Source organism: Lissotriton vulgaris, chromosome 2_1, assembly GCF_964263255.1.
Source record: "Lissotriton vulgaris chromosome 2_1, aLisVul1.2, whole genome shotgun sequence".
Classification (NCBI taxonomy): Eukaryota; Metazoa; Chordata; class Amphibia; order Caudata; family Salamandridae; genus Lissotriton; species Lissotriton vulgaris.
The window spans coordinates 1,312,187,109-1,312,259,197 of record NC_141687.1 but is presented as its reverse complement, the minus strand read 5'-3'; positions in this window follow the sequence as shown (position 1 = coordinate 1,312,259,197).

The following is a 72,089-nucleotide window of genomic DNA, read 5'->3' as shown; positions in this document are numbered from 1 at the left end:
TCACTGAATTTGAGCTTCAACTAGTTCCAGCGGCCATGTGTGTGTTACTATGCACACCGATGTGCGCAGGGGTCCCTTGAGTGAGCTGTCCATCCATCATCCTGGGCTGTAACTATTTTAGGATGGCGCCGGCAAGCTGCCAGCGCCATCCTAAAATAGTTACTAAATTAGCTTCATCAGGAAGCACTAATAAATAAAATAAAGCAGGTGCTCGAGCACCTGCTTTATTTTATCTATTAGTGCTTCCTGTTGAAGCTAACTTAGTAACTATTTTAGGATGGCGCTGGCAGCTTGCCGGTGCCATCCTAAAATAGTTACAACAACAACTTCAAGCTTGAAGGCTTGAACTTTTGCCCACCAAATCCGCCGCTCGTGGATTCGCGGATTTTCGGTAAATTCGCGGGAGTTCGCGGATTTACAGAAAATCCGCAAAATTCGTGAACGGAATGGATTTTGCGCTCACGCTTAATCCCCACGTCCTCCCACAGGAGACCCTGCCCCCCTTTCACCCCCACCAGCTCCGACACCCGAAACGCTCCAAAGAACAGCCAGGACATGAGTGTAGAAAACAACTCAGTCTCCTCCCCGTCTCAACACACCGACGGCAACGCAGCAATCAAGGCCACCAGTAAAACCCCTGTGATTGGGCAACGGCATGCCACACCCACTCCCCCTTCCCTCGCCCAGCCCTCCAGTAGACGAGTCCCCAACTCACCCGCCGACGGGGGATACCCCCACCACAACTTCCCCATGAACGCCACCGCTGCCAGTTTACCCGCAATCGTAAACCGCGACAAACCTCTGTCCATCAAGCTCAACATGAATCTCACCACTTGCTCCTCCCGCCTCCAGGGATCCCCCCGCCTTACCGCACCAGAGCGCAAAAACTCCTCCCATGCATGTGCATACGTCTTCCACGTGGACGCGGACACCGACACCCTCACCAGCTGAACGACCCAGCGTCTCCCACCGACCAGAGCTCCCCCCGGACCGGCGTCTTGACCATCTCCGCCTTGGCTAGCCCATGGAACCTCTGCCACTGTGAACGAGACAAAGCATCCGCAATGTCATTGTCCGCTCTGGGGACATGGCGCGCGTGAAACATAATGTCATTCTCTAAATAGCGCAGCACAAAACCTCTCATCAGCTTCAACACCTGGGCATCCCGCGCCGACTGCCTGTTTACCACATGCACCACCGACATGTTGTCCACCCGGAACAACACCCGCTTGGGCGCCAACTCCGCCGCCCACACCGAGACCGCCACAGCAAAGGGAACAACTCCAGAAAGGCAATGCTCCGTCCCCCCGCCTGCCAATGAGGCGGCCATTGCTCCGCGCACCATCTCCCGTCCCAGTACAGGCCAAAACCGCCGACCCCCGCCGCATCGGAGTACATCGTCACGTCCCACTCCCAGTCCTCCGCCGGCGCCATTGGCACACCATTGAAACGTTCCAGGAAACCCCGCCACATCCACAAGTCCTCCTTCACCCCGCCGAGAGACGCACATGGTGATGGGGAAGAGTCGAGCCCGACAGCGCCAAACCCAACTGCCGGCAGAATGTACGATCCGCTCGCACCACGCGACATGCAAAATTAAGGTGTCCCAAAAGCACCTGAACCTCCTGAACGAACACCTTCTGCTTTCCCAGCATGTCGCCCACCAATGACAACATAGTCGACCTCTTGTCTGTCAGGATTCGAGTACTTGCGCCTACAGGACTACAAATCCCATAATGATAAAAAGTAACAGAGTCTATATATTGTGATGACCACTAGATGGCGCTGTAAATGATTACTCCTTGGAATCGTGTTTGAGAGAGTGTGGTCGCGTTCCCTGTGTTGGGAGCTTGTTCCAGGATTTGGATTTGTATTTGGATTGACTTCAGGTCTGTTTGGCGAGGTCCTCTCGCATCTGCCAAGTCGACGGGAGGGAAGGCTTTTCCTCCGTTTCTCTACCTGGTCGCGAGCGGCTGCCGCGCAGTGAGAGACGTGTGTCCTTGTTCCAAAATTAAACGCCGGGTTGGTGTTACGGCGGTGGAGAAAAGGATTGTGTGCTGAAAGCAGGGATTCCCGATCGCGAGCGGCTGCCACGAGGGAAGATCTCCAGCGCCTGTGGGCTCGCTGCAAGGGACGCTGATTTGTGTTGCCAATTAACCGGGAAGACTGGAGAGTGCTTACAAACCCCGACAGTGCTGTGATCTACATCGCGAGGGAATTCCGCGAGGCGAAAGTAACTGGCACTGTAGTATTTGGGTTGCTGGAAACGATAAGAATCGTACAACCTTTTTTGTGAAATATCCGATTAAAGAGTGGATTGGTAAGCCTCGGATGCATCTTTGAACCATCCATACAACAGGGAGCTGGTAAGCCTCGGACGAGGAAGTATTGCGTGGCTTTATTTTTTGTTAGTATTCCATTAGTAGTTGGGCCCAGCTAGGAATACTAAATTGAACTCTTTTTGTCCTGGATTGAACTGGATGTGCATTTGAAGTAGAAACTCACGACTTTTCGAACTTTCTTGCTTTGGTTCTACGGCCGCATCACTACCTATATCAACTGGGTTACTGGAGAAAACTAATTGCTAAACAAGGGAAGCATATATGGTATGTGTGGGGAATGCTAGGCCTTTTGTGCTGTGCTGCTAACTGTTGAATCTTTATTGACAAGTGGTTTCTTCGCAGGGAGTCCTCTGGTATAGAGAAGTATCTATGGTCTTAGAGGAAAGAGGTCCCCCTCCTGATATATTGGTATGTACCATTCTACTAGCGAGACTTGAATGAGAGTAGTTAGGATTGATGTGATAATCTTCTCTTTCTTGTCGTTTCAGCTATCCCATCCGTTCCAGACCCTTTCCTTACCTTCCCTGATTTATCCCTCGCTTGATTACCTTTACGCTCTGTGTTATATGTGCAGTCAGAGTGTGGGGAAATCAGGAGGTGGACCCCTTTTGGCATCACCCTGATCCTGAGGTTTCCAGAATCGTGACAGAATCATTTACCCAAGAAATTAGTAAACCTCCCGGTCAGGGTGTGCTGAAAGATGACCACACTAGAAGAAGTCATGCAGGCATTGGTTATAGTTCAGCAGGAGTTGGTGAATTCTCGGGCAGAAACTGCTGCTCTAAAGGAACGGTTTGATAGGCCGGCTAGAAACCCTTTTGATGCTTCTGCAGGAGCACCGCAAATACAGGTTACAGTGCCCCCGCCGATACCCTTGGCTAGTCCAGAGAGATATGCAGGGGACCCTCTTAGGATCCAAACATTCTTGACTCAGATTACTTTGCATTTTTCGTGTAGGCCAGCTTCCTTCCCTACCAACCATTCCAGGGTGGCTTTTGCGATATCTTACATGACTGGGGAGGCGGCAGATTGGGCAGTCCCTTTGGTGCGCAAAGACGATCCTTTGTTGACAGACTGGAATGCCTTTCGAAGAGAGTTTGAGAGGGTGTTTGATAGAAGGGCTACCACCCTTAGTGCGGATCGTGACTTGTTGGGGTTGCGTCAAGGGAGAAAGGATTTGATAACTTATATGACAACTTTCAATCGCCTGGTGGGGGAAACTGCATGGCCTGAAGAAAAAAGAATGGCATTGTATTATCAGGGGTTGAACGAAGACATGAAAGATGTCCTGGCCCAAATTGATCCCCAGCCCATGAGTTGTTTAGCATTGATTAATCTGACCCTGCGTTTGGATCACCGCCTGTCTGAGAGGGGAGGTGAGCGGAAAAGAGGCGGGCGAACATGGAGTGGGTATGAGGTGGAGAGCGTTAATCAGAAGAGGGATTCAGGTCCTGAGGCTATGGAAGTAGGAGCTGTACGGCCACCATTAACCAAGGCAGAAAGAGAGAACAGACGTGCCCTTGGTCTATGCATGTATTGCGGAAAGAAGGGGCACTACGTGAGGGAATGCCCGTCAAAACCCCAAAAAAGAGGTTTGTTTTTCCCTCCCAAAAAGATGGTTGCAGTAGTTGCAGAAAATACCTATGCGTTACAGGAAGCAGAAGAGGGGACTGAGAGTAGGCCTGCCTCTCCTAGGGAATGGAGGATTCCATCCTTGGGAGTAGTGGATAGAATGGAAGCAGTGTCACATGTGATATTGCCCATGTATCTGGGGTCAGGACAGAAAAAGGTATCGGTGAACACAATGGTGGATTCCGGGGCCACGGGAAATTTTATTGACTATGGGTTGGTGCAGAAGCTAGGATTGAAGAAAGTTCCCACTCAAGCCCCAGAGTTGGTGTTGGCAGTGGATGGCACCCCTCTTAAGTCAGGTCCCATTGTAGAACATACCGAGGCGTTAGAGTTGACTCTTTGTGGACAGCCGTGGGATCCTGTGGAATCCATTGTTCTAAACATGATTGAGGCCCCACAATACGAAATCATATTGGGGATGCCGTGGTTGTGGAAACACAATCCTTTGATGGATTGGAAGTTGAAAACTATCCAGTTCACTTCGGAGCTTTGTGTAGCCGAATGTTTGCATGATAATGAGGGATCACATACTCTATCTTTGGCCCAAAGCTACAGAGTAGCCACTGCAGCCGAGAAAGAGGTGACTCTGCCAAGAGAATACCATCAGTACCAAGCAGTGTTCAGCAAAGTGAAGGCAGTACAAGAATGGCCTGTTCCTAGGAGTGTGAAGGATGTACAGTGCTTCCTAGGCTTCTCCAATTATTATCGGAGATTCATAGCTCATTTTTCACAGCTAGCCTCTCCAGTAACCCGGTTGTTAAGAAAGGGTGTTACCTTCTGTTGGACTTTGGAGGCCGGAGAGGCTTTTGAGCAGATGAAAAAGGCTTTCTGTTCTGCCCCTATCTTGCGACATCCTCAATCTGATGTTCCCTTCGTTGTAGAAGCTGATGCCTCGGACATTGCCATTGGAGCGGTGCTCTCACAAAGAGATAAAATCACAGGTCAACTTCACCCTGTTGCCTTTTTGTCCAAAAAGCTGAATCCTGCAGAGGTGAACTACACAGTGGCAGAGAAAGAACTGTTGGCAGTAAAAAGGGCTTTTGAGGAGTGGAGGCCTTATTTGTGGGGAGGTCAACATCCTGTTACTGTGTTCTCTGATCACCGCAACCTGCAATTTATGAAGACTGCTAGGCACCTGTCGCAACGTCAAATGCGGTGGATGTTATTCTTCGCAGAATACGACTTTACAATCACCTTTCGTCCTGGGGCTGATAATCGAAAGGCAGACTCTTTGTCCCGCCAATTGGATCCCAGAGCATCACCAAAGGGTGAACAGTTGTCGATTCTACCACCGGAGAGAGTGGTGTGTGCCACTACTGTGGAGACGTTCCTGGAAGCAGTACGTAAACAACGTTCCGCACCACAGTGGCAGGTTTGGGCGGGTAAAGAAAAACACCGAACACTGAAACATGGACTACCAATGCGGAACAATGCTCTGTTTCTTCCCACACATGAATTACGTCTGATGGCCTTCAACTGGTGTCATAACGCCATGGTGGCGGGTCATCCGGGACATACGAAAACACTACAGGCGATACAAAGACAATTCTGGTGGGAAGGAATGGTGACAGATGTAAAGTTCTGGATTGAGCAATGTGAAATCTGTGCAAGAGCTAAAAGTGAACAGACCAGGAGTAAGGGGTTGTTGATGCCTCTTCCTACACCCTCTAGACCTTGGCAAACAATAAGCCTGGATTTCGTGCTGGGACTACCAATGGATAAGGGTTGCGACGCCATTCTGGTAGTGGTGGATAGCCTGACCAAGATGGGACATTTTATTTCCTGTCGCAATCTTCCTACAGCTGCCCAAACCGCGCAGTTGTTGTTGACTGAGGTGGTACGGTTGCATGGAATACCTAAAGTCATCATCTCGGATCGTGGACCGCAGTTTGTCGCCAGGTTCTGGCATACCTGGTGTAAGGCGCTACAGGTAACGGATGCATTGTCTACGAGCTTTCATCCCCAGTCGGATGGTCAAACCCAGAGGCTTAACCAAACGCTTAAGAAATACTTGCGGTGCTACGCCGAAGAGGCTAAGGATTCCTGGGTCTCTTTGTTATGGTTAGCCGAACTGTCCTACAACAACGCTTGGCATAGTTCTACGGGGGAATCTCCTTTTCGGGCCAATACAGGTTACCATGCGGATATCTTGCCAGTAACTATCCCTAGCGAGGTGCATAACCATCCCACTGTTGCTTCTAGGATGAAGGCTTTGCTGAAGATCCATAGACGGGTACAACTGCACCTGGAAAGGGCAAAAACCACGTATAAGAAATGGGAAGATCGTCGTCGTCAGAAGGGTCCTGAATACCAAGTGGGGGATAAGGTGTGGCTGTCGACCAAAAACATTCGTTTTCGCTACCGCAGTATCTTCCATCCTAGGTTCATTGGACCTTATGAAGTGCTGCGGGTAGTGAATCCTGTAGCTTATAAACTGAAGTTGCCAGCATCCTTACGGATCCATCCGGTTTTCCATTGCAGTCTGTTGAAGCCCGCGAGAACGGGGAGGCGGCAAGCGGTCCCTCCAGTGATGAGAGATGGCCAGTTGGAATATGAGGTGCGTCGTATAGTGGATTCTAAATACCAACGAGGGAAGCTGTGGTATCTCATATCCTGGAAAGGATACGACTCAGAGGATGACTCCTGGGAACCCTGTAATGAAGTACATGCCCCTCTTGCAGTTCGACGGTTCTATGCCCAGAATCCGGGGAAGCCTGGTGCTAGAAGGCGCCGTTGAGGAGGGCATACTGTCAGGATTCGAGTACTTGCGCCTACAGGACTACAAATCCCATAATGATAAAAAGTAACAGAGTCTATATATTGTGATGACCACTAGATGGCGCTGTAAATGATTACTCCTTGGAATCGTGTTTGAGAGAGTGTGGTCGCGTTCCCTGTGTTGGGAGCTTGTTCCAGGATTTGGATTTGTATTTGGATTGACTTCAGGTCTGTTTGGCGAGGTCCTCTCGCATCTGCCAAGTCGACGGGAGGGAAGGCTTTTCCTCCGTTTCTCTACCTGGTCGCGAGCGGCTGCCGTGCAGTGAGAGACGTGTGTCCTTGTTCCAAAATTAAACGCCGGGTTGGTGTTACGGCGGTGGAGAAAAGGATTGTGTGCTGAAAGCGGGGATTCCCGATCGCGAGCGGCTGCCGCGAGGGAAGATCTCCAGCGCCTGTGGGCTCGCTGCAAGGGACGCTGATTTGTGTTGCCAATTAACCGGGAAGACTGGAGAGTGCTTACAAACCCCGACAGTGCTGTGATCTACATCGCGAGGGAATTCCGCGAGGCGAAAGTAACTGGCACTGTAGTATTTGGGTTGCTGGAAACGATAAGAATCGTACAACCTTTTTTGTGAAATATCCGATTAAAGAGTGGATTGGTAAGCCTCGGATGCATCTTTGAACCATCCATACAACAGGGAGCTGGTAAGCCTCGGACGAGGAAGTATTGCTTGGTTTTATTTTTTGTTAGTATTCCATTAGTAGTTGGGCCCAGCTAGGAATACTAAATTGAACTCTTTTTGTCCTGGATTGAACTGGATGTGCATTTGAAGTAGAAACTCACGACTTTTCGAACTTTCTTGCTTTGGTTCTACGGCCGCATCACTACCTATATCAACTGGGTTACTGGAGAAAACGAATTGCTAAACAAGGGAAGCATATATGGTATGTGTGGGGAATGCTAGGCCTTTTGTGCTGTGCTGCTAACTGTTGAATCTTTATTGACAAGTGGTTTCTTCGCAGGGAGTCCTCTGGTATAGAGAAGTATCTATGGTCTTAGAGGAAAGAGGTCCCCCTCCTGATATATTGGTATGTACCATTCTACTAGCGAGACTTGAATGAGAGTAGTTAGGATTGATGTGATAATCTTCTCTTTCTTGTCGTTTCAGCTATCCCATCCGTTCCAGACCCTTTCCTTACCTTCCCTGATTTATCCCTCGCTTGATTACCTTTACGCTCTGTGTTATATGTGCAGTCAGAGTGTGGGGAAATCAGGAGGTGGACCCCTTTTGGCATCACCCTGATCCTGAGGTTTCCAGAATCGTGACATTGTCCTCCGGCAGGCGTGCTTCCATGGCCGAAGAGTCGAGCTCTATACCGAGAAAGGACAACACCGTACTGGGACCGTGCGTCTTCTCCAGCGCCAGGGGGACCCCAAATTCCTCCATCATCCCCGCCAAACTGTCCAGCAGCCGCTGGCAGTCCGTCGCACTGGGTTGCCCAACCAGAAAGAAGTCATCCAGATAGTGTGTCACCATCTCAGAGCCTGTGAGCCTGGAAAAAGCCCACTGCAAAAAGGAACTGAAGCGCTCAAAAAGCGCGCAGGAGATGGAACACCCCATCGGCAGCACCTTGTCCACAAAAATGCCACCGTCAAACTGGATCCCCAGTAACTGGTGGTCCTCATGGTGTACCGGGAGCAAACGGAACGCCGACTTAATGTCGCACTTCGCCATCATGGCGTCCCTGCCCCCCCTGACATGAGCCTTCGCGCCACATCCACCGACAAGTATGACACCGACCCAAATCCGACGCGATGAAGTCGTTCATTGACCCACCAGCCGGCCATGACAGATGTTGAATTAGCCGGAATTGCCCCGGCTCCTTCTTGGGCACCACCCCTATCGGGGATATAATCAACCCCAGCAGCGGCGGTTCCGCGAATGGGCCCACCATCCATCCCTCCTTGACCTCCTTAAACAGCTTCTCTCTCACAATACCTCTGTGGGCCTGTACTGATTTTAGATTGTTCGCCCAGAGCGCAATCCGTGGACCCTCATAGCCCAGCCAAAAACCCTCCCGAAACCCCCATCGCAACACGGCCGCATCGTCCGCCCGCGGATACGCCGCCAGCCATGGCTCCATCCGCGCCAATCTAACCGGCGTATCAGCCCTTTCCCAAAGCCCCTGCCCTCCCCGGCCACCTCCCCTCCCCCCGCTCTGTGGCCCACTGCCGTGCACTCCACCTTGTGCAGGCTGCTGTCCTGGCGGCCCCACAACCCCCCAGCAGCATACCACTGGGTGTCGGTGCCCGCATTTGGAGCACTCGTGCCGGAAACGGCACACCTGGCGGCCACACGCCCCCTATTGAAGTCCCAGCAGGCCCGGATTGTACCGTAGCCAGTGGGCTGCCCCTGCCCCACCCCCCCTCAGTTGGGGCGGGCAGCAAAGGGGGCCGGCGCAGGCGGCAAACCGCTGGCCGTGTACACGGTGAGACCGAACTTGGCACCCCCCATCGTCTGTTGGTAAAGATCAGAATCCAGCTCCCACCACTTTGCCTCAGGGTCGGCCGCCATTCGCACCCGGAATTCTTCGTCATAGTGGGACCAGGCGTACCCCCCGTATGTCACCTGCGCCCTCCGCACCACGTCCATGTACTTGAATAGCGCGATGGACCGATCTGGAATTTTTCACAGTATACCCTGAAGTATATCAGAAAAGCCGCTGACCAGTTGTCAATCGTTAGCGGGACCTTGGGGCGCCGAGCTAACTCTTGTTCCTCCTTCTTGGACCCCTCCTTCAAAGTCAATTCCCTATGCAAAAACTTTAAAATGTCGATGTACTCTCCCTTCCAAATCTTCTTCCTCGTCGCCAGCGACAAGTGCGCCCCCAGCGGCTTGATTACCCCCATGTATGGCAGCTTCCGCACTGGCACTACGCAACTCTCCTAACTCCACGCCACGGCCGCCTCTGCTGCCGCGCCCCCCGATGCCGTCCCCCCGGCAGCGCCCGACCCGACCGCGCTTGCCGGAGACCCGCCATCCTTCCTACCCCAATGTCCTTAACATACCGGCCTTTCACCAGCTGTCCATCACCCCCCCCCGAGAATCCGTCCCCACCGACACCATCACAGAGCGCCTCTTGCCCGCACCACTCCCCACTCCGTCTCCAACGTTACCTGGCATCAAGGTCGGCGTCCGAGCTTGATCCCGCCACCTAACCAGTGGAGCTGAGGGGGCTGTCACCCTGGGCACGTCTTGCTGTGGCCGGACCTGTAACACACTGCCAACAACGTTACTAGATCCCCCCCTACCGTATCTTCCCCTCCTCCTCAGAATCTCCATCACCAACATCCTGTGGCCCCCGGCCATCCCCCATGGACTCCAGCCGGCTCAACCCCGCCTTCTCCCTGCACACCCGCATCAAATCCACCAAGTCCATGCACTCACCCCCTCCCGCCGCCGCACTCGCACCAACAGTCAAAGAAATCGGAGCTGCATGTACTCCCCTACCCCCGGCGGCCGATGTGACCCTTCGGGGGGGGCTGGCAGTGACATGTCCTGTTGCCGCCCAAAGCCGTCCCATGCCATGTCCCACATTGGAGCGCGACCGCCTGTACCAGGCAGAGCCGGCCCACCCCCTCGGTGGAACAGAGCCTCATGCTGCTCACCCGAGCCCCTCGCCAACATGTCCTGCCAATGACAAAAAGTGGAGTCCAGCATGCCGGGTAAGAAAGGCCCTTCTTGTCCCCCCCACGCGCTGCTCTCGCCCCAACCCCGCTGTGCCCCTCGCCCCCACCACGCAGAGTGACCCCCCCGCTGCGCAGGACGCCCCATCCCCCGCCCCACCCCCTTGACCCCCATCCCCACCCCTCCTCCCAGTCCGGCCCTTCTGCCCCCGCCCCACCCCCCCAGCCCCCGGACCCTCATCCCGCTCTCCCACCCCCCAGTCGCCACCCCCACTCCCCTCCGCCTCTTCCCCAGCCCCACCCCCCAACCGTGTCCCCCCCACCGCCTCCGCACTCTCCTGCCCGTCCCCTCGGTGCCCTGTCGCTCTCCGCTCCTTCCCCCCCTCTTCCCCCCTCCCCGGTGACGGAGACCTGCTCGGGCCCACCAAGCTCACCCCCTCCCCGGACGAAGATCTCCAATCTAGCTCAATCTCCCCGCCTCCTTGCCCCCTCTCCCTTCTCCGCCCCCCTCCTCACCCCCTTCCTTCTCCATGTCCGACTCCTCTATTAATAAGGAGGACTCTGCGCCCGCACCCCTCTCATGGCCCTCCCCATCCCCTGCTGCCCCGCCCTCATCTACCACTCCAGGCACCCCCCCGTCCACCCCCGTGGCCCCCAACCCCCTGATAGGTACCATGCTGCAGTCTCCTCCCTCCGCCCCTGCCCCCGACCCCGTCCACAAAGTGCAATACTGGGCGTCCCTGCTACCCTCCAGACTCCTTCCCCACTCTAGACCTTCCCGCGCATCGCGACCTTGCCCCACAGACTTCCCCCTCCCGCCTCCTTCCCACCCCTCCCACCCCTCCCACCTCCCGGGGCCTTCCGCGGCCGGGACCGCGGAGACCCACACACTATAACTGCTGCCGCGGCCTGGGGTGGCTTGGTGAGCAAAATAACGATGGATTAAACCCAGATCTGTGACTGGGGTTGAATGTTTTGCCATTGTGCAACATTCCGTCCATCATCTTGTGTGTTTTGCTGTTCACCCTATGTGGGAAGGGTATGCCCAGACGTGGGTCCCGTGCTCACTACGCCACTGGAGTCAAGTTATCCTGGCTGAAGACGGCTGATAGCCAGAAACCGGTCCTAGGATGCTTGAATTCGGTCCAGGGAAGACATGGCTTGGCAGTTCGGTCTGGACTGTTCCCATGAGGCACAGAGTCAAGACTGATTTGCATATGGCCATGTCTGAACTGGGGTGGCTTGATGAGAAAAATAACGATGTATTAAACCCGGATCTGTGACTGGGGTTGAATGTTTTGCCATTGTGCAACATTCCGTCCATCATCTTGTGTGTTTTGCTGTTCACCCTATGTGGGAAGGGTATGCCCAGACGTGGGTCCCGTGCTCACTACGCCACTGGAGTCAAGCTATCCTGGCTAAAGACGGCTGATAGCCAGAAACCGGTCCTAGGATGCTTGATTCCGGTCCAGGGAAGACATGGCTTGGCAGTTCGGTCTGGACTGTTCCCGTGAGGCACAGGGTCAAGACTGATTTGCATATGGCAATGTCTGAACTGGGGTGGCTTGGTGAGCAAAATAACGATGGATTAAACCCAGATCTGTGACTGGGGTTGAATGCTTTGCCATTGTGCAACATTCCGTCCATCATCTTGTGTGTTTTGCTGTTCACCCTATGTGGGAAGGGTATGCCCAGACGTGGGTCCCGTGCTCACTACGCCACTGGAGTCAAGCTATCCTGGCTGAAGATGGCTGATAGCCAGAAACCGGTCCTAGGATGCTTGATTCCGGTCCAGGGAAGACATGGCTTGGCAGTTCAGTCTGGACTGTTCCCGTGAGGCACAGGGTCAAGACTGAATGGCATATGGCCATGTCTGAACTGGGGTGGCTTGGTGAGCAAAATAACAATGGATTAAACCCAGATCTGTGACTGGGGTTGAATGTTTTTCCATTGTGCAACATTCCGTCCATCATCTTGTGTGTTTTGCTGTTCACCCTATGTGGGAAGGGTATGCACAGACGTGGGTCCCGTGCTCACTACGCCACTGGAGTCAAGCTATCCTGGCTGAAGACGGCTGATAGCCAGAAACTGGTCCTAGGATGCTTGATTCCGGTCCAGGGAAGACATGGCTTGGCAGTTCGGTCTGGACTGTTCCCATGAGGCACAGGGTCAAGACTGATTTGCATATGGCCATGTCTGAACTGGGGTGGCTTGGTGAGCAAAATAACGATGGATTAAACCGAGATCTGTGACTGGGGATGAATGTTTTGCCATTGTGCAACATTCCGTCCATCATCTTGTGTGTTTTGCTGTTCACCCTATGTGGGAAGGGTATGCCCAGACGTGGGTCCCGTGCTCACTACGCCACTGGAGTCAAGCTATCCTGGCTGAAGACGGCTGATAGCCAGAAACCGGTCCTAGGATGCTTGATTCCGGTCCGGGGAAGATCATGGCTTGGCAGTTCGGTCTGGACTGCTCCCGTGAGGCACAGGGTCAAGACTGATTTGAATATGGCCATGCCTGAACTGGGGTGGCTTGGTGAGCAAAATAACGATGGATTAAACCCAGATCTGTGACTGGGGTTGAATGTTTTGCCATTTTGCAACATTCCGTCCATCATCTTGTGTGTTTTGCGGCGCCGTTGGCAGCGCGCTGCGGTGGCCTTACCTGGAGGTCGTGCCGCACTAGGTCCATGCGGCCCGCCTCCTCCAGCAGTCTCAGAGCCTCCTTGATGCGGGGGTCCCCAAGCGCCGCCATTACTCTGCAACGTCCGCACCGCACAGCCCCCTACAAGACTCCGGTAACCTGTGCAACACCGCTGTCGTCCGCGATGCCCCGGGTGACCCACCAGCACCGATCCCGCCACACAAAAAACCGTCCCCAACTGCCTGCTCCGGCTGCTGTGTCACTGTACCACAAAATGGTGGACAGTGACACACGTAACACCTCTATATTGCCCCCAGCCCAAAAGCAGCCCAAATGGAGTCCAACAGCCAACCCCCAGTCCAAACAGCCCAAAAATTCCTTCCCGTCTCTCCTGCATCCCCCTCCCCTCCTACCCGCCCCAAACATCCTGTGGGGGCAAGCCTCCCTCTGGTCGGCTGCCCCCTCAAATCCCCATTATGTACTCATGTTGCGACGAGAACGTTACTCCCTAATTTTCATTTGTGTTGAAAATGATTACGTGACTCCACATACAAAACCTAAAACAGTACTGATTCACTCACCCCATTGTTCACGTGCACTCAAAATCTCTGCTGGGGGCGTGGCTAGATGCCAGCTAAGATGGCCGCCTAACCCGAGGGCTCCATTTCACCGAATCCTCCACCGGCTGAAATCCAGTCAATATCCTACGGATTCTGCGTCCTGAGCGCAGCGTAGCACAGCCCTTCCGAAGCTGCACCTGGCGGTCTGGTTCTGGCCGCGATACGTGGCTCTGTTGCCGTTCCGCGGCTCTGAGACTCGGCAGCCGACAACAGGCCTGGAGCGAGGGTGCGCCGCGGCCGGCTACTGTGGCCGGCAAGTCCCCGGCCTTGCGGCCTGGTCGAGGGCAGGGAAAAAAGATTGGCGCGAACAGCGTTGTTCGCACAGACAACACTACCGCTGCCCCAGTATCGTGGAGCAAGGGCGCGGTGGCCCGCAGATGACAACTCAGGCTTGAGGACGCCGGGGAAAAAGGCATATCTTGTGACGGTGATAACTGGGCCGCCCCAGAGCCAGGGTCAGTGTTCCTCTAACTGACGTGGCCCCCCTGCCTACCCCCACCGTGGACACCGGTGTGAGCCCAAGATACCAAGATGAGGCTCTCTCAGCACCTCTGGAGCCTTGTGTGGTACATAACGGGAGAAATAGAAACGGCCTGTAGCGACGGCCTCCGGCTTACAAACGGACGGCGACGTCCTACAATGCCCTAGCGCTGTGTGACACTGCCTGGGAGGCCACTACGTACAAGGAGACTATAACAGGCAGCCTGGCTGGCCATGGGGAGGCCCCCCCCGTGAGTTGGACAATCGTGGGGTGCTGTAGACCTCCTTGGGGAGAGCCCATAGTATACGGGTGAGAACTGCTGGTGGGGAACGGGCGAAGGCACTGTACTGCACCAGATAACTGAAGAGGGCGCCACGTGCCACGTTGTCACCGGGTGGCGGCGGCTGCGGCTGCGGCTGCGGCTTGTGAAGGCTGAAAAGGCCCCAGGGGCGAGGAAGAGAGAGCGGCCCGACAACCCACGACATACTGATTAGGACCCCAGAGTTCCCCCCCCTATGAGAGACAGGAGTGGTGGACAGATACGGGACCTGCATACAAGCTCCGGTCACCGCTTGCTCTCCCTGCTGCGACAGGAAGCGCCGCTGACCAGGGCGCGAGATCTAGCCTCAGGAAAGATGAGGCCCAAGCATGGCACAGCCACTCAGACCAACAAGCTCGATAAATACACAGTGCAGAAGGGCACACCGCAGAAGGAGGGTCCGACCGAAGAATCTTCTACCTAGAAGGAGCCATCACTATCCAGCATCATGGCGGCCATACAAACGCAGGGCGCCAACCTCGAAACGAAAATAGACAAAGTCTCCATAGAAGTCAACCTCCTACGCGCGGACCTAAATAACACTTCGGAGAGGTCCAAGGCCAATGAGGCGGGAATAGAGGAGCTTCAAACCTCCACCAAGAAGCTGGAACAACGTGTAGAAGTGCTAATACACCATTATCGTCAGATCGCCCTCCGGCTGGAGGACCAGGAAGGAAGGGCCCGAAGGAGTAACATCCACCTGGTGATGGTGACGGAAGGACTGGAGGGGCCCAGCATGGAACTTTTTGTCGAGGATCGGATCCTTCAACATCTCAAGTCCAAACGTCTGTCCACCATCTTCACTGTAGAACCTGTACACCGAGCACCCATCCCAAAGCCGAAACCGGGGGCAACGCCGAGGACAACCATCGCAAAAATCCTTAACTACAGAGACAGAGATGCTATTTTACAGGCAGCCAGACAAACCGGAGATTTGCAAACACGTCGCCATCTGTTTTTTCCCAGACTTCACTCTTCAAGTTCAGCGTGAGCGGCAATCCTTTGCGTGTGTGAAGGCGGCGTTGAGAGAAAGAGGCCTCAAGTGCATGATGTTTTTCCCCGCCAGACTCAAGGTCATATCGGGGGGCAAGTCCATATTTTTCACTTCACCAACGGAGGTGCAGGACTGGCTTGATAGGGAATCATCAGCAATGGGTGAAGGACCGGGGGCCCAGAACTGGAGAGACACACAAGTTGGATCTCCGGAGTCAGCGGCTGGGAGATCGGAACTGGACGGACAGAGTCAATGCTCCTGGAGATCCCGGTCTGCGAGCCCCAGATGGGACACCCTGCGCTGGGCGGCTAAACACCGAGAATGAAGAACCTGCGGGAAGGAGCTGACATGAACTGTAAAGTACTGTATTGAAGGGGGCTGTTTCACGGGGGAGGGGCTGCGCTCCACCCGCTGCTCTTTGGGGGGGAGGTGGGGGGCATAATCTCGGAGGGGCACTGATGAGGAGCCAGCCTGTTGACTGTATCTGTTAGGATGGTTCTCATCCCCTACAACACCCCTTTTTCCTTTGCCCAGTTCTTCCTATTCCCCTTCCCCTCTCTCTCTCTTCTTCCCCTCCCCCCCTCTCTATCTCTCCTTGATGGCCTGGAAATCCATGCAGGGGCTGTCACACTGACCGGAGGAGTGGGATATAGATTGATAACGTTCGGATCCCGTAATTGGCTGTGCGTGAGAAGTGCGGGCGCATTGTTTCTGTGTGTGCTTTGGGTGGGGGAGAGACTCGGGTGGCGGGGTGGGCCGGGGCTAGGGCGCGCTCCAGACAACAGTTACGCAAGGAAGGGAAGACAGGTTACTTAGAGTTGTTGTTTCTTCCTCTTCCGGGGTGAGTACTGGGCGAAAGGCACTCTGCTAATTGGCAGCAGGGGGGGGAGGGATCTGAGGGAGTTGGGTGGGGGAGGAGTGGGACAGTTGGGGGTGAACGAAGAAGATTGGTTAGGTCACGCAAGGACTGTATTGCTGTTGTTGAAATATGTACTATCATGCATAGAGGGTCATTTCAGAACTGTATGGATACACATGTGCACGACACGGGGAGTCACGGTGAGGAGGTATCGATAGGAAACATGCATTGCTATAAAGTGGGATAAGAGTTTGAAGATAATGATTTGGAACGTCAATGGGCTGGGGGACAAGCTTAAGAGGACAATTGTACTGCAATTCATCAAGAGGCACCTCCCTGATGTGATACTCCTGCAAGAGATACACTTACTGGGCAACACTTGCCACGTGCTGAATAGATGGGGCTATATCCTAGCGGCTCACGCCGGATTTACCTCAGGATCCCGCTGGGTGGGTATCTTGCTTCATCGTAACCTTCCCCTAATCATCGACCACACAGACTCTGACCCCCTTGGGCGCTTTGTAACAATTTTGGGTAGGTGGGAGGGCCGTAGGATTAACCTGGTCTCGGTCTATGTTCCACCTGGTCTTCAAACCCAATCATACCAGGACCTGGGTAAGCTTCTCCTCTCCTTTCCAGAAGGGAGCCTCCTAGTGGGAGGTGACTTCAACGCCGTAGTGTCAGGGACCCTTGACCGTAACCCTCCCAGGGACATACCAAGGGGGCAACAGTGGCTATCGGATTTCCTCGAGGCCTTCGGCCTCACTGACCTTTGGCGTCTCCGTCACCCGAGGGATACTCAGTACACATTTTTCTCCGGCCCACACAGATCCTTCTCCCGCATCGACTACATACTGTCACCTCTGCAGCGCGACACAACGATTCGTGAAATTACACACCTCGTAATGGGAATCTCGGATCATTCCCCATTAGTAGCCCATCTTACGTTCGGGGACAGGCAGGAGGGCTGCATAGCGCCCATAAACACCTGGTACCTGCGTAGTGAAGAAATAAAGAAAAAGCTTACCCTCTCGATTGACCGCTACTTCGAGGACAATAACGGTACTGTGGACTCGTCGTCAGTGTTGTGGGAAGCCTTTAAAACAGTGCTAAGAGGGGAAGCCCTGTCCGCTATTCCTGGTCGCCGCAGTAAGCGGGAAAAGCAAATGACTACTATGGAGGGAGACCTCCTGGCATTGGAGATGGCGGCTCAGGAGGGGGGTGCACCGAGAATGCTGCACCTGATCGAGCTCAAAGCGGCGGAATATAAGGCATTAGCCACTGATGAAGCCAAAACCATGGCCAGAGACAGGGAGGGTAGACTTTATGACCATGGAGACAAAGCAGGCAAACTAATAGCCTGGCTAGACAAAAAGCAACAGGCTCAGAGAGTAGTGGCGGAGCTCACAACTGAATCTGGACAGGTCGTCACAGAGCCCTGTGAGATAGTTGAGGAGTTCGCACGGCACTACCGAAAGGTCTACAGCGGGGGCCTCGACAGGCCTGAAGAAGATTTGGATTCCCTGTTGACCGACATTCGGCTCCCGGTCCTCTCAGACTCGGAACGAGACGTCCTTGAGGCACTGCTTGTCGTAGAAGAACTAAACCGAGCGATCAGGGACCTCACACCAGGAAAGGCCCTCGGGCCTAATGGCTTGCCGATAGAGCTATACAAACTGATGCCTGGCGGCTTGAGTACGTACCTCAAGCAAATGTTTGAGGAGAGCAGGGAGAAGGGCACCTTGCTTCGAGACCAACGTATTGCCACCATAGTGGCTATCCCGAAAGAGGGGAAACCAAGGGATTCCTGTGCCTCTTACAGGCCCATTTCTTTACTAAATGCAGAACCAAAAATCCTGGCCAAAGTACTCGCGAATCGACTCAAGCCTGTTCTCCCCGCCCTAGTCCACCCGGACCAGTCTGGGTTCATGCCTCACCGTAACACTGCGCTCAACCTCCGTCCGCTACATGGGGTGCTGGGACGCTGTCACACTCTCCGGGAAGATGCGGTTGTGGTATCCCTAGACGCCGCAATGGCGTTCGACACGCTAGAATGGCCATATATTATGGCTGTCCTCCGAAAACTGGGCTTTGGTCCCAACTTCATAGGGTGGGTGCGTCTACTCTACTCTAAACCCATGGCTCAGGTCTCTGTCAATAATAAAATCTCTATAGTGTTGGTGCTTGAAAGAGGGACACGGCAGGGATGCCCCCTCTCACCTCTGTTATTTGCACTCTCTTTGGAGCCGCTTGCAACCTGGATTAGGCAGGATCTCTCCCTGAATGGAATATGCTGGACTAACGGGTGGGAAGACAGGATCTCGTTATACACGGACGACATCCTTCTCTATCTCACGAGGCCTCGTAAGTCCCTTATGGTGGCCATGGACATCTTTGCCAGTTTCGGGAAGAACTCAGGATACAGGATTAACTGGGATAAATCCATACTATACACCCTACAGGGTAACACCCCAACCGCACCACGAAATTGCCCAATCGCAATGACCACCTTGGGATCTTTATATCCAAGGATAAGACCACCAGATACGAGAGGAATCTCCTGCCGCCCCTGCAACGATTCAAAAGGGACTCTGCCTCCTGGCGATGGCTCCCATTGTCCCTCCTCGAGCGGGCATTGCTCTTTAAAATGATGACGTTGCCAAGCTTCTTATATGCACTACAGAACCACCCGGACTTAGTTCCGCACTCGTATTTTAAGGCTATTGAAGCCACACAGACAGAACTGCTGTGGTATGGTACACCTCGCATATCCCTCCAGAAACTGACCTTGGGGTGGTATGACGGAGGTATAGCGCTCCTGGACATCCGCAAGTACTACTGGGCTGCCCACCTGGCAGCATTCAACCAGGGTACGTATTGTGCTGGTGAAGACCCAGGATATGGCATGGACCGCTGGCTCCTGCCCGGAGGCAATTTCGAGGCGGCGCTTTACTCTAAGCCTGGTAGATACCAACTTACTGGGCCTACGCAGCACTCAGTGCAGCTGTGGCATATTGTACAAAGGAAGTTAGGATGGGCCGACACCCTTACAAAGGCCACTCCCCTGTGGGTCTCGGAGAGGTTGGGGACGCTGAACCGCACCAAAGGGTTTCAAAGCTGGGACCTCATAGGCATCTCCCGAATTCGGGACCTGTGGGGCCCGAAGGGGGTGGTGTCCTTTGCCTCACTCCAGAGCACCTACGAGCTGGCGCATGCAGAATACTTCAGGTACTAACAGATCAGGCGCTCCCTCCAGAAAAATATCCCTGCGGGTACACAACTCCCTGACTACTCCCCCCTGGAGGACAGCCTCCTAGATGGTCACCTCCCCTGAACATGCCATCTCGCTTACATACAAAAAAATCATTAACAACTCTCCTGATCTCCTGCTCCCCTTTAAAAGGAAATGGGAAGCTGACGGCCTGGATATAGATGAGGAAGAATGGGGGAATGCTCTGGCCTCCGCCAAGGAGGTGGCTATATCGGCAAGGCTCCAATTTATTCAGCTGAAAATCCTGCATCGAGCATACTTCTCAGTAACCAGACTGCAAAGCATGGGACGAAGTGAGGACGGGCTTTGTCGGAGGGGTTGCGGGGAGGTGGGGACATTCTTCCATATACTGTGGGAATACCCGCTGATTAGGAACTACTGGGTCAGAGTGACCCACTGTATGCAGGAGGTGTGGGCGGTGGAGCTCCGAGTGGAAGCTAAGAGGGGCCTTTTAAACATCTGGGAGCCAACAGATCTGCCGCCCCGAGGGAGGCTTTGGGCAACTCTGGGATTTGCCATCACCAAAAGTAATATAGCTAGGTAATTGGGGGCGACTACTACTCCTAGACTGGGTCCCTGGAAGACTGATATTGATTGGTGCATGCTTCAGGAAAAAACAGTGTATGTGGCCCATGGATGCCCACGGAAATGGATAGAAGTATGGTCCAGATGGAATGAGTACAGGGGCAAGATTTGCAAAACCCCCCTGACTACCCAAATTGACGAACCACTCGCACTTTAACAACACTGTGAAGCATTATTCTGAATGTTTTTTGTACTAAATTACACTGTATGTACTGTGATTGCCCTAGATGCACATGTGATTGATCTCTGTCTAAACCGTGATAACTGCCATTTATTCTTGTTTTTCCAACAAAATAAAAAGATTTAAAAAAAAAAAAATCTCTGCTGATGCGTGCCGTAGCGTTACTATTTGTCTCCAGTTTCACAACAGTCCTGATGCAAATATAAACGTGCAATAAAATGTTTTCTCTCGAGATGTCCAAATATCGTTTAGCCATTGTTACTCTGATGTGATTTAAAAGTGCCCCACAGTTCCACAGAGGATTTCATATTTTTCTTATACTCTTCTTTGTATGTCCTTACTGGGTGCAATCCATTGGTTAGGACAGAAATATCGTGAAAGACTAGATAGGTCGCCCCACCAACCAAGGGAACAGGGCACTGCAATCAGTCGTATAGTTGGGCTCCCTGTGGGTAAATCTAAAAGGAACTTAATTTAAAAATCTTGCATACCAGTCACACAACCGCACAGTAGCTATATCCGAACTGTCCCCACACAAGGGGAGCCTTACTATACGACTAGGACAGAAATATTACATCATTGAACGGTAGGATTCACATCATTTTCTGCTCATTTTATAGTCTCATTATTGACTAGCTTTAATATGGCCATTGAGCAGCTATTAAAAAATGAGATCATAAAAAAGAAGCAAAAATTGGTGTACATCCTACCATTCAGTGATGTAATGCTCATGCATTTAGGCCAGAATGACTTCGTCCCCAACAGAAGCACCTCTCAAACTATCTGCCTTTTTCATGTCCAGAGCTGGGCGAGGGGCCGATTTCCTTGTGCCGCCAGTCTTGTCCTCAACCTGAAGAAGACATTTATTCAACACCCTGTCTTGGACTTACCTCTTTCAGTGCTGCGTCGGGTCGGAGTGGGACCCAAACCTTTAGCATACACAACGCTATTATACACAAATCCTCCTCCTGGATCCATTTGGGCTGCTACATCTCAGCTCCTTTCCCAGTGGGCTGCGGAGTGCGCCAGGGATGCACACTCTCTCCCCCAATCTTTGCCCTGGCTATGGCTATGGAGCCCCTGGTTGCACACCTTCAGGGGGAGAGGAAGGACTGGAATATCCCTTTAGCAGGAGAGACCCACAGCGTGTCTCTCTTTGCACACTGCCTGCTCCTCTTCCTATGAGATGTTTCACCCGACCTGGTGTTGTATTTCTATCTAGGAACCTAATTCGATATTCCCGATTCATGCCCTTATGTGGTTATAATAAATAATATCCTTATAACGGCATAAGAATCATACCCATATTTAGTAATAGCCCATGCAGTCCAAAGCACGGCAAGGCTACTCCCATAGACTCCTAGAAAGCACAACGCGTTCTTTAAACAAACCAAGCCTCCAGCAGCCCGGGAAAATCCCCTGCTTTTGTTTTAATTTGCACAAGAACTCCTGGAGTCCAGAAAGAACTGTTAGTTCTTTATGACGTCTTATGTCCAATCTTACTTCAAACCCGGCACCTTTCAGGTATAAATATACCAACGTTGCCGTAAGCAAACACATGGTGGTGGGGAGCAGAATGACGTTCTACTTGTCCGAGAGCCCAGCTATTGCCAGAGCCGAAGGAAGCCGCCCCTCCCTTTTTGACGCGCTGGAGAACCTGCCTTTTCTCACGCCGAGAAATCCAGCTCCGGTGTTCCCAAGTCACCCTCGCGGGTTGCCTGGGAGATTGAGTCCTGAGAAGCGAGATACAAGACCTCCTTCATTCTATAACCAAGGTACGGAGCTGATTAAAACCTTAGAGAGAATTCTTGATTCCGATCCTAGGCAAAAACCTAACTTTAACTTAAAACTGCTACTTACTTACTCCTTCCCACTTATTAGGCTTAGGTCAGGTACACTGGGGTAGGCGTGTCAGGCTAGGCGTTGGTTCTCTTCGGGGCTGTGTTGAATGTCCTATAACCTCCCCCCACACGACTCCCCTAGAGCCTGGAATAAGAACTACAGACTGCCAGAAGGGGTCCCGTGAGGGCGGGAAAGGAAGGGGACAGCGGGGAGGGAGATCTGAAATGATAAGGACAAAGGTTTAGAAAACACCCTCCCAGCAACCCCACAATAAGCTACTATACAATCCTTCCTTACTATATACACCTTTAATCTAAGCCCCTACCTGAAAAGGAAAAAACTGGAGGCTTTGTATTTCGGGAAAATATGATGGGGTGCGATCAGGGTTGGAAACCAACTGTAACAACAAATACATATAACCACAATGAGCTACTGTGTCGTGAGAAGTTATGTTAATCACCTATAATACATTCCACATACCACTCATGTAAGGTGTTCTTCTGTAGGTTAGACCAATCCCTAGATCAAGTGCCCCTTGGATCCTCTCCCTGTAGTGTTAGATACAAAGCGCAGAAAACATGTTGGGGCAAAAGAAATCACAAAGACAGATATGGCAGGCTATGTTACGATATCCGTTCAGCAGTAGTCCTGCCACGTTGTACTGGTTGTCCCAGAAGGGAGGGGTCTGTTTCTGGACACGTCCGTGTCTGAGCCCAGGATAACGTACTAAGTATACAGTATTAATCCATACAAATCCAATCTCCTGAAGAGAGTCAAAACTATACAAGTGTCTTGTTAGACTATGAAGATAGTTCCGGTCTAATCTGACCGTCAACAAGCCTCTCCCCGCATCGAGAACGCGAAATGCCGTCTCGGCCAACAGGGAGAGAAAGAGAGAGAACCCTTGTTACCTCACAACGGTTCTCCGTTATCGGTGAAGGTGCACCCAGCCGCGTGCAGAGTCCGCGAATCAAATCCTTACTTCATCCAACCCAGAACGGGAAGAAGTAATACTGACGGACAGCAAAGTTCAGAACAGGAGCTTACCGCTAATCCGCCTTACCGATCCGACCAACGACTTGACTGGAATTATCGGCACCGCTCCTGAGGATCGGCAGAGTCTTCATTTCCGGGTTGGTGCGTGACTGACGTTACAACGTGACGGCGTCACCCGGTCTTCTGAGAAATGTGGTTTGGCTGCTGCGGTTGCCATTTGTCCCGCATTAGGCGGACAGCGACCCTGTACTGTCGAAACCTGACAAGGCGTATCTTAGAAGCATCAGTTGAGCCCGTTAGTCAATATTTTTATGTATGTATATATTTTATCCATTTTAAAGTATCATATGGCTAAGAAACCATATCAATGCTTTTACAGTATTATTTCATTATACTACTTTTACTGTACGCACTTTACTTTATTACAAGTATTGCAATGGTGGCAATTCATTTCTCTTGCATGAGAAAGAAGACTGCTCAATAAAATAACACCTTTTTATTGAAAACGCCTGTCTCTCTATTTCTCTGCATTCTGGTGGAACTAAGCATGCACGACTGATTGAGTGAAATAGCTGTCTATTGGTTTCACACGACTCTAGAGATACACTCTTTATGCTGGGGGAGCAAAGTTGTCATGTTTATGCGGTTGTCAGAAACTAATCCCTTCTTGTCTAAATCAGGACGGTTAACTCTTTCCTGAACATTCGAGAAAGCTTCTAGTGACCTCTGAGCTAGCTGGCAAAACTAATTAAGTCTAACATAGTCAGTAGAGACCTAGATGACCTCAGTCCTACGTCTACACTACTGTTTATATTATTCCAATGCGCAGAGCCTATTGGGAATATAGGAACTACACTACACTGGAACCACTTCAATCAATAAAATCAATCAATCAGTGAATTTGTAGAGCGCACTACTTACCTGTGAGGGTCTCAAGGCGCTGATGGGAGGGGGTGTTGCTACTGCTCGAAGAGCCAGGTCTTGAGGAGCTTCCTGAAGGTGAGCAGGTCCTGGGTTTGCTGCAGGTGGGTGGGGAGGGTGTTCCAGGTCTTGTGGCGAGGAAGGAGAAGGATCTGCAGCTAGAGGTAGTTTGTTGGATGCGCGGGACGGCGTCGAGGGCGAGGCTGGCGGAGCGTAGCTGGCTGGCGGGGGTGTAGAAGTTGAGTCTGTTGTTCAGGTAGGCTGGTCCGGTGTCGTGGAGTGCTTTGTGTGCGTGGGTGAGGAGCTTGAAGGTGATTCTCTTGTTGATGGGGAGCCAGTGCAGGTCTCTTAGGTGGGAGGTGATGTTGCTGCGTCAAGGGATGTTGAAGATCAGGGAGGCGTTCTGGATGCGTTGCAGTCGTCGTAGGTGTGTGGCCGGGATTCCACGTAGTGTGCGTTGCCGTAGTCCAGCCTGCGGCTGACGAGGGCTTTGGTCATCGTTCTTCTTGTTTCGGTCGGGATCCACTTGTAGATCCTGCGGAGCATTCGGAGGATGTTGTAGCAGGATCAGGAAACGGCGTTGACCTGCTTCAACATGGAGAAGGAGGAGTCGAGGATGAATCCTAGGTTGGGTGCGTGGTCTGTGGGTGTCGGTGCTGTTCCTAGTGTGGTCGGCCACCAGGAGTCGTCCCAGGCAGAAGGGGTGGGGCCGAGGATGAGGACTTCCGTCTTGTCCGAGTTCAGTTTCAGGCGGCTGCTCCTCATCCATTTGGCAACGGCCTTCATTCCCTCGTGGAGGTTGGTTTTGGCGGTGTGCAAATCCTTGTTGAGGGAGAGGATGAGCTGGTTGTCTTCAGCGTAGGAGATGATGTTCACGTCGTGCTGGCGGGCACTTGTGCGAGGGGGGCCATGTAGACGTTGAACAGGGTTGGGCTGAGGGATGAGCCCTGTGGTACGCCGCAGATGAGGTCAGTGGCTTCGGATCGGAAGGGTGGGAGGCGGACTCTCTGGGTTCTGCCGGAGAGGAAGGACGTGGTCCAGTCCAGGGCCTTCTCTTGGATTGAAGCGTGTTCTTAGTTTGCGGTGGCAGACTGTGTCGAAGGCGGCTGACAGGTCCAGGAGGATTAGTGCTGAGGTTTTGCCGTTGTCTCGTTGGTGCCGGATGTCGTCTGTGGCGGCGATGAGGGCTGTCTCAGTGCTGTGGTTTCTTCTGATTCCGGACTGGGATGGGTCTAGGATGTTGTTGTCCTCGAGGTGGCGGGTTAGCTGTATGTTGGCGATTTTCTCGATGACCTTCGCCGGGGAAGGGAGCAAGGAGATGGGCCGGAAGTTCTTGAGGTCCTTGGGGTCCGCCTTGGGCTTCCTGAGGAGGGCGTTGATTTTGGCGTGCTTGCAGCTTTCTGGGAATGTTGCTGTGTCGAAGAAGATGTGTATGACCTTCCGTATTTGGGGTGCGATGGTTGTGTCTGCTTTGTTGAGGACATGGTGCGGGCAGGGGTCTGACGGAGTTCCTGAGTGGATGGAGTTCATGACCTTGCAAGTCTCGTCATTGTTGACATGGGACCAGGAGGTCAGCTGGTTGGTGCAGGTAGCTTTCGGGGTGAGGTCTGTCGGGGTCGGGCGGATGGGGTGTTGAAACTTGTGGATGTCGGTGATCTTGCGTTGGAAGAAGGTGGCCAGTGAGTCGCACAGATCTTGCGAGGGCGAGATGTTGTTGGTGTTGATGCTGGGGTTGGAGAGTCCCTTCACTATGTTGAAAAGCTCTTTGCTGTTGTGTGCGTTTTTATCCAGACGGGTTTTGAAGGAAGATGTCTTGGCTGTTCTGATGAGGTGGAAATGTCTGCAGGTGGCGTCCTTGTGGGCTGAGTGGCTGTCTGGTGTGCGGTCTTACGCAGTCTAATTTTGTTACCACTGCTGGACTGCAGGTAAACTGGATGAAATCCGCCGTCTACCCTCTCAGCACAGACTTTCCCTGTGAGAAGAGTGCCTTGGTGACTCTTGACTCGTCTGGAATGTGCAGGTGCCTCGCTAACTGGGTGTCCGCCTGTATTACACGCCCCAAAAGGTATACAGGCTCTGGTCAGAATACGCTCCCAGGTTGGATTTTAGAAGACCCTTACCCTAGCCCCTATAAACAAGATTGCCTTGGCAGAGATGGTCATTCTCCCTCACCTACCATATTATTTTTCAAATCTTCCAGTCATTACTCCCTGCTTCTTCTTTAAGGAACTATACACCCTGCTCTGTTCCCTTGTACGTGGGAATGGGCGCTGCACAGTCGCTCTAGGGAAGCTGCAGCTGCAAGTGGATCAGGGTACCCTCGGGCCCCATCATTTGAGACATACTTGCTGGCAGAGGAGCCCCAGTGACTGTCTCGTTGGACAGCGGTGCGCTGTCTTAGGGAGACCTGCTCAGAATCTGAACCTTTGCCACTGCCGGCAATTTGCTGCTTACTCTTGTCAGGAGGCCAGCCCACCCTGACCTATCCCATACAAGTTACTATAGCATGCATGCTCCTGATCCATTGTCTCTCTCGAGGGACTCCTTTATATACCCCACTGCTGTGGCTAGCTGACCTGCCCTGAGGCAGGGGCTATTACACATCCCAGGAATTACAAGCCTGGACTGACCACTCGCTTCTCAAAGTGGAGGTCCTATTTTCCGAGGGCCAGTTTCTCCCCTTTGCCCAGCTGGACGAAGGGAGCGGACACCCCGGGACAAATCCTCCTCTATCAACAGCTCATACATGCCTGCTATCTTCTCTGGGATTTGTCTGGAAGTGAGCCCACTACTCACCCAGTGCTCCACGCTGTGTTAACTATGGGTCCCGGGCACCATCTTATTACCTGGTTGTATAAGGCATACGAGAACTGGCGCTTGTCCGTCTCAACCTACTCTACCGTATATGGGAGGACAAATTCGGGAGGCTGCTTCATGACAAAGAATTGGAGCGAGCTCTTGAGTTTTCAAGTTTTCTATTAGCCAAGTGAGCCATCACCATGCACGAGTGCACACCAGCAGGCATGGGCCGATGGGCCGGTGTCTCCGTGCACTCTGTGGGCTGTTTTTTTCCCCCTTTACCAGTCCACAGAGAGCACTGACAGGGAGAGGAAAGCAGCTTCACTGTGCAGCCGGCCGTTCAGCGATGATAAGCTGTGGCCTCTCCTTGACCCCCTGCCCTGGCAAGCAAACATGCTGATGGCGGGTTGGCGATTGTGTGCCAGGATCGCCCGACCAGGGGGTCAGGTGTTGCTCAGGCCTTTGAGCCATTTTCGCCTCGACCCCCCTGGTGACCACGCAGCCCAGAAACAGAGCTTGCATTAGTCCTCGCCCACAGCCCTTCTCATTCAGGGCATAGTGGGCGAGGAAGAATGGGTCTCACTATGGGGGCCAGGTGATGTGGGGAACTCGCACCATCTTCACCTTAGCCTCCACCCCACCCCCATGGATGGCTGGGGAATAATTTCTTATTAGAAAGGGGCCTCGCTGTTTTCAGATGCTCCTGTGCTGGAGGGCTGGGGAATAATTTTTTCAGAGAAAAGGGCCTCGCTATTATCAGGTCCTCCTGCGCTGGAGGGCTGGGGAATCATTTTTTAATAGAAAGGGGCCTTGCTGTTTTCAGGCGCTCTTGCGCTGGAGGGCTGGGGAATAATTTTTTAAGAGAAATGGGCCTCAGTGTTTTTCAGATGTTCCTGCATTGGAGGGAAGGGGAATAATTTTTTAAGAGAAAGGGGCCTCGCTGTTTTCAGATGCTCCTGCACTGGAAGGCTGGAAATAATTTGGTAATTGAAAGGGGCCTGGCTGTTTTTCAGGTTCTCAGCTTGTAGGAAATTGTCACCTTGGCCCTGTGTCCTTCCCAAGAACAATATCCTCCCACTTACATTCCTTGTGTGTTTCATGAAAGGGCATGCCCGGAAATGTGGGCCAAGCCCCGCAAATGTGGGCCACACCCCGCAAATGTGGGCCATGCCCTGCAAATGTGGGCCACGCCCCGCAAATGTGGGCCACGCCCCGCAAATGTGGGCCATGCCCCGCAAATGTGGGCCACGCCCCGCAAATGTGGGCCACTTTTTTCGTCCGTGCATGTGCCAAATTGTGATCCCAATCTGACCCTGCCAGTCGGCCCCCTCTAGAGGCCTGGATAGGAGTTGTAATCAAGTTGGGCATTGCAGAGGAAGACACGCTTCGAAATGAAGAGGTGCGATCGGTGTGCGCTCCTTCTCCCTATCTACCCCAAGTGTGCAAGGCTACTCATGTGCTTCTGCCAAACAGCTGCCAAAAACGCTACATCCCCACAGTCACAAAGTCAGCCATCTTAGCCCCACCACATCTTAGTGCACAGTCTAGTTGGATGATGAATGCCACTCACTAAAAAGTCAACTGAAAATAAAAGCACGGCCTATGTGTGAATGAGTTGCTGGCTTGCTGAAGGGACTCCGTTTGAATTTGTGCTTTACTTCACCCACAGTATCAATTTACTGTACACTTTGTCGGCATGTATGCACTTCAATTTTACCTTCATGTCGGACTTCACTACTAATGCCACTGCCGTGAGAAAGATGTATTAATTCTGTTTAGTATTAACTGCCATTCCCTCGCCAGGCACAAAAACTAATTCTTGTGACCCAGATTTACAACGATTTTGCACCTGGGTTGCATCAGTTTTTTGCACAGCTCTTAAACAAAATCCTTTTTGATATTTACTAAGCTGCAAGCAAATGTAATTTGCACTGCCTTGTGTTACTTTGCAAATAGGGGGGTTCACCCAATATTGTCAATGGGACCTGGGTATGTATAATGATGAGGAAGAGGGGTCCCAGTAAACACACAGAAAATTATTTACAAACCATCAAGAAAAGTCGTGAAGACAGAAGGTCAGTCTGCTAACATTGTTTTTATTTACAATGTAGCTAAGCCAATTATTGAGGCAAACATTCTAAATATAACATTCCCAATTTTAATAAAGTGCCCTGGAAACGGGGAAGAGTGAAATGAGTGTAGGAAAGGTTAAGTGACATAAAAACCAAAGCCCGAAGGCTACAATCAATCAAAGACACTTGGACTGATTCAAATTACCAATGACCTAAGTTCAATGATAATACTCCAAGATAACATGCTTCATAGATGTACTCAATAGCGTAATTGTAGGAATGAAGCTGAAAAACATAGAAAGCAGTCGACGTTTCGACCCCTGTTAAGAAGGCAGGCAGAAATTGATCCCTTGCATTGGGGTCTTCATCAGGACGGGAGACAGGGACACAACCTATTTGGTGCAGAAGAGGGTTTATTGCCATTAGGAACAAATCCACATTATTATGATTAAAAATATATCAACACATCAAAGTTAGAGATAACAAGACATACCAGGGATGTTTGTTATCGAGGGCGGAGAGGGAACTGCTACTCCCACAAAGCATGCTGGGGGACCGCACTATGGTATCAACCCGACGTGGAGAATGATTGATGAAGCGGCATTCTATGTAGGAAGGAATAAATGCAAAGGCTAAGCTAGTGCCAAGTGATTTATATATTAACCAAACGTGGTGAAATGTGTAAACTTACACTGTATTTCAGATGGATAAAGTCGAATCAGTAAAATAAGCGACTGTGTAGTCCAAAATAGGGCCGCGGGATTGTGTCAAAAGGAATCTCTGGAGGAGAAAGGGAGGGAGAGAATCTGTCACTGGTTAACCCACACAGCAGGAGGGCCTGTGGAAACAACTCTGGCTGGCTAGTCCTGACTTGCAAATTTACGCGATCCACTGTGCAAATTAAAGCATACCTGTAGGGACCCAAGGGCATCTGACATTAATAAAAAAGGTGGTCTCCAAAGTATTTAATTGGAAACAATGAAGGCCAAACGGAGATAATTGGATCCGCAATAGGAGGTCTCTAGGACAGGGGAGAGAGGAAGAGACCATCACTATTCAATCCATTTGTCAAGAAAGCCACTGGAAAAATTACAATTGTGATCGGACATACCGGTAAAAAGTTGCCTGATGGAGTCACCGAGCCTTATGGGAGTCTCCTAACTAGATATTCGAGACGGCATCTGTTGATGACAGAACAATGGTGATATCCGTTAGGAAAGTACCGGGAAACTAAACGGCAAAATATGGGTGAAAAGAGGTCAGTAAAAAGTTTACCTGCATAGACAGGAGTTGATCCGTGTATCGCCAGCAGCCGCGTAGCGGAGTACGCGACGGAGTGAGCCCAGGGAATACAAACTTGGGAGTCTCCTAACTGGATATTCGAGACAGCTTCTGTTGATGACAGAACAATAGAGGTCTCCGTTAGGAAGGTGCCGGGACACTAAACGGCAAAATATGGATCAAAAGAGGTCCGTGAAAAAAAAGGAAGGAAAAAAAAGGGGGTACCTGCATGGACAGGAGTTAATCCATGTATCGCCAGCAACCGCGTAGCGGAGTACGCAACGGAGTGAGCCCAAGGTTTACAAACTTGGGTTGCGATCACGTGATGTGGATAGTTTCAGACATAGAAGAGGGCAAAGTCTCTAGCGGAATAGGATGCTTAATGAAGCGGCCATCATAGAGTGACGGGTGTTGTTTCAATACAGGCTGGAAATCACAATGGAGCATATGAAATTCAATGTTGTATAGAAGATTGAAAATGAACATGTGCACGGACGATCACAAACAGATGTGGACAACATACCGCAAATTGAACAATTGACATAACAATATAATGGAGTAAATATACCATTAAAACATGTGATTATCACAACAATGATTGACTAAAATGTTGTAGGCACCACCACCAAGGTATTGTAGGCACCACCACCACAGTATGGCGTACCTGTCACATGACGGTAAAAGCCAACCGGGCGTGGTAATAAGGTCATGGATAGCAATAATGCAGTCATTAGACATGGAATGATGTAGTACATTTGTTTCAAAAAGGCGTACCTGTCACAGGAAGGTAAAGACCCATAAAGCAATTCAACAGTTGGTACCATGTGTCTTGAATAGTAAATGTGCAATCGTTAAACATAGAATGATGTAGTACATTCAATCTGGAAATTCATCTGTTAACAAATACGAATGTTTCAAAAAGGCGTACCTATCACAAGACGGTAAAGGCCCATAAAACCATTCAACAGTTGATACCTTGTGGTGTAACCCGCTGTTACTCAGTAATTTCAAATTCGCACAAATTCTAGATGGATCATATGATTAATGTATAGCAGAGTGGGGACAAGCCTCACTATCGGAGCAGCGCTAGCTGGGAAAAGGAACTATCAGATTTGTTGAGGCCATTGCTGATTGAATTAAAGCGGAACATCAATTTGAGCTCCCTTACATTTAGAATCTTAGCAATGTTACCACCTCTGGGGCCAAGTGTTACCTGCTCTAAGATAACCCACTTGAGACTTTCTGGAGAGTGAGTTGCAGACGTGAAATGTTGCACAAGAGGTGCACCCTGAACTTCACAACGAATTTTACTCATATGTGGAAGAATGCGGACTTTAGCCTTTTGTTGGGTCTGTCCGATGTATATCAAGTTACATGGACACAGAATGGCGTATATGATGTTAGTAGAGTTGCAGTTGGTGTGAGATTTCATAGATGTTTTGATATGTAGATACTCAAACTCCTTTGTCTGTATGGTTCTGTCACAGGCCTTACAGTGCCCACAGCGGTAGTGGCCCACAAATGGTGGTAAATTCCACATTGATGACAGAGTGGGATCTTGTGAACTTCGTAGGAAGGAACGAACAACCGAGTCACGTACACTCTTACCCTTCTTGAATGCATGAAGGGGGGATCTGTCTGATGTATATCATCGGCCACTAGTGCCCAATGTTGATTTATAGTGCATTTTATATCGTCACTCTTTGTGGAAAAAGTGGTAAAGCATACAATCCAATCATTGAGAATGTCGGATTTGGTCTTGGGGACAAGCAAGTCTTCCCTGGGATTGAACCAGGCACGTTTTCTGGCCTGACAAACAAGTCTTTTGGGATAACCGCGTTCTAGAAGACGAGTTGACAAATCTTCAGATTGAGCCATATAATGATCTTTAAAAGAGCAATTCCTTCGGATCCGAAGAAATTGCCCGAATGGTAGGTTATCCCGGAGGGCCCTGGGATGATGGCTAGTATATTGTAACAATGAGTTACGTTTGTGGGTTTGCGATATAAAGTAGTTTTCAATAAACCACCATCATCAAAGATGGTGATATCCAGAAAATCTATTTTCTGTTGGTCCGAGTGTGTGGTAAATTGGAGATGAGGAGACTGTTCGTTCAACCAGTTATGGAAAGATGTTAAAAGGTCAGGGGGGCCATTCCATACAAAGAGAATATCGTTGATATATCTCATCCAGAGACCCAAATGGTCTCTGAATGGATGCAGATGGTGTAGGACAACGTTTTCTTTGAAGGTCGCCATATAGATAATGGCCACATCGGGGGCAAAAGGGGCCCCCATAGCGACCCCCTTGGTCTGCAAAAAGAATTGTTCCTTGAAGACAAAAATTTTTTTTGTCATAGCAATCCTCAGTAGGGCTATAATAAACTCTGTGTGAACTGCCATAGGGGCAGGGCGCTGGTTCAGAGCTCTGGTCATCACCGCCAGTGCTTCATCCTGTGGGATGTAAGTATAAAGTGAGACCACATTGCATGTTGCCAATATTTGTTTATTTGCATCAAAAGGGAGGTTCTCAACAATGCCTATGGTGTTCATTGTATCCCTTAGATAAGTACTGGTGGTTTCGGCAATCGGTTTAAGGAAATGATCAACATATCTGCCCAACGGCTCCAACATGGACCCACACCCCGAGACAATAGGTCTACCGGGGGGTCAGACATGCTCTTGTGAATTTTGGGTAGCGTATATATAGTGGGAAGTCTTGGGTTCTTTTGGTTGAGATAATTGAATTCATGTTCTGAAAGAAAACCAAGTTCGAACCCTTCCTTCGTTATTTCCAATATTTCAAGTGCCAAAGACGCAGATGGATCTGAACAGAGTCGCTGGTAACTGACTCCGTCATTGAGCTGGCGGAGAATTTCACTTTCATATTTGACCACATCTTGGATGACAATGACCCCGCCTTTGTCGGCGGGCTTGATGACCACTTTGCTGTTTGACGCAAAGGATTGTAGAGCCAATTTCTCGGACCTGCTGGTGTTCAATTTGACATATGACCTTTTATCTAATGTATGACAGACATCCCTCCATACTACTTCTGCGTAAACCAGAATTTTGTGGGACATAGCATATGCCGGAGGAACAAAAGAGGATGCTACCCTAAGCCCAGTTTGGGACTGTTGTTGTGACAGAGTATTGTTCCTGAAGAAATATTTAAGGCGAATCTTCCGGAAGAATTTACACAGTTCAGTTTTAACAAAGAAATTATCAGGTAGGTTCGTGGGAACATAAGATAGTCCCTTGGTGAGTACTTATTGCTCATCATCAGTCAAGGTGTAAGAGGATATGTTAAGAAGGGTAAGAGTGTACGTGACTCGGTTGTTCGTTCCTTCCTACGAAGCTTACAAGATCCCACTCTGTCATCAATGTGGAATTTACCACCAATTGTGGGCCACTACCGCTGTGGGCACTGTAAGGCCTGTGACAGAACCATACAGACAAAGGAGTTTGAGTATCTACATATCAAAACATCTATGAAATCTCACACCAACTGCAACTCTACTAACATCATATACGCCATTCTGTGTCCATGTAACTTGATATACATCGGACAGACCCACCAAAAGGCTAAAGTTCGCATTCTTCAACATATGAGTAAAATTTGTTGTGAAGTTCAGGGTGCACCTCTTGTGCAACATTTCACGTCTGCAACTCACTCTCCAGAAAGTCTCAAGTGGGTTATCTTAGAGCAGGTAACACTTGGCCCCAGAGGTGGTAACATTGCTGAGTTTCTAAATGTAAGGGAGCGCAAATGGATGTTCCGCTTTAATTCAATCAGCAATGGCCTCATCGAATATGATAGTTCCTTTTCCCAGCTAGCGCTGCTCTGATAGTGAGGCTTGTCCCCACTCTGCTATACATTAATCATATGATCCATCTAGAATTTGTGCAAATTTGAAATTACTGAGTAACAGCGGGTTACACCACAAGGTATCAACTGTTGAATGGTTTTATGGGCCTTTACCGTCTTGTGACAGGTACGCCTTTTTGAAACATTCGTATTTGTTAACAGATGAATTTCCAGATTGAATGTACTAGATCATTCTATGTTTAATGATTGCACATTTGCTATTCAAAACACATGGTACCAACTGTTGAATTGCTTTATGGGACTTTACCTTCCTGTGACAGGTACGGCTTTTTGAAACAAATGTACTACATCATTCCATGTCTAATGACTGCATTATTGCTATCCAAGACCTTATTACCACACCCGGTTGGCTTTTACCGTCATGTGACAGGTACGCCATATTGTGGTGGTGGTGCCTACGATACCTTGGTGGTGGTGCCTACAACATTTTAGTCAATCATTGTTGTGATAATCATGTTATAATGGTATATTTACTCCATTATATTGTTATGTCAATTGTTCAATTTGCGGTATGTTGTCCATCTCTGTTTGCAATCGTCCGTGCACATGTTCATTTTCAATCTTCTATACAACATTGAATTTCATACGCTCCATTGTGATTTCCAGCCTGCATTGATACAGCACCAGTCACTCTACGATGGCCGCTTCATTAAGCATCCTATTCCGCTAGAGACTTTGCCCTCTTCTATGTCTGAAACCATCCACATCACGTGATTGCAACCCAAGTTTGTAAACCTTGGGCTCACCCCGTTGCGTACTCCGCTACGCGGTTGCTGGCGATACATGGATTAACTCCTGTCCATGCAGGTACCCCCTTGTTTTCCTTCCTTTTTTTCACGGACCTCTTTTGATCCATATTTTGCCGTTTAGTGTCCCGGGACCTTCCTAACGGAGACCTCTATTGTTCTGTCATCAACAGAAGCTGTCTCGAATATCCAGTTAGGAGACTCCCAAGTTTGTATTCCCTGGGCTCACTCCGTCGCGTACTCCGCTACGCGGCTGCTGGCGATACACGGATCAACTCCTGTCTATGCAGGTAAACTTTTTACTGACCTCTTTTCACCCATATTTTGCCGTTTAGTTTCCCGGTACTTTCTTAATGGGTATCTCCATTGTTCTGTCATCGACAGATGCCGTCTTGAATATCTAGTTAGGAGACTCCCATTAGGCTCGGTGACTCCATCAGGCAACTTTTTACCGGTATGTCCGATCACAATTGTAACTTTTCCAGTGGCTTTCTTGACAAATGGCTTGAATAGTGATGGTCTCTTCCTCTCTCCCCTTTCCTAGAGACCTCCTATTGCGGATCCAATTATCTCCGTTTGGCCTTCATTGTTTCCAATTAAATACTTTGGAGACCACCTTTTTTATTAATGTCAGATGCCCTTGGGTCCCTACAGGTATGCTTTAATTTGCACAGTGGATCGCGTAAATTTGTCAAGTCAGGACTAGCCAGCCAGAGTTGTTTCCACAGGCCCTCCTGCTGTGTGGGTTAACCAGTGACAGATTCTCTCCCTCCCTTTCTCCTCCAGAGATTCCTTTTGACACAATCCCGCAGCCCTATTTTGAACTACACAGTCGCTTATGTTACTGATTCGACTTTATCCATCTGAAATACAGTGTAAGTTTACACATTTCACCACGTTTGGTTAATATCTAAATCGCTTGGCACTAGCTTAGCCTTTGCATTTATTCCTTCCTACATAGAATGACGCTTCATCAATCATTCTCCACGTCGTGTTGATACCATAGTGCGGTCCCCCAGCGTGCTTTGTGGGAGTAGCAGTTTCCTCTCCGCCCTCGATAACAAACATCCCTGGTATGTCTTGTTATCTCTAACTTTGATGTGCTGATCTATTTTTAATCATAATAATATGGATTTGTTCCTAATGGCAATAAACCCTCTTCTGCACCAAATAGGTTGTGTCCCTGTCTCCCGTCCTGATGAAGACCCCAATGCAAGGGATCAATTTCTGCCTGCCTTCTTAACAGGGGTCGAAACGTCGACTGCTTTCTATGTTTTTCAGCTTCATTCCTACAATTACGCTATTGAGTACATCTATGAAGCTTGTTATCTTGGAGTATTATCATTGAACTTAGGTCATTGTTAATTTGAATCAGTCCAAGTGTCTTTCATTGATTGTAGCCTTCGGGCTTTGGTTTTTATGTCACTTACCCTTTCCTACACTCATTTCACTCTTCCCCCTTCCCCGTTTCCAGGGCACTTTATTAAAATTGTGAATGTTATATTTAGAATGTTTGCCTCAATAATTGGCTTAGCTACATTGTAAATAAAAACAATGTTAGCAGACTGACCTTCTGTCTTCACGACTTTTCTTGATGGTTTGTAAATAATTTTCTGTGTGTTTACTGGGACCCCTCTTTCTCAGCATTGTGTTACTTTGCATCAGACAGGAGGTCCATCCATGGTGTTTAACACATGCCCATATTCACAAAGAAATATAGATATGGGTTTGTGCCAAAATGGTGTGCCTGTCTGAGGCTGGCACAACAAGGAGAAACATGTTTATTTACCCTCGCTAAATTTGCCACATGCCTGAAAACATGCAGTGACGATACCTATGTTAAAGAAACATTTCTGAATTCCACCAAATTGGAGAGTTATCGCCCTATCTCTTTCTCCTCCCACTATTGGCAAAATATCTGGAAAAACACATTCATGGACGACTGCATGAGTACCTCAAATCATATAAAGTGTATGTATCACAGTTGGGCTTTCATTTCATTCATAGCACCAAGTCCGCTCTCTTAGGGGTCATGAAAGAAGTCAAATGAACCCTAGATTAAGGTGGCTCAGTCGCATTCATACAGTTGGAATTGAGTGGCACTTTTGATATGGTGTAACACAAGATACTCCTTGGGAGACTTAGGGAGTGTGGGATTTTCAAAAAGTCTCTAGAGTGGCTCAGATCTTTTCTAGAGCTTTGCCCCTTTTGGGTTGCTATTAAGCCTTTCTCATCGACACAATTGGCAAAGGTTTTCAGCATCCCTCTGGGATTGTTGTTGATTCCAATGCTCTCAAAACTTGTACATATGCCCTTTTGCAGGTGTTGGGAAGGTGTTTGAATTAGGTTAATTTCACACTCAACTTGCATTTCTCTTACCCCTAACTCAGGCAGTTGTCCCTCACAATTCAATAACTTTCTGTTGGCAGTGGCACAGTGAATGGCCTAGACAACCTGAAGCTTGATGCCAGTAAAACTGAAATTCTGGTGGTCAGGAAGCAGTCTAATCTTTGGGTCCTCAATCGCGGCTCAATGCCAGTTGGGCTCCCAGCCCAACTGTTCAAGTATGACCCAGCAATATGGCCTGTAATACTCTCTCCACTCTTCATTACATGCCTCAAGTTCCATCAAGTTCCCAAGAACCTGTAGAGGATCAATACTGTACTCAATTGTTTAACAAGCATTTACAATGCAACGGTCTCGCCTTTGCAAAAGTTATATATATTGGCATTGTAAATGACAACATTTGTATTTATGTGTTGGTTTTGAAAACAGATAAATAAATGGCATTGTCATTCACAATGCCAATAGCTTAATCTCTTGCAAATGCGAGACCTATTGCATTTGCACCCACACACACAGAGAGCCACACACAGAGCCACACACACAAAGCCACACACACACAGAGCCACACACACACACACACACACACAGAGCCACACACACATACAGAGCCACACACATACAGAGCCACACACACACACAGAGCCAGACACACACACAGAGCCACACACACACACAGAGCCACACACACACACACAGAGCCACACACACACACACACACAGCCACACACACACACAGCCACACACACACACACCGAGCCACACACACACAGAGCCACACACACACACAGGCACACACAGACACAGCCACACAAACACACACACACCCACCCAGCCACACACACACACACACAGCCTCACACACACACACACAGAGCCACACACACACAAACACACAGCTAGCCACACACACACACACACACACACAGAGGCACACACAAACAGCGCCGCACACAAAGCCACACAAAGCCACACACAGAGCCACACACACAGAGCCTCACACACACCCAGAGCCACACACACACACACAGAGCCACATGGACTGTATGTTGGGCCGGCTCATGCTTAGCTCTCTGAGCTAAGTCAAACTTTTAACTCAGCTCTGACACGCCTCTTTCTGTGAATTCTCTGGCTTCTCCGCCTCTATGTAAGATTTGCAGGTTACCTGGACAAAGAATGCCGTTAACTTGTCAGATTTGTAAGCCACGCATCTTACATATGGCACACAGATGCTTTTCCAAATTCACATTCCAATTGAAATCCGCTTGCACTGAAGAATATTTAAGCAAAGTGCAGATTAAAAAGTCCCTGTTACAAAAATGAAGACTGAAACTAGGATATTTTGAGACCTTCTGGGCCGATGTCAGTAGAGACAGTGGAAACATTCACATGCAGTTGTGGGCCCTCACCTGGTAGCGACAGAGCTCGGGCTGTTCCCCAGTGAGCCCCTTCAAGCTCACGCATTTCAGCACGGCGCACTCTCCATCCCACACGCACAGATCGCCGCCCAAAGTGAGCAGCAATTTTCTAATCAGGTGTCTGCTGGGCTGCCGGTTCCCGGCCTCGTCCCGCAGCCACGCGAACAACACATGAGCTGCCAGGGATTCCCACGACTGCTGCCCACCGCTTCCTGCCATCATACTCCAGGCACCGGCAAGGGGACTGTAAACACCACTGAAGCAGCTGAGGCCAGACTAGAACCAATGACACTAGGCAGGAGCGTCACAAACATGCGTCCCTCGTCACAAAGAGACGTCATGGAGTCCTGTAGCATACTGATTCAACTGTGGAATAAGGAAACCAGGAAGAGGGCAAGGCTACTGTATTCCGTGTATGGGAACATGACAGCCATATTTGAATGGTGTTTTTTTCTGTATAGCACAGGGAAAATACATTTAAGGAAAAACAAACTAATTTTAATTTGAAACATTATGAGGCACACACACACACAGAGCCACACACACACACACAGAGTGACACACACACACATAGCCACACACACAGAGCCACACACACACAGCCACACACACACACACACACACAGCCACACACATACACACAGAGCCATACACACACAGAGCCACACACACACACATAGCCACACACACACAGAGCCACACACACACTGACACAGAGCCACACACACACTCAGAGCCACACAAACACACAGAGCCAAACCCACAGAGCCACACACACACACACAGAGCCACACACACACACAGAGCCACACACACACAGAGCCACACACACACATAGAGCCACACAGACTGCATGTTGGGCCGGCTCATTCTTAGCTCTCTGAGCTAAGTCAAGCTTCTAACTCGGCTCTGACACACCTCTTTCTGCGAATTCTCCAGCTACTCCGCCTCTATGTATGATTTGCAGGTTACCTGGACAAAGAATGCCGTTAACTTGTCAGATTTGTAAGCAGTGCATCTTACATATGGCACACAGATGTTTTTCCAACTTCACCTTCCAGTTGAAATCCACTTGCACTGAAGAATATTTAAGCAAAGTGCAGATTAAAGTGTCCCTGTTACCAAAACGAAGACGTAAACTAGGATATTTCGAGACCTTCTGGGCCGATGTCAGTAGAGACAGTGGAAACATTCACATGCAGTTGCGGGCCCACACCTAGTAGCGACAGAGCTCGGGCTCTGCCCCAGTGAACCCCTTCAAGCTCACGCAATGCAGCACGCCGCACTCTCCGTTCCACACGCACAGATCACCGCCCAAAGTGAGCAGCAAGTTTCTAATCAGGTGTCTGCTAGGCTGCCGGTTCCCGGTCTCATCCTGCAGCTGCGCGAACAACACAGGATCTGCCAGGGATTCCCGCCAGTGCTGTCCACCGCCTCCCACCATCATACTCCAGGCACCGGCGAGGGGACTGTAAACACCACTGAAGCAGCTGAGGCCAGACTAGAACCAATGACACTTGGCAGGTGCGACACAAACATGCGTCCAATGTCACAAAGAGAAGTCATGGAGTCCTGTAGCATACTGACTGAACTGTGGAATAAGAAAATCAGGAAGAGGGTAAGGCTACTGTATTCCGTGTATGGGAACATGACGGCTATATTTGAATGGTGGTCTTTTCTGTATAGCACGGGGAAAATACATTTAAGGAAAAACAAACTAATTTTAATTTGAAATGTTATGAGCCACACACACACACAGAGCCACACATACACTCAGAGCCACACACACACTCAGAGCCACACACACACACACAGCCACACACACACACACACACACACACGCACACACACACACACACACACACACACACACACACACACACACACACAGCCACACACACACACAGAGCCACACACATACAGAGCCATACACACACAGAGCCACACACTTACATAGAGCCACACACACACACAGAGCCACACACACACAGAGCCACACACATAGAGCCACACGGACTGTATGTTGGGCCGGCTCATGCTTAGCTCTCTGAGCTAAGTCAAGCTTCTAACTCAGCTCTGACACGCCTCTTTCTGCGAATTCTCCAGCTTCTCCGCCTCTATGTATGATTTGCAGGTTATCTGGACAAAGAATGCCGTTAACTTGCCAGATTTGTGCGCCGCGCATCTTACATATGGCACACAGATGTTTTTGCAACTTCACCTTCGAGTTGAAATCCGCTTGCACTGAAGAATATTTAAGCAAAGTGCATATTAAAGTGTCCCTGTTAACAAAATAAAGACTGAAACTAGGATATTTTGAGACCTTCTGGGCCGATGTCAGTAGAGACAGTGGAAACATTCACATGCGGTTGCAGCCCTCACCTGGTAGCGACAGAGCTCGGGCTCTTCCCCAGTGAGCTCCTTCAAGCTCAGGCAATGCAGCCCGTCGCACTCTCCGTCCCACATGCACTGATCGCCACCCAAAGTGAGCAGCAAGTTTCTAATCAGGTGTCTACTACGCTGCCGGTTCCCGATCTCATCCCACAGCCGCGCAAACAACACATGATCTGCCAGGGATTCCCACCACTGCTGTCCACCGCCTCCCACCATCATACTCTAGGCACCGGCGAGGGGACTGTAAACACCACTGAAGCAGCTGAGGCCCTACTAGAACCATTGACACTAGGCAGGTGCATCACAAACATGCGTCCAACGTCACAAAGAGACGTCATGGAGTCCTGTAGCATACTGACTCAACTGTGGAATAAGAAAACCAGGAAGAGGGCAAGGCTACTGTATTCCGTGTATGGGAACATGGCGGCCATATTTAAATGGTGGTCTTTTCTGTATAGCATGGGGAAAATACATTTAAGGAAAAACAAACTAATTTTAATTTGAAACGTTATGAGCCACACACACAGAGCCACACATACACACAGAGCCACACACACACACAAAGCCACAAGCACACACAGAGCCACACACACACACAGAGCCACACACACACACAGAGCCATACACACAGAGCCACACACACACACAGAGCCACACACACACAGAGCCACACACACACAGAGCCACACAAACACATAGAGCCACACGGACTGTATGTTGGGCCGGCTCATGCTTAGCTCTCTGAGCTAAGTCAAGCTTCTAACTTGGCTCTGATCCGCCTCTTTCTGTGAACTCTCCAGCTTCTCCGCCTCTATGAATGATTTGCAGGTTATCTAGACAAAGAATGCCGTTAACTTGTCAGATTTGTAAGCCATGCATCTTACATATGGCACACAGATGTTTTTCCAACTTCACTTTCCAGTTGAAATCCGCTTGCACTGAAGAATATTTAAGCAAAGTGCAGATTAAAGTGTCCCTGTTACCAAAATGAAGACTGAAACTAGGATACTTGAGACCTTCGGGCCGATGTCAGTAGAGACAGTGGAAACATTCACATGCGGTTGCTCGGGCTCTTCCCCAGTGAGCCCCGTCAAGCTCATGCAATGCAGCCCGCCGCACTCTCTGTCCCACACGCACAGATCGCAGCCCAAAGTCAGGTGTCTGCTAGGCTGCCGGTTCCCGGTCTCACCCCACAGCCGTGCGAACAACACATGATCTGCCAGGGATTCCTGCCACTGCTTTCCACCGCCTCCCACCATTATACTCCAGGCACTGGCGAGGGGACTGTAAACACCACTGAAGCAGCTGAGGCCAGACTAGAACCAATGACACTAGGCAGGTGCATCACAAACATGCGTCCAACGTCACAAAGAGACGTCAGCCCGAGAGTGTAGGTGCCAGACGGGGAGTCGCGAGTGTTTGAATCTGACATCGCGTGAAGGTTTTCCCACGCCGTCAGTTTCCAAGGAGAAATTATCTCCCTCTTGTTAGGATTTTTCGCTCCTGTGATATTCAGTGTGCCGCCACGGGCAGAAACAGTGAGTTACTACAGCTTTTCTAATTTTTCACATATAGTGCCTCACGGGAGGGTGCGCCTTAGCGAGCGCACACCACCGGTGGCCAGCCTTTCTATTTTATACTAGGTCCTGACGAATGCTGAGCGAATACGCACATAAAGCAGCAGAAACATGTTGACCACTGACTAAAGGACACAGGTTTCCTAATTTAGAACCTAGTTGGTCTGCTCTCACTGTTTTTAGTCAATACGGTTTGACCTCTATTAAATGTTTTTGGGGGTATCAACCTTGTATTTTTTAATTTGCACTCACAGTTATCCTCACAATTTAGTTAGAGCACTGTTGCACTCATCACATCCAGCTCCGCTGTAACACAGGCGTTGTAGCTCGCTGGGGAGGCATTCGGCCACCCCAGCGGGGACCCAATGATGAAGCATGTCACCAACTAGTGGTGAGTGAGGGTCCTTTTATAAAGAAAGAGGATTTTCCTCTTCCTCTTTCTATAGGCATCTACTGGACATAAGTCATTTCCAGTGGCCGGTCCACCTTGTTGGACTCACTTTGGTTTATGGGGGTTGTTATTACTTTTACAAAACTAGATTTAACTTTTGTCACTTTATTGTTTTTTCAGAGTCACTCCTTAGTTGTTTATTAAGTAAGTTGTGGGGTATAGGAGTGCCTACTCTTACCCTTCCTCTCCTGTTGATTCTTAGATTAGAGACTTGAATTTGGCCTGGAGGGCATTAAATGACCTAGCATGGGGACTTTTGTAAAATACTATTATAGATGCATCTCAGCCATGCTGTGCACCTGGAAATGTATCCTTTAGAACATATTTAAAACTACAATTAGTCCTTGGTTTACCTATTTAACAGTGACAGAAGCCACTCTTCAAATGGTTCCGTCTGCTCTAAACGCTTCATTACTTACATATACAGCAGTGAAACAATATTGAAAAAAATTCCTCTCAAAATCCGTGGACATGGAAACATCAAGTCCGCACTGCCACTAAAGGCCCTGGTACCCTTGTACAACAACGACTGCCATGCTGGCCTCCAGGCACAACCATATCTTAATTGCATAATCTGGATAGTCTGCCTAACCCAAATTTTGTCTGTGAGGATGTTGGCATTACAAATTAAAGACTTCAATCCACAGTGGCCACTCCTCTCCAACATTGTTAAGTACAGGCTTTGTGGTTACAAATCTGTAACTTTCACACACTTACTATGTTGCTGCCCGATGCTGATCCACTACCGGCGAATACTACTAAACGCCACTTTTTTTAACCTATGGCATAAGAACGTGCAACAATGCCATGAACTGGGTTTATTGCTCCATGTTCCCTTATAAATTTTCCAGGATAGGTTAAGTATTCAAAGCTGTGCAGGACCTTCTTAAAAAATACTACAAAAACCAGAGATGATTGCCGACTGACAACTTCCTGCACTATGGACAATATGTACTTTATTGTCTGACTGTCCTGCAATTCAGTTTAGCAATTACAACACCTCTTATTTAACTATAGTAGATCTTATCATAAGTCTGTCTGTGTTAGATTGCCCCACAATTATTTATTGATTCTTATACATTTTTCACTATGTCTTACCTGTAATTGATTTTAAACAGTCATATTGCCTCAATGCTAATTAATGCAGATCTAGATCATACACTCTATCCCTAGATACTATTTGTCAGTTATATTAGACTGTTTTACAAAGATTCTTCCACTTTTCCTTTTTCCTTAATGCTTTTTGTATAACATGCTTTTAAATGTTTTGATATGTTTAATTAACCATACAATACATGTCTGATAAGTGTTGGGACCCAATGCTTTGGGATCTCTCCCTGCCCCCAAACCTACCGTGAAAAATCATCTGGGGCTTTGGTTGGACAGTACTTTAACATATGACCACCAGATAAGAGATATAGCCACACACTGTGTTGGCATCTTAAGACACCAGACAAAAATATTATGGCACATCCCGACTTCCACCCAAAACTATAGCCCAGGCTCTAATAACATTGTACTTAGTGTATAGTAAAATTTGGTATCAATGAAACATTATTACAGAGGCTTGAAATAATTCAGAAACCAGCAGTCGATCTATTTCATCCCAGCTATGGGATCAGCACTGGCGGCCGATGGAAAAACTTATAAAATTCAAAACCCTTTGCTTTTCCCACTGTGCCTTTGAGAATGCTGGACCTTGCTACCGCAGGCATCTTGTTCGAACATGCTGTCTACTCACTGCTGTAAGATCTTCTAACCTTAGGCTGGTTCTATTTCCTCAGGATAATCTGGCCTGGCAGGGTATTGTTTTAGGGTTCTGGAGCCCACATTATCGAATTCCCTACCTTTACACCGGTGCCTAAACGGCCAGTATGGATCGAAACGCCGTCAACCTTCTCTCACCAGTGCAATTTATGGCACACATCCTTCTTTGGTTCATGAAATCATTTTGAATCGTATCTAATTTTTCTAAAGAAATCATGGCATTGAACCGACTATTCTGTATATATTGTGTATCACCTTTCACCTTGCACCTAGCGCTGTGTTCCTCACTTTGCCACTTGCACCGTCACGTGCTGTCACAAGTACAATGTGCACTTAGCTTTCTAGGGTTGCCTTTGCATTCATGCTTAACATTGCTGCTACAACTGTTGAGTATAACTTAGTCTTCAAAATATATGATTCCTTGAGCACATTCAACGAATAATTTGAATTCTCTTTCTTTTGTTCTCTTCCTGTAATGTAATGTACTTACAAATGTATTTTTTTCTAATCAATCCGGTTGAGATATTGTTTATTTTTACAGTCTGTGTGATGTCATCAGAATGATGAGAGTGTTTGTGTGGAAGAAGGAATGAGTTGATGTGGAAGGGCTGAGGGGCAAGGAGGCTGCTCCTGGTGGGGCATATCTGAAGAATACAGCAGTTGTGAAAAGCAGCGAGTCTTCTAAGACCCCCAATGCTGCCTGGGGCAGGGTTCACCTCTAATTCACTTTGGGTTTGCTATCAAAATAATGAGGCAAGCGCTGGAAACTATTAGACAAGCAAAAGGTTTATTTCTCATGAGGAGACCACGTCTCCTGCAGACATCGGGATGTCTGAGGAAGGTGTTCTGCTGGTATCTCCTTTGGCTCTTCCTTTTATACAGGTTTGACACAATGCATTTGTTTCATTAACATGGTTCCACAAGCTTGGGGTCCCCGCCCCGGGCAGGTTGCCACACAAGCCCAACAGTAATTCTCTTCCCACCCAGGTCAAACAGACAATCTTATCTTGCTTCAGGGTCTAAATCATGTGAGACCGGTCAGATTTAAGAGTCCGTTCTGTTGATAAAAAGGTCCCATTGTTGGTAAAAACAAGTCTTGTTGCTTGCAGTGCAATAAATCATGTTGCAAGTGTTTTTGTAGTGTCTGGAACCAGTTTGTGTAACTAGGTGCGGTGAGGGGTAGAGTGTCCAAAGGTTTGCCTGCAAACAGAGATGAATGGAAAAACTAGTTTATAGCAGCACGTGGCGCAGAGGTTTGTCATGACAATATGGTATATAGCCCCAGCAAACATATCAGGTTTGGTCAGAGGGTCAGAGGGATGCTAGTAAGGGCAGGGTGAAATAAAGGTGACCAACAGAGTACAAAATGGCTGTGATGGATTAAAATGACTGCAGCTTATATGCACATGGAAAGTTCCACCAGACAAGATGGCGCAGGCAATGTTCACGATTGTCATTTTGCTTTTAACAGTGGCCCCTTTGAACATAACTTAGCCAGCTTGTCAGTCTATTTTGATCTCCATAATGTCCTGTATCTCTTGATCATACATTACTCTCATTTTTGTTAGCTGAGTGTTCATAGTTTTGGGGTGCAAGGTAGTTATGCAAAGAGAACACAAAGATGGTATACAGTGTATACCCAAACAACAACCACATATTGTCAGTACTGGGAACAAGAGAATCATTGATATTTTCCAACCCCACTACTTCAAGATGCCCCAAAGCCAACTTCCAATTGTCCAAGTCTCTGATTGTTGATGAATTTTCAAAGACAGTCTATGGCAGAGTTCTTCAATCTGTGGGGCGCGCCCCCTGGGGGTCGCGACGCCCTCTCAGAGGGGGCGCACACTCCAACTTAAGATCTCACATTTCACTGTTTCCCAATTAATGGGGCATGACATGCCCTTTAGTAATTTTGAAAGAAAGCTAATTCCGCGTCTCCGAGAGCTGAAATGCATTCAGCTGTAGTGGAAGGGAGGGGGCCTCCTCTGCTATTAAACCAAAAGTGAAAGAACAGACTGTTTGTTCACTTTTGGTTTAATAGCAGAGGAGACTCTCGGAATTAACCCTCCCAGGATAGTTAGCTTTTCGAATAAAGGAGGTAAAGTTTCTCTTAAATTACGCATAGCTGCTAAGGTTTCAGAGTGCTATGAGTGAAATGTCCATAATTTTAGTGTAATTATGAGTCACATTTTAAGGCCAATGAGTGACATTTTCTCATGAGTAAAATCTAGTAATGAAGATGAGAGAAACATTTAAATATTCATAAATTAAACCTATTTGAGCATCGAGAAACAGTGTCATTTTAGAGTAACTGTCATAATGTGTCACACACTGTACGACCAGCACTCACTTACAGCAGGCAGTGGCCTGATTGTGTTTTGCCAATGAATTTAATTGAGACGGACACTGAGCTGCAGGTGTCTTAGTGCATTGTACACAGTCTCACTACTTACTTCACCTTTTGAAAAAGCCATCCATCTCTATGCTTTGTGGTGTCTGGCTTCAAGATTTTCTATAAGGCTAGGGGCCAGCATTGTCATCCACTATCCTAAGCTTCACCAAAAAGAGTCACCCGAGGCAGCAGAACAGCTGCACGTAGGGGCTCGGCACCTCAACTCGGCGCACATTAACCTCTCTGTTCCATTGGCCACGAAGTGATGGAAATTCGAACCCCCACTCAGAGCGCAAGTCCTAAAAAAATAAGTGGGGAGGACTAATGAGCATAAGCAATGTGCATTGTTGTCACTTGACATCACAGGAAAAGTTGTCACCACCCTGTGAGATCATCCTTCGTTCTAAAAAAATGTGCTAGGCTTTCCTTCCTTGCTTGCTATGGCCACCTCCTTTGATAGTTACCCACGTTTTATCAAGACAAAGCCTTCAGTTGTATTGGTAATGCTCAACAATTTGAAAAGGTGCAACAAGTCTTGGAGTGAGTTTCTCACTTCGATTCACAATGTTTATGAAGAGGTTGGTAGGTATGTGCCTAGCTTTAGGGTAATTACAAGGAGGTGAACGGGCTGCACCAGATAACACTATCCCATCACGACTCAACTGCATAAGTAAAACCCTAGTAAATACAATTCGCGCACATTTTATCTGAGAAAATTGTGATTTGAACTATGTAATAAGCCTCTCTCATTTAACGAAACCCACTCACAAACCTGCACTTTATTAAACACTCTTACTGTGTTTAACATTATTTGCTAGATATGGCCTGGAATATGTGAATGGCGGTCGATTATGTAGTGTACCAGATTCCAAGGATTTCTGTCAGTGGTGGGGGGGCCCGACATTTAAAAAAAAATCACTGGGGGGGCTCAACATAAAAAAGTTTGAAGACCTCTGGTCTATGGAGATGTTCGATTGCTTCATAGACAGAAGGTGAATTATCAGGAATGTATATACAGCAGCTGGCACCGATGATGCGGCATGCTCCTCCACAGTCTGCAAGTACCACTTCTCAGACCATGCGATTTTGCAGGGTAACCAGACGGACCAGTTGGAGCTCAGCAGTGTTGTTGGTGAGGATGCCAGCAGTGATGCTCAGGGCGGTCTCTACCGCTTGGGACAAATGTCTGATGGCTCGGCTGTTTGCCATTGGACCCCATAGCGGGACGAGCCCTTTTGCTGCATCGAGGAACTGTGATGCGGCAGAGTCTGATTGATCTGTGTCTTTAGAATCCTTTTTTCTGTGATGCTATTCAGGGTCTGTGTAGGCTGGTGGCAAAACAAAGGCGATGTAGCATGTGCCCCCCCCCCCAGTTTCTTGGTGTAGGCTTTGGTTCCACAAACAAAGTACATATTGGGTGATGCAACAAGCGCTGGAGGGTTGGCTGTGTTCAAAGTCCTTACTATGCTGTGACCCACATTCTTAGTCCCACGGCCTTCAATGCATACAAGGCCAGAGACGTTCACCACAGATAGGGCCACAGTCAGTGTTGCAGCAGGTCTTTTCTTCAGGTAGGAAAATGTGGCTCTGATAGGATTATTGAACACTTGTATTTGCACTCGTTCTTTGGAGGGGACATTCATCGGGAATGTCGCATTGGAGATGTGAGGGCAGAAGGGGGCGGCTGTTCTTCCTGATTTGTTTAGCCAGAACTCGTTGTAGAACTGGGCGATTGTCCTGTCGGAAGTGGCATTGTCTTTGTAACTTTCTTGTAGGAGCATCATCCAGGCAAGGCAAGATCCGTGAATAGAAAAAGGCAAAGGGTTGAAAGAGATGTAATGTTCAGTGGCATGTGGTAACAGCCGATGAAAGAACTGGGGAAAGTCCCAAGATCACTCAACTGATAAGAACCCTTTGGTGTATTTCCCATATATCTCGAAATGCCAGATTTACTCAAAATATGTACAGTGTCATTCAATTAAAACCATATGATAAACAAATCAAGAACCCTAAACAGTGTGTATGTTATAAAAATATACAATTTATTACAAATCAATTAAAACAATTGTTATACAGCGTGATAATAGTACCCAAAATCACGTACAATTTCAATATAAAAATAAAGTCAATAAAAAATACACAATTTTTAAAAATAGTCAAGGAATCACAGTTGTTGTAGTTGTGGACGCAGCGATTCGGTGTGTAAACGATACCACCTTCTTCAGGACTAACAATTCTATACAAAAGAACATCACAATTAGATACATGCCATGGTTCATGAAGCTTAACATTCTTTCTTTTATTCCTATATAGACATAATTATTGCAATTTTTGGGCACATTTTCAATACACACTGCCATAGAGTTATTCTAATGATCACAGAAGGCTTCTGGTTGGTACATTGTTTAGGCATTTGAGATATAACCGGCTATTTCTTTTTTATGGCAGTTTTCGCGGGAGATTGTTGATTGAACGACGCGGGAAATTGGCGAGTTCCTCACGTCACTACCCATGCGTCATTGACAGCTATTAGGAACTACAAATGTAGTTCCACGCGTTTTGGTCGCGTCCCCATTATCGGTCTTCACGTAATGTCAATAACGCAATCTCATATTTATTTTCATGAAAGAGCCTATCCTAGACACCGCTGCATATTTATTTTATCGTCTTTATCAAAAGATACCATTGTATATAAATTCCGATATAACCTGAAAACCAGTGAGAATAGTCATGGATAATCAACTATTAATTGAGTGCGGTTTTGATACTAAGACCCTCCGTGGATTGGGGGTCACATGACTATATTTTTGAGGTGCATTTGTAGTTCCTAATAGCTGTCAATGACGCATGGCTAGTGACGTGAGGAACTCGCTAATTTCCCGCATCGTTCAATCAACAATCTCCCGCGAAAACTGCCATAAAAAAGAAGCCGGTAAACGCCAGACAATACACAACTGGCGGATCGCCCACGACAGAAGTTGCGAGAAGGGCTGCGAGGGGAGCAGGGAGGCCGGTTACTATTGAAAAGGTAAGAGCGGCCTCGAAATTTTAATATACTAACCCGACCCCGTAGGCGTGTTCTCTCTTTCTTAGTTTAAAAGCAATCAGGAATGAGAGTAATGAGCAGCATTACCCTAGAATATATCCTGTAGTATTATTTTGATAGAAGAGCCAGCAATAGCGAACTGGAGAGCACGAGTGAAGTTAATGAATGGGTGTCACTATCATAATAATGACAATTTTGACACGGTGTATGCATAGACATAGAGACCGATTCCCGTAACGAAAGAAAAAAATGTTCTAATCTTTAATATACATTATTTTTAAGCAGAAATGCTCACTAACCTAAAACTAGACTAATGGTGGGCGCTAAAGGACATTTATCCCCAGTATCACAATTGCCATATCCTTGGTAAAAACGTAGAGTAATTAACAATACCCCACCACGGCCAAATTTATTAAAGTGTCGATATGTTACCATAGAATTCCCCTCTGAAACTACAAAGGAAAGAGGCCCGAATATTGCTAAAACCAACACCGGAGAGCTTATCTTTACGTTTAGACTGTAAATTTTACAATACAGACTTATCCACAGCAATTAATGCATTCATTTTGAGAATATATAGACAAAGAAACGACGTCTATTATGTAACCCCACACAGGTCAAATTGATGAACGGCCGTGTCTAAAAATACTCTGACGCTGCCGGCAGAATTAAAGGCATCCAGTGGCGCTGTAGTAAGGGACATAGAATCCCATGTTGCGGGTGAGTAGAACTTAATAAATACTAAAGCCCCTAAACAACAACCTTTAAGATCAATTGTGACATGACTGTATATTTTCGCTTAATGGCAATAAAATTCTAGCAAGAGAACTAGGGTTTATCTATGTCCACTATGGGCGCCCCCATTTTTTTGTAAATAATAAGATCTTCTAGTCATTTAATATCACTAGACATTATGTAAATTTTCGCAGATAAATACACTGTGGAATAAATACAATTTCTGCTTGCAATTTAAGACTATCACCTCATTTCAACTTACAGTGATTTTTATTTACAATATGGTGGCCCCCCTCCAGCATCCTCATCAACACAAGGTTCCTGATAGAATAAGGTAAAGAGAAACAGGCCAACTATCATGAATGGGGTCAATTTAATAAAAGACCTTTTTAGAATTGATAAAAACAAGCGGTGTGACCGTATACTCTTTTTACTAAGGTACTTCTCACTGGAATTAAACAGACCAGAAGCTCTACATATTTGAGTGACTTCGATCCAAACCTCCGCTAAATTCAATGAGAGAGGAATGTTAAATAATTAACCCACAGGTATGCTTTACGATTTTTTCTCATAAGCTACCTAGATGATGACTCTCAGTTACCATGGTTTAAGAATCACGTGTATAGCCGGTTATATCTCAAATGCCTAAACAATGTACCAACCAGAAGCCTTCTGTGATCATTAGAATAACTCTATGGCAGTGTGTATTGAAAATGTGCCCAAAAATTGCAATAATTATGTCTAGATAGGAATAAAAGAAAGAATGTTAAGCTTCATGAATCATGGCATGTATCTAATTGTGATGTTCTTTTGTATAGAATGGTTAGTCCTGAAGAAGGTGGTATCGTTTACACACCGAAACGCTGCGTCGACAACTACATCAACTGTGATTCCTTGACTATTTTTAAAAATTGTGTATTTTTTATTGACTTTATTTTTATATTGAAATTGTACGTGATTTTGGGTACTATTATCATGCTGTATAACAATTGTTTTAATTGATTTGTAATAAATTGTATATTTTTATAACATACACACTGTTTAGGGTTCTTGATTTGTTTAACATATGGTTTTAATTGAATGACACTGTACATATTTTGAGTAAATCTGGCATTTCGAGATATATGGGAAATACACCAAAGGGTTCTTATCAGTTGAGTGATCTTGGGCCTTTCCCCAGTTCTTTCATCTTATGCTCCTTGTCCCAAATTGCACTGTAAAGGAGGCCTCCCTCGCTGTTTTTACATGTGGTAACAGCCCACAGACCCAACAGTTGGTAGCATTGGTGGCAAGATTGGGCTGATGCAGCATCTGCATGAAAGAATTATTCCAGAGTTCTTTGTGTCGTTCTCGGAGATGTGGCGGTAATGATACCAGGTAGTTTTCTTTCTTGGTAGTTGGTTGCATGGTGGGTGACAATGTTCTGTATGCAGGTGCATTCTCTTCAATAATCCAGAATGTGACCATAAGAAGGAGACAGGTGAGAAATGCGGCTACAAGTACATTTGTCTTTGTGCTGTGCAGGTTGGCAGTCTTGGTGTCTTTATGGTGGCTTTGCAGGTGCTCAGTTTCTTCCATCATCTTCGAGGAGCTCAACAACTGTTAGGACCACAGACTTTTGTCTGGCGCTTTTCCGGGTAGCGTTGGTTGACTGTGCTACCAATCTGAGACCTTGACTCAGTTAGTGGCCTGGTCGTTGGAGCCCCTCCTTTAGTCAATCTTAGGTTGTACCCTTTCTTGGATGGCACTGTGGGGTCGGGAAATTCTGATAGTTCGAGGGTGTCTTCTTGTGGGTAGCAACTCAGAGCTGGTTGGTCCTTCCCGAGTACTTCCTCTTGCACCTCCACCTCTTCACAGGTTGCCAGTATTGGAGGGACTTGCTTGCAGTGATGAGCGTGCAGCCAGTTTTGTTTTCCTTCTACTCAGAGGGCAGTTCTGGTGGTGATCAGGACTTGCCAGGGGCCCGTCCACCTAGGCTCCAGACTCTTCGTTCTTTGGTTGTTGCGAATCAAGACATAGTCACCAGGTTTTATTTCATGTCCTGGGCCCCTGGCTATGTCAGGCACGGCTTGCTGCACCTGTTGGTGGATAATTGTTAGCCCATTCGTCAATTTATGCAAAAAATCCGACATTAATATGTTCGGGACATTGTTAATGGAGGTGGGTCCTGGTGCCGGCCAAATGCTCATAGGCCTGCCGAATACGTGGTTAGTCTGTGCTTGGTTGGGGTGGAGCACATCGATAGCAACGCCAATGGGAGGGCATTGGGCCATTTCAACCTGGTCGTGGCAACTATTTTGGCTAGTTTTAGTTTCAATGTTGCATTGTGTCTCTCTACCAGGCCCGCTAATTGGGGGTGGAAGACGGCATGAAACTTTTGTTTTACCCCCAACCCTCTCAGTATGTTCTGTATCACCTCGGCTACGAAGTGAGGGCTGCTGTCGCTCCATAAAATTCTGCAAAGGCCATATCGGGGGAAGAATTTTTTCAGCAATACTTTTGCAGTGCCTAAGGTGGTATTGTCGGGTATGGGGTATGCCACCACCCATTTTCTAAAAGCGCACACAACCACCAGGACATATTTTAGACCATGCCATCTCCCTAGTTGGATGTAATCCATTTGAAGGATTTCAAAGGGGTGGTCAGGGACTCCAAACCCTCCCCGGGGTACTACTGTCCCCTTCCCTGGGTTGTGTTGTAGGCAGACTATACATTGTTGTACTAGGTGTTTTGCAGATTCTGTTATCTTGACATTATGCCATACTCTGGTGATTAGTTCAATCATTGCGGTGGAGCCTATGTGTGCTGGTAAATGTGCCATGGTCAATATGGGGATGAGATAGACATTGGGTAACAGCCATTTATTTCCGTCTTTAGTTCTCCAGCAATCTTCCCTGTCTTTTAGTCCCACCCTTTCCCACTCAGTCAATTCGTCTTGTGTGCCTGTAGTCTGTATGTCCCTTACAGTGGTCCTAGCGTCAGTCCAATGTTCAGCTTGTGACCTGGTCACATGCATTCGTGTTGTAGTTCTGTCTGCTGCCGTGGCTCGGGCAATAACGTCTGCTAGTGCATTTTCCTGTCCAATGAGATCAGTCACTTTCCTATGTGCTTGGCATTTTATCACTGCTAACTTCTTGGGGAGGAGGACTGCTTGCGTCAAGGCGGAGACTAAATCTCCATGCAGGATTGGTGTATCGTGTGAAGTCAGGAACCCTCTTTCTTTCCATAAGATCAGAAATGGTGAACCACCCCAAAGGCATATTGACTGTTGGTGTATATGTTAACTGTCGTGCCAGTTGCTCAGATACATGCTTGTGTGAGGGCAATGGGTTCTGCAGCCTGGGCTGAACGTTGGGGAATATGGGCTGTTTCCAGAACGGTTCAGGCTTTGGTGACAGCCTATGCAGCTGAGGTGGTGCCGTCGGGGAGTTTGATGCACAAACCATCCCCCCATAGTTCTCCATCTGGTTCTAGAAAGGCGGTGTCTCTGAGGTCTATTCTACTTTTTGTTTGTTCATCGGTTAGTGTCACATAGTCGTGTAGTGGAGTCACGCTAGGATCATTTTCGGGTAGGGGTAACAGTGTGGCTGGATTTAGGGTGGTACATCGCTTTAGGGTAATGTGCGGTGTTAGCAGGGTCAACTCATATCCTGTCATTCGGGTGCTAGTCAAGTGTTGGGTTTTGGTCTGGTTTAGGAGTGTGTCGACTGCATGGGCTACTAAAACAGTGACTGGATTGGAGAGCACTATTCCTTTCCTCTGGCATATTGATACTGCTGCAGCTGCCACAGCGCGCAAGCACGCTGGCAGTGCTCTGGCTACTGGATCGAGGGTGGCAGAGAAATATGCACAAGGGCGTTTTGTCTGTGACCAATTGATTATGTAAGGACAGACAATGCACATTCATCCCTCTCGTGCGTGTAGAGGAAGAATGGTTTGGAGTAGTCTGGGGTTCCTAGGACAGGTGCTGAACAAAGGGCATTGCTTAGTTCTGTAAAGGCTGACTGGCATTCAGGGATCCAGGGGAGAGGTGAGGGGATATCTTTAGCTAGGAGGGAGAGAAGGTGTTTGAAAATGAGGCTAAAGTTCGGTAACCACTGTCGGCAAAATGAGGTGAGACCTATCAAAGAGCGGACTTGCTTCTGATTTTTGGGGACAGGGGTGTCTAGAATTGTCTGGATCCTGTCAGGTGCGAGTTTCCTCACTTCTTTTGAGAAAAGGAGACCCAAATAGGTCACTTGTGATTTACAGAACTGCAATTTCTTTCGGGAGACCTTGTGACCATTCTCAGCAAGGAAATGGAGTAGTTTGATGGTGGCTGTGACAGCTATTGGTATGGTGTCTGCTGCTAGAAGGATTTTGTCTACATATTGCATTAGTCCCACTCCATATGTCAATTGTATAGAATCCAACTGTCTTTTAAGCACCTGGCTATAGATGCTTGGGCTCTCAGTGTACCCCTGGGGTGCTCTGCAAAATCTGTACGAACAAGAGTTTAGGGTGAATCCAAATAGATAGGGGCTGTCCTTGTGTATAGGTATGGAAAGGAACACATTTTTAAGGTCAATCACAGTGAAGGTGGTGACAGTGGAGGGGATTAAAGTCAAAATTGTTGTGATGTCGGAAACTACTGGGTATTGTGGTACTACGATTTTGTTTATCTCCCGCAGGTCAATGATGAAGCGGTGGGCTTTTCCGTCTCCCTCTCCCTGTCTCTTTACAATCGGTAGTATGGGACTGTTACAAATGTTGCTCACTACTTCCTCTACCACCCCTGCCTCTACCAAAGAATGTATGATCTCTGTCAGTGCCTTCTCACCCTCCGGCGATATTTTGTACTGCTGTACTTTTGGTAGGGTTGTGTCCTGTCGTATTGTTACGTGTACTGGGTCAATCATCATTCGTCCTACGTCCTAGCCCATAAGTGTGATGGTAAAGTATCCATTAGGGATGCGTCAGTCTCAGAGATGGGAAACATCTGCTGAGAAGGGTTCTCTCTATAGCGCTGGCGGTTGTCATACAGGATGACACGCACTCCATCCGATGAGCAACTGATAGTCGCATGGAAGTGTTTCGAAAGGTCGAGACCCATAATGGCATCAGGGGTGTTAGAAGAGAGGAGGAATGTCGTTTTGACGATATTGTTGTCAAGGTTAAAAGGGATTGGTCGGGACAAAGGGTTGGTGGAGGGCGTACCATCAAATCCTATTGAGGTCACATGTGAGCCAGACCATGGGTGCCCTTGGAATCAGTTGTTTGGATAGTGTACTACGTGTTGCTCCTGTGCATACCAAAAATGGCGACTTTGTGCCCAGGACCTCAGCGGTAACATAAGGGCCTTGCTGATCAACATAGAGCTCGACTGGATCCCTCCCTTGCCCCTGGCTGTGCTATGTAAAGTCGTACGTATTATCATAATCTGTCTGTTGGTGCTGATTCTGTTTGGGATGGTAAAATGAGTTCACTCTTCCTGGCCTTTCCTCGCTTACTTCACTTGCTTACCCTCTCCCACGTCCTCTTCCTCTCTGTCCACTTGCTATTTCCCTCGCCCCTCTGCCCCTACCAGCTCCTAACAAAGCCGGGCATTGGGATTTCTAGTGTCCATATTCTTTGCAAAATGCACATATTGGCCTGTCCTAGGTCTTGGTGTCCTACATATGATGTTGATGAATTGTTTCTAGGTGGCTGTACTCTAGGGGTATTCTGCTGGTATCCTCCCCTATATTGCACCCTTCCTGTATTCGCCCTATGGAGTTGTGCTATTATCACCCTTTCCTTCAAGTCTTTCTTTTTCCTTTCTGTAGCCCTGTCATTTTTGTTTTTCTGATGCTCATAGTACTGGGCCATTTGGAGGATGGCCGCCGGTTTAGATGCTGCCCAACTACTTTCGCTGGCTTGTAATTTCTGAGATACCTCTGGCAGTAGTCCTTTGACGTAGTTCTGCACAAATAAGTGGCATCCGGTTGTGGTGGACATGTCTTGTCTACTGTAATCGGAGAACACTGTTTCAAATCTGGAGAAATACTCAGAGACATCCTCTTGTGGTTTCTGGCGGCACGCGGTTACTATGGACCAGTCTATCTTTTTCTCTGGGATCAACGTTTTCACTTTCTGCACTATTTTGTCATGGAGGTCCAATATTGCTTTAACCGTTTTTTGTCCAGGGTTCCGCTGTTTATCTAGTGTGTTGAGTTGTTCCAAGGTATGACTAAGCAGTTCGGTATGGTCTACTTTCCTAATCTGTTTAAACATATCTGCTGGCAAACATAACCCGAAGAACAAGTCTATGTTAGCAAGTGTCATTATTGTTGATCCCAAAGCGGTACCTAGCTTGTTGTAAAAGGCAGTGGGGTTCTTTCGTAAATCCGGCAATGATTTACGGAACGTCAAGATGTCCTGTCTGTCCCATGGCTGATACACTCAATTGTAGACCACCCTTCCTCTAGAGTCTTGCTGGTTCATATTGTCATGAGTCCCTTGTCCTCTAGGAGGAACCCAATAAGGGTCAGCTTCTTTTATCGGCATCATGCTATCTGGTTTTTCTACCGGGGGTCCTGCTATTGTAGATGTCCTGTCCTTATCTATCCGTCCTTGTTCTATGAGTGGACAGAATACTTCCAGTGTGGATAAAAAGAGTTCTGTCACATCGTTGTCGCCTTCATCTGGGGTGTCTACCTTTCTATAGAGAGCCACTAGACGCTCCGGCCCTACATCCTGGTACTTCTCTTCATATGCAGTAAGAGTGTGGTAACAGAGACGTACAATAAAGTATCGTTTGTGGTTTTCGACATAGGAGTTGCATATGTCAGTTACATACTCTTCTGTCTCCTTCCTATCCATGAGGGATTTAACTATTTTATCAATGCCTGCTCGCTCATTTTTACTTAATCGCAGGACCCTGGGCACTCCTTTTTCCTTTGATCCTACTTCTACTACTGTATACATTGATGAGGCATTTGGTGTGAGTGGGAACAAAAGCGGTGGAGACCAAGATGATCGTCCCATCTCCGGCTATATTTTGGGGGTCCTGGCGTTGTACTATGGGATGAGTAGGGGCGTAAGGGGGTGGCATGTATGTGATTGGGGGACCTAATAATAAATCATAATCTACAGTTTGTTTTGCCGGTAACTCTGGGTAAAGAGTCGCGGGTGTTCTAACAGGGTATTGACCTGATATTTTTGATTGCTGTTCCTTTTTATCGGTTTCTTTTTCTTTTAGTTCTTCTTCTAACTTTTTACAGGCTTGGTAAGCAGATTTTCCCATTTCTTTATCTTGTCTAGCTTTGTTTCTTTTCTTTCTTTGAGCTGCCTCTTTTCGCCATAAACCAAAACTGTCAAGCATGGCTGGTGTAGCTTTCTTTTTGTGGAGAGCTAATTCTAACGTTTCTATTTTAGCGGGATCGAAAGATCCTGTAAGTGGCCACTGATTTACCCGGACCTTCCTAGTGTATTTATGCCATAGTTTGCTATAAGCTACAGTGGCTAATCCATACTTTACGTACATGTCGTTGTTAGGGGTGCCCTCCGGCGACGCCAGCTGACTGACCTCTAACAAACGGTCCGGTCCAAAACAATTACAAAACGATCTAGAGAAAACAGGCATGATGTATTTACCAGTCAAAATGAATATCTCAATCAATCAATTTAGACAAAAAGTCTGCACTACCTGTCCTTCACTGTCTGCAAAGAGAGAGAATATTCCTATTCCCTGTTGTTTGCAAGCAGGGAATGTCTCAAATACCTCAATATCAAAAAGGAATACTAGTATTTCGATCAAACTATTCAATCAATCAATACATTTAAGTAGTTTTTTCACGACCTTTCCCGGACCATATGGACAGTTCTTCGTCTTCCCCTTCCAGCGCCTGGTTGTTCTCTCACTCCAACAATCAATGCGGCATTCCTCTAGGTCCCAGTCAGGACCGCAGGTCACTCGAGAGAGGTCCGTTCGGAACCGGTGAAGTTCAGTCGACCGGCAGTTAGACAAGGTTCTTCTCAGACAGGTATACCCAAATCGTTTAGAAGTTCACTTCGTCGTTAGGACCTCTCTACCGGACCCACGTGTCGCTGATGGGCTCTCACGTTGGGGCGCCAATTTGTGAAAAAAGCAGCGAGTCTTCTAAGACCCCCATTGCTGCCCGGTGCAGGGTTCACCTCTAATTCCCTTTGGGTTCGCTATCAAAATAATGAGGCAAGCGCTGGAAACTGGAAGACAAGAAAAAGGTTTATTTCTCATGAGGAGACCACATCAACTGCAGACACCGGGAAGTCTGAGGGAGGTGTTCTGCTGGTATCTCCTTTGGCTCTTCCTTTTATACAGGTTTGACACAATGCATATGTTTCATTAACATGGTTCCACAAGCTTGGAGTCCCCGCCCCGGGCAGGTTACCACACAAGCCCAACAGTAATTCTCTTCCCACCCAGGTCAAACAGACAATCTTATCTTGCAGCTGGACCTTGCTTCAGGGTCTAAATCAGTCAGATCTAAGAGTCCGTTCTGTTGATAAAAAGGTCCCATTGTTGGTAAAAACAAATCTTGCTGTTTGCAGTGCAATAAATCATGTTGCAAGTGTTTTATTAGTGTCTGGAACCAGTTTGTGTAACTAGGTGCGGTGAAGGGTAGAGTGTCCAAAGGTTTGTCTGCAAACAGAGATGAATGGAAAAACAAGTTTGTAGCAGCAAATGGCGCAGAGGTTTGTTGTGACAATAGGGTTTAAAGCCCTCAGCACACATATCAGGTTTAGTCAGAGGGATGCTAGTAAGGGCAGGGTGAAACAAAGGTGACCAACAGATTAAAAAATTGCTGTGATGGACTAACATGACTGCAGCTTATATGCACATAGACATTTCCCCTAGACAAGATGGCGCAGGCAATGTTCACGGTTGTCATTTTGCTTTTAACACTGTGATCTTGAATTACATCACTGGACTACGTATCTTTCCTCCAACTGTAACACAACGTTCAAATAAAAAAGTATAATCAAGAAAGAAAGAAATAACCAAACAAATAAACAACAAAGAGAAACAAAAAAGAAAGAAAGAGGGAGAGACTATCAGTTAAGGATGCGGGAGAGCACATTTACGAGCAACACTGTAGAGAATCTACAACTTAGCAACGTATCTTCAAAGAATTAAATCTTTCGTAATACCACAGAACCCTCTTGGTATTTCCTCTAAACTTATTAAAAACATTAATCGGTGAACGGCCTATATATTCATAGATTGCTACTTACTATATCTTGTTCGACAGTGTGTCAGTGAACCCTTCCTTACATTCCTTCCTATCATAAACCACTTGTAATATTTCATAAATAATGAATTATTACTTTCATTTAGTCAATGTTAATGTGTTGGAATGTTATCTATGTAACATAGGGCCCGATGTAGGTAGGGCTTTACCGATCGGTATCGGCCGAAAATACCGATTTTTGGCCCTTACCGATCGGTAAACAGCCATCGAGATGTAGGGAACCAACAACAGAACGAATCGGATAGAAAACCGATTCGGAATGAGTACCGAATGGGAAAGAATCCGAAACGTACATACCGAAAATCGGATATGTAACGAATCGGAAAAACACCGAATCGGTTACAAGGACCGAATCGGTCCTTGTACCGATTCGTTAGTGACACCGAATCGGAAAATCACCGATTCGGTCCAAGAACCGAATCGTTAGTGACACCGAATCGGAAAATCACCGATTCGGTCCATGTACCGAATCGTTAGTGACACCGAATCGGAAAATCACCGATTCGGTCCATGTACCGAATCGTTAGTGACACCGAATCGGAAAATCACCGATTCGGTCCAAGAACCGAATCGTTAGTGACACCGAATCGGAAAATCACCGATTCGGTCCATGTACCGAATCGGAAAAAATACCGATTCGGACATGATCCGATTCGGAAAACATGCCGATTCGTATGAATCTCCGATCGGGAAATTCCCCGATTCCGACAGTTGGGGAGATGTAGGGAGGCACAGAAACACCGAAATCGGCTCAAAATCGGTAGAATTCACTCGGTATTTACCATGGATTGCAATCAGGTGGTAACCAACTCCAACCCATATAAACAGTCCCAAAATGCATTGCAACTTGCAGGATGGCAGCTTTCTATGTCATTGCGAGGCGGCTACGGCTACAGCAGGAAGGACAGAGGGAATGGCTAAGAAATGAACAGGTCTACAGACAGAGGATAACCCTGTTCATGCTCACTGAGGCTGAGATCCTACAGAGATACAGGCTGGACTCTGACACCATACTTGAGCTCATCAGGGACCTTAAGCCATACTTGGACCACCACACCCCAAGGGCACACGCCATCCCTGCGCACGTCCAGGTGCTATGCAGCCTACACCTGGTAGCGTCTGGTAGCTATCAAAGTGGAGCAGCAGCAGCAGGAGGGGTGAGCCAGAGCAGCCTGTCAAGGTTCTTCCACATATTCCTTGACGCCATGATAGACAGGATGGACCAATACATCTCTTTCCCTGCAACCCACGCAGAACTGCTACAAACCAAAGCAGACTTCTACCAGATGGCACAATTTCCCCAAATCATCGGGTGCATAGATGGCACGCACATTCCGATTTGCCCACCAGCGGACACCGAATACATATACCGCAATCGGAAATCTACACACACCATCAACGTGCAGGTGATCTGCAATGCCAAGTGCACCATCACAGACCTGGTAGCAAAATTTCCAGGAAGTACCCATGACTCCTATATATTCCAACAGAGCGGCATATATGCACGGCTGATGGCTGGCGATTTTGGAGAAGGATACCTCCTAGGTGAGCCACATCATCAGACCCCCATAACACATAGTAGGTAGGTGTAATACATGTATGCATGTGTCTAATGTGACCCCTTTCTCTTCCAGGCGACAGTGCATATGCCCTCCGCTCATTCATACTCACCCCCTACCTCAACCCCTCCACACCCAGCCAAAGGAGGTATAACCGGGCCCACATACGCACCAGGAATGTTGTTGAACGGACCTTTGGCATCTGGAAAAGTAGATTCAGATGCCTGCACAAGAGTGGAGGTGCAAGGCAGTATACCCCCATCACCTGCTGCAAGATCATAGCTGTATGTGCAATGTTACACAACCTTGCGGTCAAGAAGGGCACTGAGGTGGAGTTGTCTGACTACGAGGACTATGACGACGACGAAGCTGTGCCACTGACACAGCCAGCTGGGGTGTGTACGCCAAGTGATGGCAGATACAGACGTGAGGAGATCACTGAGAACTATTTCTGACTGAGTACAGATGCAAAGACAGCTGAATGTTGCTTGGAAAAAAAAAGTTTTAATAATGATGCACCACAGTTACAGCACTGATGTGCATCAAATAATGGAGATTGTTAACTCAAATAAAGTCCAGGGTTCTGGTTTGCTCATCCCCCCTTGCCAGCCTATTTTTTGGCCCGCTTTCCAGACCCACTGGGGTGTCCCTCGGCCCCCTCCGAATGGCCAGCAGCATCAGCGGATCGCCTGGTGCTCCTCCTTGGCTCTGATGCAGCGCTGGCCGGGCTGCTGCGGCTGCTGCTGTCTCCAGCATCACCCAGGTCCAGGGCAGGATTGGAGGCGGCGTTTGATATTAACATGGCCTCCATGGCCGTGGTGATCCTGGCCATCCCCCTAGTCAGCTCAGCTGTATGCTGACTGAGCACCGATTCCTGATTTGAGCTGCGATGGCACAGCTGTGCGGTCGCCGCTGCAAGGCGGGCCATGGCCCGGTTGAGCACCCAGGCATCCCTCCTGCGCGCAACCTCATGCTCCTCCTGCCTGGCAGAGGAGTGGGTGATGGCAGTGGTCAGCCTGCCCAACCCTGCTGCCACCTCCTTGTTGCTGTCCACAACAGCCTGGAAACCCTTCACCAACTCCCCCATCTGCAGGTTGTGCTGCAGGAGCTGGCGTTGGCAGGCCATGGTGGATCTGGCCTGTTGGCGCTGGATTTTGACCATCTGGCCCTCCAGGCCCAGGAACACACTGCCCTCCCGTGGTGGTGCAGCAGTGGTGGTGGTGGTGGCACGGCGTCTGGCACTGCTGCCTCCGGCCTGCTGAGTGGGCAGGGGTGCCACTGGTGGGGGTGTGGTGCTGGCCGGTCCCGGAGCCCCTGCTCCCAGGACAGGTAGGACGGGTGGCAAGGCCACGGTTGTGGCAGGTGCTGGTGTCGGCGGAATGGTCTGCCTTGTAGGGGAGTTTTCAGGTGAAAATTGCAAGGGGGGTGTGCTGGCCAGTACTGGGGAGTGCACTGCTTGGTAATCAATCACCAGGACTCCCTCCATTCCAAGCCCTGGGGTGTCTCCTTCCTCATCCTCATCCTCCTCCTCCTGGGCAGCCTGGCTGGTGCTCGGCCCTGCGACTGCAGTGCCTGACGTTGATGCTCCCTCTGCTGTCACAGTGTTGCCGCCTGATGGTGCCCCTAGGTACAAAGAAGCATTTGTAAACTGAGTGCCGATGTATTACAGTCAGTACAATTATGGCATTCCACATGTCCTTGCATCTCCTTACACCGTGTCACACTGTTTCCTGTCTTGTGATTCTGCACTGACATATTTGGCTAACTTCTGCTGACTACATGTACCATGATGCTTGTCTCTTGTATGTTGGTGACAGTACAGTGCTGGTGTTTGCCTATGCATTGTGTCTAATGGGCAGGTGTCTGGTAGGGTGTGTCATGATGCGCATGCTTCTTACCTGTAGCTGTGGCTCTCGCAGTGCTGTCCAGGGTCCCGATCCCTACGATGCTCTCCCTCTCGATGGTGCTGGAGACAATTTCCTCCAGCTCGGTGAGGGGTGGCGCCGGGTTCTTGCCTCCTCCGGTGAGATCAGCCTGCCTTTGAAGGTCAGCAAGCTTCCTCTTCGTGAGGCTGCGGAGGTCGTAAAACCTTTTCTTGAGTTCCTCAATGGACCTGGGGGTGACACCAGCAGCATTGACCTTCTGGGCGATGTCGGCCCACAATCTCCTCTTGGTGCTGTCTGGCACGTTGAGGGACAGCTTGCCAAAGAGCTGGCGGTGCACCCTCACCACCTCCTCAACCAGCACCTGAAGTTCGGTGGTGGTGAACTTGGGCTTCCTCTTTTGGGAGGACTTCTGGCTTCCTGCCTGATCTGCCATTTTCTCCTGCTCAGTTTGCAACCTCCTTCTCCCACTGCTGCTAACTGTGTGTTGGGCTCAGGCAGGCTTTCCAGAAACTTCTAGAAACTTCTTAATTGGCTGCACCTGCCAGGGTTGCCACTCCCTGTTTGGGTGGGGGAGGGGGAGCCACCTCATTGGCTGAATCGCCTATTGCCGAGTCGGCTTTTACCGATTCGGTAATATCCGATTCGGTAAAATCCGATTCGGTATTATCCGATTCGGTAAAAGCCGAATCGGTTCATGCAATGCATTCCTATGGGCTTTTTCGCCATGGGTCTATGATTGCCGATTCGGTTTTTACCGATTCGGCTTTTACCGAATCGGTATTCGCCGAATCAGAAATATCCGATTCGGTGGTAGCCGATTCGGTGTTTTCCGATTCGTTGTTGGCCGATTCGGTAAATTCCGATTCGGACCGAGCTGAATCGGAACGTACCGAATCTCATTACCGATGCCGACCGAATCGGTTTTCATTCGGTATTTTTTTCCTACATCTCGTTTTCCGATTTCAGAATACCGATTCGGCCCGCCTCGGTATTTTGAAATCGGAAAATCGCGTTTACCTACATCGGGCCCATAGTTCTATCCTTAGATGGTTTCATGCTTTGAGAATGTTTAGTGTGAGTTGAACCTCTTAACTGGCTTGTGGTGTATGGGATCTTTCTCCTTGAATAAACTGCACTTGATCAGCCTTCCTGATTCTTCAATAATATTTACCTGGAATGCTTCACTGGCGTAGTCCGCAGTTGTGTTGGAGAAGATCCTAACTCGAGGATTGGTGGGAGAATTTCTACTTTATTACATTCTTCATTCAAGATTTTAATAGAAATTGGAAACTTTCAACTTTTCACCAATCAACAAGCTGTGGTTCCTTATTGGGGAATTCGTTAACCATTTCCAATATTCAGTCAGTAATTTATATTGGAGATAATTTTACATTCAGCTTCTGCTCCTAACTTTCTCTTCAATTTCAATTAAGAGAAAACCATCTTAAGATATAGGGCAGTTAATGTTGGAACTATACATGCTGTAGTATAAACTACCTGCTGAAATCAAACTGCTCTCCTTGTTTGAAAAATCATTGTTTACAACTCTTGAGGCAAAGAGGAATCAGTATTAACAACTCATGTTTAAACTATCAATGGAAAATTGGCACGAACATCCTGAGGTTTTGAATGCTCAAAATATATAAGGTTGAAATTTCGGGAACATTTCGGCGTTCGTTGTGTTTTGGAAACATTACTTGGAAGTTGCGAGGTTTAAGATTGTGCCACATACTATAACTGGGTTTTTTTCTACCGTTGTGCAGTGTACTGATCTGCAGTAAAATTCAAAAGTATACTTGTTACCTCACGTTTATGCACGCTCTGCATCACTCATTGTCTTTACCGCAAGTCCTCATCTCTGCATTATTCACGGAGTCACAACGTCACTCGCTTGAGCGTAATGCAGCTGACAAATGTTTTCCTTGAAACCGAAGTACAGCATCATCAGCTGCCAAGTGTTTTTCCTTTAAACCTAAGTACAGCATCATCACGCACGGAGTGTGTGTGTGTAGCGGCCATTTTTCTTTTCAAAGAAGGAACCTTATTGAAGTATACGGATGAGCACCGATGCAACCTTCATTTAGAGTTGATTTTCAACATCAATAACAGTACTTTACTTCATTTAGAGTTGGTGTTCAACATCAATAATGATACTTTGTCTCTCTTTAAACATCAATGATTATTCATATTCATAAGCATTTGTTATCTTTAGCGTGCTCTGTAAAGATACTCTACAGTGACATGCACACTATTCTGACACTTACACGCACAGTTTGATCTAGTTCTTTAGTGTGTTTTGTCAAGATTCTACAGTGACACGCACACTATTCTGACACTGACACGCACAGTTTCATATCTTGTTTGGGGTGCTCTGTCAAGATACTCTACAGTGACACGCACACTATTTCCCATTTCAACTTATTTCTTTTATTTAAAGAACATCTATCTGTTGACACAGACTCTCACATATTTTTAATTATTATTATTTTTAATTACTAATGTGCTCTGAAGAAATATGCAACAGTGACACTTATGAATATTATTCACAATACTAGTTTTCTTTGTTCACACCTTCTGATTTGACACTCACATTTCAGCATAGCTTGGTTTAGTTATTTGTTAATTGTGACAATGCAAAACGTCATTGCGGCTCCGTTTTTTTATCAAATCCAGGCTCACCTCTTATCAAATGAAAAAATGGAAAGTAGTTTTTGAGAGATATGCGAGATTGTGTCGTCCTTCTCTCAGCGCAGAAAGGAAATCTGCGTTGCTTTTACATTGTTTAGGATCCGAGGGTCAGCATATATTTGATCATCTACCTGATCTCTCAGCCAATGATTCCAGAGGTTTAAATGATTTCGAAATTTACATAAAAAAACTTGATAACCATTATCTTCCCAAGGTCAGTACGATATTAGAGAGGTATGAATTTGCTAAGCTTATGCAAGCAGAGGACTAATCAATAGAAACTTATATCACTCACTTAAGGAAGCTTGCTTCTTCGTGTAAATTTGACAATCTGACTGATGAAAGGATATGTGACCAATTTATATTGGGGTGCAACATAGAAAAGGTTAGGGAAGAACTCTGGTTACGTGATGAGCCGTCATTGGAGGAAGTTTTAACAGTTGGCAAAGAGAATATAACATTCTTTAAAATGTGTGGCAGTCATCAAAAAGGACAGCAATAAGGATATGAAGGTTCAAGTTGTCAAGGAGAAATCTGAGAAAACTGTTTCTAGAAATAAGAATGAAACTACGAAATCCAGTTTTGAAAGAAAATGTTTTAGGTGTGGCAAATCTGATCATCTTGCCAATGATAAAAAGTGTCCGGTAATGAATCAAACATGTAGTAAATGTAAGAAAAAAGGGCACTTGACATTATATTGCAAAACTAAACCAAAGAGCAAGGTCAAGAAGGTCGAAGTGTATAATGAGTGTGAAGGTGAATCTAGTTCTGAGGATATTGAATGTGGCCAAATAGTGGTTCAAGTTGACAGTAATCAAAAAGGTAAACAGAGTCCTCTTGATGAAAATATAATTGATGGTGAGTCAACGAAAGTCCTTTTTGATACAGGTGCAAAAATAACTCTAATATCTAACGATTTTTATGTTAAAAAATTGAAAGGAAAAGTTGAATTATTGAAACCTGACATAATTCCTCTTGCCTATGGTGGAGAGCCAATTCAATTAAATGGTTACTTCATAGGCTTAATAGAATACAAAAATAGGTTGACTTCTGGGAAAATATATGTTTCCAGGGGGGGTGATAGCCTACTAAGTTTGGTACATCAAGGTGAATTAGGGGTTTATCTTGACCCCAATTCTGATCCTCCAATTCAACTCAGAGAGGATATTTGTCCAGTCTCTAAAAAGTCTGGGGAGGAATTTGTACATATGTTGAAATCTGGGTTTCAAAAGGTTTTCAAAAAAGAATTAGGATGTTTAAAAGGATACTGTCATATGATTAAATTAAAAAGAAATCCATCCCTTCATGTTCTATAGTAAGAAATTATCCCATATCTGTCAGGGTGATATGAAAAGAGAAATTCTGGATCCCCTCCGAAACAAGGAAAACAGTCACCCACGCTCTAGTCACGAGCCGACTGGACTACGGAAACACCCTCTACGCAGGTACCACCGCTAAACTCCAGAAGAAACTACAACGAATCCAAAACGCCTCAGCCAGGCTCATATTAGACATCCCACGCAACGAACACGTCTCTGGTCACCTTAAAGACCTCCACTGGCTACCCGTCAATAAGAGGATTACTTTCCGACTGCTTACCCACGCACACAAATCACTCTACGACATCGGACCAGATTGCCTCAACTCTCGATTGTCCTTCTACACCCCCTCCCGCCATCTTCGCTCTTCCAGCCAAGCCCTCGCCACTGTCCCTCGCATCAACAAAACCTCCATGGGAGGCAGATCCTTCTCATACCTGGCTGCCAAAACATGGAACTCACTTCCCGCTTACCTTCGCCTCACCCAGAATCACCTTGCGTTCAGAAAGCAACTTAAAACGTGGATATTTGACAAATAATCCTCCTCCCCTCCCTAAGCGCCTTGAAACCCTCTGGGTATGTAGTGCGCTATATAAATTTTATGACTTGACTTGACTTGAAAAACTAATGGAAGGAGGGATCATAGAGGAAGTTGAGGGCACAGAATGGTTGGCTCGGGTCATTGCAGCACGAAAAGCCAACGGGGATCTTCGTCTCTGCATAGATTTGAGAAATTTGAATACAAATGCTGTAGTTGATAGATACCCCTTACCCAACATTAATGAACTATTGGTCCTTCTTAGCGGTGCTAAGGTATTCAGCACAATCAACTTAACATCCGCCTATCATCAGATAGAATTGCATGAGTCTTCTAGAGATTACACTTCTTTCATTACGCCATTTGGTACATATAGATTCAAATGCATGCCTTTTGGATTAATATGGGATTCTTCTGTCTTTCAGCGAGTGATGGAAAAAGTCTTAAAGGGTCTTCCTGGCGTGTGTGTTTATCAGGATGACATCCTGATATTTGCAAAGGATGTGTGTGAGCATGATGCAAGATTAAGAAGAGTATTTAAAAATTTGAGCATGCATAATCTTACTGTTAAAGCTGAAAAGTGTAAGTTTAGATCTGACTCAATTAATTATCTTGATCATAACATAACAGGAGATGGTATTAAACCCAAATCTGAATTAGTCAATACAATAAATAATCTGTGTGCTCCATTAAATAAAAGTGAACCGAGGAAATTTCTAGGTATGATAGAATATTATGACAAATTTGACGGCGAGACAGCGGCCCTCATCCTCCTGGACCTCTCTGCCGCCTTCGACACTGTCTGCCATCACACACTACGCACACGCCTCCACGACGCACGGATCCGAGACAAGGCCCTGGACTGGACCACCTCCTTCCTCTCCGGCAGAACTCAGAGAGTCCGCCTCCCCCCATTCCGAATCGATGCCTCCGAGATCATCTGCGGCGTCCCTCAAGGATCCTCCCTCAGCCCGACGCTGTTCAACATGTACATGGCTCCACTAGCAAACATCGCCCGACAGCACGACCTCAACATAATCTCCTACGCCGACGACACTCAGCTGATCCTCTCCCTCACCAAGGACCCCCGCACTGCCAAATCCAACCTCCACCAGGGAATGAAGGCCGTCGCAGACTGGATGGAGGACATCCACCTCAAACTGAACACAGACAAGACGGAAATCCTCATCCTCGGATCCAACCCCTCCGCATGGGACGACTCTTGGTGACCCATGTCACTGGGGTCCCCCCCGCCCCCACCGACCACCCATGCAACCTGGGAGTCATCCTTGACACGAAACTCTCCATGACCAAACAAGTCACCGCGGTCTCCTCCACCTGTTTCAACACCCTTAGCATGCTCCGCAAGATCTACAGATGGATCCCGACAAATATGAGGAAAACAGTCACCCAGGCCCTAGTCAGCAGCAGACTCAACTACGGAAGCGCCCTCTATGCCGGAGCCTCGTCCAAACTCATCAGCAGACTGAGAATCCAGAATGCCTCTGCACGCTTGATACTTGAGGTCCCGCGCCGCGACCGCATCAGCCCCCACCTGAGGAACCTGCACTGGCTCTCCATCGATAAAAGAATCTCCTTCAAACTCCTGATCCACGCACACAAGGCACTCCACAAAACCGGCCCAGCTTATCTCAACAGTCGACTCTCCTTCTATGCACCAAACAGGAAACTCTGCTCCGCTGACCACGCCCTGGCAACGGTCCCACGCATCTGGAGAACTACCTCCAGAGGCAAATCCTTCTCCCATCGCGCCGCCAGGACCTGGAACACCCTCCCCCTCTATCTGCGACAAACCGAAGACCTACTGACCTTCAGGAGACAACTCAAGACCTGGCTCTTCGACCAATAGCAGCAGCACCCCCTAAGCCACCCCCCCAGCACCTTGGAACCCTCACGGGTATGTAGTGCGCTTTACAAGTTATATGATTGATTGATGGATTAAAGGGATTTGCTTCTTTGACTGTTAATATGAGAAGTTTACAGTGCAAAGGTGTAGATTTTGTGTGGTCTACTCAGTGTGAGGAAGAATTTATTAACATTAAAAACAAACTCAATGATGCTCCATCTCTTAAGAGTTTTAATCCCTCTGCTAAGTCCATCCTTATCACTGATGCAAGCGAAAAAGGGTTAGGAGCGGTATTGCAACAATCTAGTTCTACAGGGATTCAAACTGTTATGTTTTTGTCTAGATGTTTGAGGGATCCAGAAAATGTTATTCTGTGGTGGAAAGAGAATCTCTTGCTGTAACCTGGGCCATAAAAAAAATTAAAAAATTCTTTGGGGAGTTGAATTTGAGGTCCATTCTGATCATAAACCGTTGGTTGAAATTTTTAACAAAGAGGGTTTAGATTCTATTTCTAGTAGGATATCTAAGCGGATCATAAGCTTACAGGAATATAGCTTTGAGTTGAAGTATTTACCTGGCATTAATAAAGGTGTTGTGGATGTGTTATCACGTCTTGTTTCTTCTGACTCTTCTTGCGAAGAAAGAGTAGATGATGATGATGAATGGATTTGTTTAGTAGATCGGGATAATATTTCGGAGGAAAAATGGTGTGAAGAAGTAATCTGTAATCCCACTTTAAATGAAGTGATGTTGTTAATCCAAAAAGGATAGAATCAAATGCGGGTCTCAAGATTCCAAACCTTTTTGGGCTTTGCGGAATTAATTATCCATGGATAAAGGTTTATTGTTCCGTGGAACTAAATTAGTTCCTCCATGCAGCCTTAGAAAGGAACTTGTTGATTTGGTTCACATTTCTTATACTGGTATTGCAAAATGTAAAGAACAATTGAGTATGTCTTATTGGTGGCCAGGGATGGACAAGATGGTTGAGAGGGTCATAAGAGATTGCGTTCCATGTTTGCTTAGTGACAAATCTAAATGCATTTATGAACAACCTATGATGTTAAGAAAGCGTCCTTGTAGGCCCTGGCAAGACATTGCATTAGATTTATTTGGTCCCATCTATGGTAAGGGGTCACTATCTTATGATCTAACAATTATTGATATGTATTCAAGGTGGCCAATGATTTTTTTTTTAATCTGGGATCAATACTAGTTGTATAATTACATGTTTAGAAAATGTATTTGCAGCAGAAGGGTTTCCAGAAACCTTGTTGAGTGATAATGGAGTACAACTAATTTCGAAAGAAATGGAGGATTATTTGTCTTCTAAACGCATTGTGCATAAAACTTCATCTTTATATCATCCCGAGGCCAACGGCATGATTGAGAGATTTAATAAAGTTGTTACGGAATCTATAATGTTGGTTAAATCTCAATATTTAGACTGGAGAAAAGAAGTTCAGAAAAGGGTGGAGAAATATAGGTTATCCCCACATTCTACCACTGGTAAAACGCATTTTCTTCTGTTTAGAGGTATAGTACCAAACACTGTGGTTGAACCTTCTTGGGTCAATATGCATGAGTTGTGCAAAGGGAAAGAAAGTTTGTGTGATGGATGTGATGTTCAAAGGAAAGATGAGGAAAAAGCCAAACATAGGAAAAAATATTTTGACTTTAAAAAGGCGGTCAAGAAAACTATTGTAAAGATCGGTGATTGGGTGATAATAAAGCGTCCTGGAGTGTTGGGGGGTTCTTTATCTAAATTCATGAAACCAATAAAAGTTATTAAAGTGTTTAATAATGTAATTCAGACACAAGACCATCGCATTTGGAATTTAAATAGTGTAGTAATTGTTAAGGGTAACTTTGATCGTATTAACAAGGATGACAGTGTCATGGCTAGTGCTAGTTCTTCATCTAACAAAGATGACATTCTTTCCTTGAATGCACGTCGATCAACAAGGAGTGTCA